At 34.9% G+C, this 72,089-nt stretch overlaps 3 protein-coding genes across 3 annotated transcripts; 1 reads left to right on the top strand and 2 right to left on the bottom strand.

Moving 5' to 3' along the window:
* Positions 1-19,129: 19,129 nt before the first annotated feature.
* LOC117928227 (cytosolic sulfotransferase 8-like) lies at positions 19,130-19,609 on the top strand. The gene has a single exon (XM_034848143.1). It carries the CDS (start codon positions 19,130-19,132, stop codon positions 19,607-19,609), a length of 480 nt encoding a protein of 159 aa, XP_034704034.1.
* A 525-nt stretch (positions 19,610-20,134) lies between these two features.
* LOC117927897 (MDIS1-interacting receptor like kinase 2-like) lies at positions 20,135-24,734 on the bottom strand. Its single transcript, XM_034847621.1, has 3 exons — positions 24,686-24,734; positions 21,101-21,735; positions 20,135-20,646 (listed from the first exon to the last, which is right to left on the bottom strand). The coding sequence occupies exons 2-3, from the start codon at positions 21,654-21,656 to the stop codon at positions 20,255-20,257; spliced, it is 948 nt and encodes a 315-aa protein (XP_034703512.1). The 5' UTR covers positions 21,657-21,735; positions 24,686-24,734; the 3' UTR covers positions 20,135-20,254.
* A 15,777-nt stretch (positions 24,735-40,511) lies between these two features.
* LOC117928225 lies at positions 40,512-51,332 on the bottom strand. The gene is made up of 6 exons (XM_034848142.1): positions 51,318-51,332; positions 50,998-51,126; positions 50,787-50,881; positions 43,920-44,535; positions 41,472-41,647; positions 40,512-41,326 (listed from the first exon to the last, which is right to left on the bottom strand). Exons 1-6 carry the CDS (start codon positions 51,330-51,332, stop codon positions 40,873-40,875), a joined length of 1,485 nt encoding a protein of 494 aa, XP_034704033.1. The 3' UTR covers positions 40,512-40,872.
* Between the last annotated feature and the right edge of the window lie 20,757 nt (positions 51,333-72,089).

Genomic DNA, 72,089 nt, shown 5'->3' with positions numbered 1-72,089 from the left:
TCAGGAGATGTTGGTGCTATCAGTTCAGCAGGGATGAGACCTTCTAGACGCTATCAGACAGTTGGGCAGACTCCTGGGTACTACTATCCACCTTCACCTCATGCGCATTACAGACCACCTACTCCTTCCAGACCTATGACTCCTACTTATTTGCATCCGGACTCATAGCCTATTTTTGCTGCACACGTCGCAGAGAGGCCTCCTGCCCCATATACTTGACCCCGAGCTCCACAGACCACTACTTATGTGCAGAGGCCACCACGTCAGTTTGCTCAGTTGGGTATGCCTTTGAGTCGAGCTTTTCAGAAGCTCACAGAGGGTGGATACTGATTCCATTAGCATCCAGGCCTTTACCCCAACCCATACCACCTCGCTTCAGGATGGACTTACATTGTTCCTACCATCAGGGACCAGGGATGACACGGACCATTGCACTGCTTTGAGACATGCTATTCAGGATTGATAGATCAGGGTTTTGGTCAACTTGGGGCAGCCAAGTGTGACACTAACCCTCTTCCTGCTCATTCTACACACGCAGTGCTCTCCATCTTCAGGAGATATTCATCACATAGACCTTTTAGAGGATGAAGTATACACATGTTGAGTTGGGATGATGGATTACCGAGCGATTGTTTTGCATGACAGTTATGAGGTTGATGGGGTTTCATTGGGTTCTCAGCCCCTACACCGTTCAGTTTGATCCCAGACGAGGCACCATTCCAGTTGACTCATCCCACACCCTTGATTATTGGATGTCAGGATACTTTTGTCCCATTCACTTTATGGCCAGAGGATTGATTTCAGCAGGGAGAGAGATACAGATTGTGACTCGTAGTGGGAGGATAGCTCAGCCACCACCACCAGCAGTCAGACCATTTGAGGGTACAGCCTCCTCATGAGGAGAGTTAGGAGAGAGGATGATGAGGTTTTGAGACAGCTACAGAGCACTCAGGCTCGCATTTCCATTGGAGTTTATTAGCATCATCCAGTACTCATAGAGATGCTTGATTCGAGCCTTGAGTCAGATCAGAGTAGAGACTACCACCACTCCAGAGGGATTTGATTCATATGATGACGGCTGGCAGGCCACTTGCATTGTATTTCAGATGATGACTTGCCACCTGATGGTTTAGACCACGTGCGCCCTCTATACATCACAGTTGGATGTTCAGCCGTAGAGTCCCGTCTGTCCTACTGGACAACGGCTCAGCCCTGAATGTTTGCCCTTTAGCCACTGCTATAGCCCTTGGTTTTGCGCCTTCAGATTTTGTCCTTCTACTCAGCAGTCAGGGCGTATGATAGCACCAAGAGGGAGGTTATGGGTACCTTGATGATTGATTTGCAGATTGGTCCAGCCACATTTTCCACTTTGTTCCAGGTTTGAGGATTCCTACATCCTTTAACCTCTACTAGGCGACCATGGATTCATGTAGCTGGAGCTATTCCTTCTTCCCTTCATCAGAAGGTGAAGTTTATTCATGATGGGCAGGTCATCACAGTGCACTCTACCAGGATATATTTGCCGCTTCTGAGCCAGTACTTCAGATCAGTCACAGTGAGGACGACCTACTTCTGACTGGGTTTACTTTTGATGAGATACAGACTCTCGAGATGAGGATTTTGTAGAGACTTTGTGGCTATGTCATTTGATCAGCACAGTAGCACAGTGGTCCTTGATATGATGAGGGGTATGACCTTTCTACCTGGCATGGGGTTAGGACGACGTCAGCAGGGACCGAGCGAGTTCATAGCTGCCATTGACCATGATACGACATTTGGACTGGATTCATCCCTACTGAGGCTGATTACCGTCACATGGCGCGGCTGCGCAAGGAGAGGGTGAGAGCCCGTTTATCCCACACACCATTTGATTATCCTATTCGACCTATAGGATGAGTTTGGCTGACTATTTGTCAAGGATCAGAGACTCGACCTCGTCTAGAGGAGATTGATAGTGTGGTTCATACAGATAGAGAGACCGTCTTCAGCATCTATTTCACCAGCTACAGTTGAGTGATGGGCTCCCGACTTTCTTCCCTTTGACGATTACTCCCACGTCTCCAGATCGAGCTAGCATGTTGTTCTATGCTTTCCAGAGGAGATCACTGGTGATGAGGTGATGGTTGATTCTACTGAGATGATTGATGGAGTTGTTTCCCATGATGAGTACCGAGATGAGATGGACATGATGACCATGAGCCCAGATACCAGCATTGTTCAGCTTCAGCTGTTTCAGCATTTGATATGTTTGGGTGTCTACCATTGAGGTTTTGAGGGGACTCAGACTCTTCTGTTCCAGAGCTTCCAGAGGATGATAGTAGCTTGTTTGAGGCATTGTTAGCCCAGTTGAGGGAGCGTCCGACCTTGTGGACCCACCTCTTTCTTTTGATGTTTTATCGGGATTTGTCTCCCGCTCTGACGATGTTTCTGTTGCTTCATTTATGGATTTGAGTATTTTGAGTATTCGCCTGCCTCTTGTGATAGTACCTTTATATCTGCACCCCACTCACCCACTCACAGATATTTGATATAGATGATGAGTTGCATGCCCCGATCCGATAGGGACTCTTCTGATCATGACTCTGATCCCGTGGATGAGAGAGTTTCACCTACTACAGAGGGATGTTGAGACAGTTGATTTTGGCACAGAGGATCAGCCTAGAGAGCTGAAGATTGGTTCACCCCTATCTACAGATGAGAAGATAGACTTATTCATTACTCAGGTCATACTTGGATTGTTTTGCATGGTCTTATGAGGACATGCCTGGTCTTGATCCCTCTATAGTTCAGCACCACTTGCCTATCCTACCACATGCCAGACCAGTTAAGCAGAAATTGAGACGATTACATCCACGTTGGAGTTTGCAGGTGAAAGAGGAGATTCAAACAACTCAGTGTTGGATTCATATCAATGGTTGAGTATCCAAAGTGGTTGGCTAATGTCGTCCCAGTACCCAAAAAGGATGGTAAATTTAGAGTTTGTGTGGACTTCAGAGATCTTAATAAAGCCAGCCCTAAAGACGACTTCCCTCTCCCACATATTGATTTGTTAGTTGATAGCACTGCAGGACCATTCGATGTTGTCTTTCATGGATGGGTTTTCAGGGTATAATCAGATTTTGATGGCCCAGAGGACATGGAGAAGACAACCTTTATTACTGAGTGGGGTACCTATTGTTACAAGGTTATGCCATTTGGGTTGAAGAACGCAGGAGCCACTTATCAGAGGGCCGCTACTACTTTGTTTCATGACATGATGCATAGGGATGTTGAAGTTTATGTGGATGATATGATTGTGAAATCCCAGGGCAGAGCAGATCACTTAGAGGCTCTAGAGAGATTCTTTGAGAGGATCCGGAAGTTTAGATTGAGGTTGAATCCCAAGAAGTGCACCTTTGGAGTGACTTCTGGGAAGTTATTGGGACATATGGTCAGTGAGCGGGGCATAGAGGTCGACCCAGATAAAATCAAAGCCATACTTGACATGCCTACGCCAAAGACTGAGAAAGAGATTAGAGGTTTTCTGGGCAAATTACAGTACATTAGCCGTTTCATAGCCAGATTGACAGACATATGTGAGCCCATTTTTCGTCTTTTGAGGAAGAACCAGCCAACAGTTTGGAATGATGATTGTCAGCTTGCATTTGAGAAGATCAAGGGGTATCTGCTTTCTCCTCCTGTTTTAGTGCCTCCTACGCTAGGACGTCCACTTCTTCTATATTTGTTTGTTTCAGACAAGGCTTTGGGATGTATGTTAGCTCAGATTGATGACTCAGGGAAGGAACGGGCTATCTACTATTTGAGTAAGAGGATGCTGGAATACGAAGTGAAATATGTTATGATTGAGCGCCTATGCTTAGCACTAGTTTGGGCTACTAGGAGATTGAGACATTACATGACAGAGTACTCAGTGCATTTGATATCCCGCCTAGATCCATTGAGATACTTATTTGATAGACCTGCATTGACTGGTAGACTGATGAGATGGCTCGTACTTTTGACAGAGTTTGATATCCAGTATGTTTCTCAGAAGTCTATTAAAGGAAGTATTGTCGCCGATCACTTAGCCTCACTACCGACATCTGAGGACAGACCAGTTGATGATGATTTTTTCAGATGAGGAGTTTGTTGCTATGACCAGCTTATCAGGATGGTGCATGTACTTTGATGGTGCAGCCAATCAGTCAGGGTATGGGATAGGTGTTCTGTTGGTATCCCCTCAGGGTGATCATATTCCGAGGTCCGTTCGTTTGGCATTTTCTGATCGACATCCTGCCACGAATAATATAGTTGAGTATGAGGCTTGTATCCTTGGTTTAGAGACTGCATTGGAGCTTGACATTAAACAGATGGAGGTATTTGGTGACTCCAATCTGGTACTTAGACAGATTCAGGGGGATTGGAAGACTAGGGATGTGAAGCTTAGGCCATATCACGCCTATTTGGAGTTGCTGGTTGCGAGATTTGATGACTTGAGATATGTTCATCTACCTAGAGCGCAGAACCGGTTTGCCGACGCCTTAGCTACCCTAGCTTCTTCTGTGGACATTCCGATTGATGTGGTTATACGTCCGTTGCTGATTGAGTTAAGGTCTGCACCCGCCTACTGTTATTTGATTGGAGAAACAGAGGTCCAGGATGATCTACCTTGGTATCATGATATTTATCAGTTTCTTAGATCTGGCACATACCCTAAGGTAGCCACTGCCAAGGATAGGAGAGCACTGAGGAATTTGGCTACTAGATTTGTCATTTGTGGAGATACCTTGTACAGACGATCAGCTGATGGTATGCTTCTGTTGTGTTTAGATCGAGCCTCTGCAGATCGAGTGATGAGAGAGGTTCATTCAGGAGTTTATGGTCCGCACATGGGAGGACACATGCTAGCCCGTAAGATTATGAGGACGGGCTATTTCTGGTTGACTATGGAGACAGATTGTTGTCAGTTTGTCCAGAAATGCCCAAGTGTCAGATTCATGGTGATCTCATTCATGCACCGCCATCAGAGTTACACGCTTTGACCTCGCCATGGCCATTTTCAGTATGGGGTATTGATATTATTGGGAAGGTTTCACCAAAATCTTCCAGTGGTCATGAGTTCATCCTAGTTGCCATAGATTATTTCACCAAGTGGGTGGAAGCCGCATCATATGCGAGGTTGACATCTGCTAGGGTTGCCAGTTTTATCAGATCACACATCATTTGCAGCTATGGGGTTCCTCATGAGTTGATTTCCTACAGAGGGGTGCACTTTCGAGCTGAGGTAGATACCTTGTTGCAGAAGTATGCCATCCGACATCATAGATCTTCAGCATATAGGCCACAGACCAACGGGGCAGTAGAGGCTGCAAACAAGAATATTAAGAGGATTTTAAGGAAAATGGTTGAGACTTCTCGAGATTGGTCAGAGAAGCTTCCTTTTGCGTTGTGGGCATATCATACATCTTTTTGTACTTCTACAGGAGCTACGCCTTACTCTCTAGTGTATGGTATGGAGGCTGTTTTGCCAGTCGAGATAGAGATGGGTTCATTGAGAGTAGCCCTTGAGTAGTAGATTTCTGAGACATAGTGGGCTCAAGCTCGATTTGATCAGCTTAACCTTTTAGATGAGAGGAGATTGAGAGTGGCAGATCATGTTCAGGCCTATCAGAGAAAGATGGCTCGTGCCTTCAAGAAACGGGTTAAGCCTAGACCATTGCAAAAAGGGGACTTAGTTTTGAGGATTCTCAGAGGTTTGATTGGAGACCCTAGAGGAAAGTTTAGACCTAGTTGGAGTGGGCCTTATGTTATCCGAGAGTTGACTCCAGAAGGGGTTGCATGGTTGACAGACTTAGATGGAAACCAATTTTCAGAGCCTACCAACGTGGATCAGCTAAAGAAGTATTATGTTTGAGACCGTGGTAGCAGGATGGGTGGCCATCATTTCGGTTAGCCTCATACTTTATCACCACCATATATTAGACCGTTGCTAGCCCATTGAGCTTCGCATGGTATATTATAGCCTTATTTCTTTCTTATAGCTTTGATTACCATTTCTATACCCGGGTTAGGGCCCTTTGATGTATATGCATGCTTTGCTAGGAAAGTCTCATGAGCTTTAGACTTATAGGTCTATCTTCTCATTTTGTTACCATCCTCTTATCACCCTACTTGTTTTATTTTATTATCACCATATATTCATTTCTTTCTTGTCTCTATCATTATTTGTTTCATCTTATCTATTATCTTCCTTGGGTTGATGATTCTTCACCTCTTAGTGCGAAGAGGGCAGTCATATCACTCTATTCATTCCATCATTTGACATTGATTCGGAGATTTTGGTTTGAGAGGTTATCTCATGGGATGGGGTTCATGTATTCACTAGTGATTTGAGAGAGTTTGTTCATTCCTTATATTTTTCCCATTGGAGTTTGATTTATTGATGATCAGAGCATGCGCAAAAAAAAAAAAAAAAAAAAAAAAAAAAAAAAAAAAAAAAAAGCGCAATGATATGCTCATGTATGGTATCTCGTTCCATTGGGCATTTATGCCACCTTTTGAGGTTCATTTATTGGGTATATTTGTCATTGTGGGTTTTTATGAGTCTTTTAGTCCTTGAGCTACTCTCGTTATGCATTTGGAGTGTTGAGGGTTCATGTGAGAGTTCTATGGTATCCTATGTTTATCGGATCATGGTTGATATGTATTGGGTATGAGAGATGAGTAATCTTTTTACTAGGGTCTCCGGATCATTGTCTAACTCATCATTCCATCATTGGTGATATGACTTTCCTTTATTGTACTAACATGGGTTGATCATCACTCGTTCCACTTTCTCATTGCTTCCTTTTGTATCCCATTACCTCTTTCTAGATCTTTGTTCCACCTTTTATCCATTCCCTACATGTTGATACCCATTACTGATTTGATACCTTTTTCACATCATTCACATATTTCATTGATGGTTTGACTACTCATCTTTTTCTCATTTCACCATTGACATTTCCTTTGGTTATCTTTAGGTCCATCTCTCATGAGATTTTTTCTATGCATTACATCTTATACATAAGGGTATGGGTTTGATCATTGGGTATTTGAGCCTAGTTTCCCTTCATTTCTTTGACCCTATCACCTTGGCCTACGTTACGTCCCATGTCTTAAGACCACCCTGAGGCCACGAGATCAGACGTTATCTTTGACAGTCTTCACTTGGACAGGTTTTTGGTAGATTGGTTGAAGTATGGTCGTTACCATGTTCTCTTTTATGGAAGATACTTTTGGAAACATTTGGTCTCTCTCTTGCTTGGCATATTGATGTTTGATGGATTTTTAGGTTTGGAGACAGTTCATTGAGGATATTGGATTCATCCTTTGGTTGTGCATTAGATATCCATACTGGGGCATATTCCCCTTTCATTTGGTTGAGATGAGCCCCTAGTGGAGCACTTTCTTTGAGTCTGGGCATTTTCACCGATCAGAGATCCCTAGTGGGATATGTTGAGACTATATCAGTTCTAGTGGAGCATCGTTGAGCCCCTAGTTGGTTCTATTTGCGGAGTATTTCTGAGATAGACTAGTGGATTATTACTGAGTTGGAGGCAGTTTTCAGTGCAGTGTATAGATCAGGCATACTGGGGCATATTTCCCCATTTTGAGGTTACCAAATTCCTATCAGATTCAGTCAGGGATTCATCGGAGACATGTTTCTACTTATGAGATTACCACATTCTTCATCATTTTGGTTATTCATTCGAGATTAGATTCAGAGTGTCTCCCTTGAGGCATTGGTCGATACATCATTCTGACTCCTTAGCGGATTATTATTGAGCCGAGGACAGTTGATTGATGATGTTGGATTCATCCTTTGATTGTGCATCATATATTCACACTGGGGCATATTTCCCCCTTCCTCCGAGATTCTTATCTGTTATTGTATACGGTACGAGGATGGATGATCATTGTTAGTTTGTTTACCTCACGACTTTGACATTAGATTATCCACACTAGGGCATATTTCCCTCTCCTTGATGAGATTGTGTTTGGACGGCGGTACGAGGATGGATGATCATTGTTAGTTTGTTTGCCTCACGACTTCGACATCTGATATCCATACTGGGGCATATTCCCCTCTCCATTACGAGATTTATTTGGGCAGTGATATGAGGATGGATGATTGGTGTCAGTTGTTTAGCTTATGACTTTGACATCAGGTCTCATACTGGGGCATATTTCCCTAGTTTCTGAGTATCCTTGAGATTGAGACAATGACCAACTGGTTTTAGATTGAGCACTAGCCCAGAGCTTCCGACGATCGACTGTATCAGGGCCTCCCTACATGGATTTGTTGAGATAGAGATGGATCGCATCAGGTTTCACCCGAGGAGCGTGGGTGGATCCTTTAGCCAGATGTTCATGAGACAGATTTATTTTCGTCATTGTTACCTTGCAGATTGGATTATCCAGATAAGCGGCATTTTATGCACTTTGAGGTTTACTTTTAGATGAGCCGTGATATACACTCTTTGAGATTTACCTTTTGAGATTCATCGATAGAGCAGCTTTTCAGACATAGAGGGTTCCTTCAGTTTAGACTTTTCAGAGGTTTGTCACGATGCATCAGTTTCTGACCCATTGATTCTAGCAGATGATTGGCTTACTGGTTGTTTCAGCAGTGTGAGCACCCTAGATACTGGGGCATATTTCCCTTCTTGGTTTCAGTAGTCCGACCCTCGACATTTTGAGTATATGGCTTTGACCCAATTTATTTCATGTCCACTTTCGAGTTGGTCTTCTCTATTATTCCCTTCTAGGCCCTGAGCCTCGTAGCCATGAGCTATCCATTCCTTCTAGACCCTGAGTCTTATAGCCCTGAGCTATCCTTTTTACCTTAGGCCCTGAGCCCGCTAGCCCTGAGCTATCATTTCCTATAGACCCGGAGTCTTTCCAGCTCTTAGTTGAGCTTTCATCATTTGGTCGCCCATGAGTGGTTTGACCTGGAGTTTGCGTATCGCATTCTTCTTATAGCCGATCAGTCATAGAGCCCGGAGCTCATAGCCCTGAGCTATTCATCGACCCAGAGTCATTTTCCATCTCGACCCAGAATCATTCATAGCACCTCGAGCCCTGAGCTCACGACCCAGAGTCATTTGCATCACTCACATCCCTGCGATGTTTCGTTTTCATCATTCTAGCCACTTGTGAGTGGCCTCGACCCGGCACCTTGAGTCGGAAAGTATCCTGATTGGCTATCTATTTAGAGCCCAGAGCTCTCAACCCAGAGTCATTTTCCATCTTGACCTAGAGTCATTCTTTCCTATTTAGAGCCTAGAGCTCTCGACCCAGAGTCATTTTCCATTTTGACCCAGAGTCATTCTTTCCTAGTTAGAGCCCAGAGCTCTCGACCCAGAGTCATTTTCCATCCTAACCCAGAGTCATTCTTTCCTATTTAGAGCCCGGAGCTCTCGACCCAGAGTCATTTTCCATTTTGACCCAGAGTCATTCTTTTTAGAGCCCAGAGTTCTCGACCCAGAGTCATTTTCCATTTTGACCCAGAGTCATTCTTTCCTAGTTAGAGCCCAGAGCTCTCGACCCAGAGCCATTTTCCATCCTGACCCAGAGTCATTCTTTCCTATTTAGAGCCCGGAGCTCTCGACCCAAAGTCATTTTCCATTTTGACCCCGAGTCATTCTTTTTAGAGCTCAGAGTTCTCGACCCAGAGTCATTTTCCATTTTGACCCATAGTCATTCTTTCCTATTTAGAGCCTGGAGCTCTTAACCTAGAGTTGTTTTCCATTTATGACCCAGAGTCATTTCTTTTCCATTGAGAGCCTAGGGCTCTCGACCTATAGTCGCTTTCCATCTTGACCCAGAGTCATTCTTTCCAATTAAAGCCCTGAGCTCATGACCCAGAGTCTTTTATCCTATTCTAGATCCAGAGTCGTTCACCTTGTCCATGATCCAAAGTCATTCATATCGTCTATGACTTTGAATCATCCTTTTCACCTTTTTCCATCTTTGTGCTACTCGTCACATGCCTTCTCTCTTTATTGTCATTTCCCCCCACATAGAGTTGTCCCATCCATGTCATTGAGACCCCATCTTTTGATCTTACCTCTTCATGTGCTAGGACAAAATCTCTGGTCCTTCTTTAATTCTTCGATATAGTTCACTTCATTCTGCTCATTACTCGTATTTCTACTCACATTCTCTACACTCGTGATCTATACCGAAGAGGGGCATATTTGTAGACCCTCAATTTTGTCCCTTTAGCACATGTCTTTAAAATTCGTTTTCAATGCTCCACAATAGTTCCTTGGTGGCCCATGGCTACTCATACCACTTACCTTTTTCTGAGTCACCTCGGAGATTTTGGTTGAGGAATTATTTGATCCCTTATTATGACCCTTGGCAGCCCTAACTTAGACTTAGACTTTTCTTGTTTTTTTTTTAGGATAGCTTTTAGACACACTTGGCCCATTAGGCACCACCCTAGGCCCACTTAGTCTCATCATAGGCCGTTTAGGCACACTTGGCCCATTTGGACATTTTTAGCGTGACTTGTATGACTTGCATGGTTACATGGCTTTTGGGCTCGACTTTTGTTTATTGGTTTAATTATTTTTTATTTTATTTTATTTTTTAGTTTTAGTTTTATGATTATCATTCACTTTTTATTGGTTATCTTCCTCTTTATATTATTTTCCTTAACTTATTTATTTATTTATTATTTATTTTCGTTTATTTATTTATTTATTTTTACCGTTCCCTAATTTATTTACTTACTTATCTATTCATTCAATTATTTAACTTCAAAAATTTCATGTTTTTGCAAGGAAACTTACCATTGGAGTTTAAGGAAGGTGGGACTCTCCTTAGAAGGTTTTAGAGGGGAATTTGAAATTGGGAAGATTGCTTTTGATTGGAAGATTTAAAAAAAGAAGACAAGAAGAAAGGAAATAGGAGAATTTTCCTTTTTGGAAACAAATTTAGGTCTTGAGGGGTGATATATATAGGTGAGAAAAGGAAAAGAAGGGGGTGGAAGCACACATTGGAGGATTGGGAGGAGATTATTTTTTTTTTAGAGAACACGCAAGAGAGAATTTTCGGAGCAAAGGGTCGTGATATTCTTTTTGAAATAGAGAGGAACAGAGGATTTTCTAGGAGGAGCTACCTTAACGCATCAAAGACGGATTTTTTCCATAACACAGGTTAGTTTTTGAAAGAGTTTTCATTTTTTTTTATTAGATATCTTTTTTTTCTTTTTTCTTTTAATTCCAATTTAATTTAGTATTAATTTATTTGTTAGTTTGGCTTGAATGAGTTTGTGTGTTTTAATTTTGATTCATTATATTAGAAAAAAGAATGATTTGATCCCTATCTAATTTTGATTGATTGCATCAGATTGAAAACATTTGAGTTTTATTTATTCATTTATTCATGCATTTGCTACTCTTTTAATTACTTGTATTTCATTTATTTATTTATTGATAAAGTTGATCCCATATTTGAAAGTTCATATTTTTAGTATTCTTTGATTTAATGTGATTCATTTTAATTAGTTTAGATACTTGTATAATTTTAGTTCGTTAATAAAATTGATTCTATATTAAAAGTTCATGTCTTTAGTTTACTTTTGATCTAGTTTAATTCATCTATTTAATTCAAATATATTTATAGTTTTAGTTCATTGATAAAATTGATTTTATGTTTGAAAGTTTGCGTTTTTAGGTTGCTTTAATTTAATTTGATTCATTATAGTTAGTTTAGATATTTTTTTATAGTTTAGTTCATTAATAGAATTGTTCCCATGTTTGAAAGTTTTAGTTTTTTTTAGTTTGCTTTGATTTAATAATTTGTATTCATTATTTTAGGTGTTTTTATAGTTTTAGTTTATTAATAAAATTGATCCCATGTTTGGAAGTTCATATTTTTAGTATTCTTTGATTTAATGTGATTCATTTTAATTAGTTTAGATACTTTTATAATTTTAGTTCGTTAATAAAATTGATTCTATATTAAAAGTTCATGTCTTTAGTTTACTTTTGATTTAGTTTAATTCATCTATTTAGTTCAAATACATTTATAGTTTTAGTTCATTGATAAAATTGATTTTATGTTTGAAAGTTTGCGTTTTTAGGTTGCTAATTTAATTTGATTCATTATAGTTAGTTTAGATATTTTTTATAGTTTAGTTCATTAATAGAATTGTTCCCATGTTTGAAAGTTTCAGCTTTTTTTAGTTTGCTTTGATTTAATAATTTGTATTCATTATTTTAGGTGTTTTTATAGTTTTAGTTATCTAATAAAATTGATCTCATGTTTGGAAGTTCATATTTTTAGTATTCTTTGATTTAATGTGATTCATTTTAATTAGTTTAGATACTTTTATAATTTTAGTTCGTTAATAAAATTGATTCTATATTAAAAGTTCATGTCTTTAGTTTACTTTTGATTTAGTTTAATTCATCTATTTAGTTCAAATACATTTATAGTTTTAGTTCATTGATAAAATTGATTTTATGTTTGAAAGTTTGCGTTTTTAGGTTACTTTAATTTAATTTGATTCATTATAGTTAGTTTAGATATTTTTTATAATTTAGTTCATTAATAAAATTGATCCCATGTTTGAAAGTTTCAGTTTTTTTTTTTAGTTTGCTTTGATTTAATAATTTATATTCATTATTTTAGGTGTTTTTATAGTTTTAGTTTATTAATAAAATTGATTTCATGTTTGGAAGTTCATATTTTTAGTATTCTTTGATTTAATTTGGTTCCTTTTATTTAGTTTATGTGTTTTTATAGTTTTATTTATTTATTGATAAAATTGATTCTTTATTTAAAAGTTCATGTTTTTAGTGTACTTTGATTTAATTTAATTCATCTATTTAGTTTAGACACTTTTATAATTTTTGGTTCATCAATAAAATTAATTCTATGCTTGAAAGTACATATCTTTAGTTTGCTTTGATTTAGTTTGGCTCATTTTAATTAGCTTAAGCACTTTTATAATTGTAGTTCATTAGTAAAATTAATTCTATGTTTGAAAGTTCACGTTTTTAGTTTAATCTAGTCAAACTCGTTTTAATTAGTTTAGGTACTTCTATAATTTTAGTTCCTTACTTGAATTGATCCATTTTTAGTTTTTGTTTCAAAATCATTAATGTTAGATCCTGATCACCCTTATCTAAATTTATATGCTTTTAAAATCCTAGCGGTTAGTTCATGAATCGATACCTTGTTAGTTTGTCTAATCTAGAATGCCTTGCCCGTTGCTTTAGTGATCCTTCATTTAATTTGATTTTCTTTTTGAGGCTTTTGGAAACTCATGAAGATTAGCCTCTATTCTCACCTTCAATTTCTTGGTTGTCAAAAATTCTACTTTGTGATTTTGTTCTCTTTTGTTTTGCTTGGTATTTTGATTCATACACTTTATTGTTTTCAAATTAATTTCTTTTTATATAACACTATTCTCAAAATCTTATTTCCTTAAAAATCCATTTCAAAAATTCATTTAGAGTTCTTAGAATCAAAATCTCATTTTTTTTAAAAATAATGTGCAACCATGTTTTGATTGGTTCACATCTTTCAAATAAAATTACAGTTTTGAATAAAACACGAATCAAAGCTTGTGGTCCCAAACAAATGGGATAATTCTAAGTTAAATTCGTGTATATCGATTGGGGAATTGGTGAAACCCCTACATAAGAAAATCTTTTCAAAATTTATTTTTGTTGCCACATTTGACACTTGTTGAAATCATGTCTATCTATTTTTTTTTTAGGAATTATATACAAGATGTATGTGATAATTGATAATTCTATATACTTTGATCACTTTTGCTATGCTAATTAGATAATGAGCATGCTAGGATTTCTATATTTTATTATTTGTTATCTAACCCCTTACAACTTGAGGAAGCACGTTACAAATTATCTATGCTATCCAGGTATGTCTCCTATCACCTACTTTCTGAATTATGTGAATATGCTTGTCATTGTGAAATAATGCTTATGTCTAATAATGCTTGAGTGTTCTGATATACATGTTTCATCGTTTGATTATTTCTAATAAAATACATGTTGGATGATATATTGTTTAAATTAACCTTTGATGTCTTGTGATAGCGCTTAAGAAGATCCAGGTACGCATCCTAACCTTTCTTTATTATGATTTGATCTTGTTTGGCATGCTATTTTTTTTGGAACCACCTAGCTTACTTAGGTATCCATAATTAAGCGATTAATTGCCATGTTTCCCTCAACTTAGTCAGTAGAGACCTTTTTAGGGCTTAGAGGGGGTGCTACCTCCTAGAGGTACCTTCCCAATAAGTAACCTGATCCCCGGACCAAGACTTGGGTTTTTCAAAGACATGTCTTTTTTCCAAAAATTATGGAGTCTCTCATTTTAGGGTTTTTCTTTCTTGTTTTATTTTCCCTTTAAAATAAAAATAAAATAAGTGGCGACTCCAATTTTTTCCAAAAATTAATTTTTCACAAATAAAAAAACGAGTCTCGCCGATCGAGTGGGGACGCACGTGAAAAATGCGGGTCCACAGTCAGGCACAAACAAAACATCATAAATGAGTTTCAAACTTGTTTGGCTTTTGATAGCAACCGTTCCTTTGCCCTTCACTGGAATATACTCACCATTTCCAATTCTAACTTTGGAAATAGATGTTCTATCAAGTTCTCTAAAGAGATCTTGATTATTTGTCATGTGGTTTGTACAACCACTATCTACAAGCCAGCTTTCAGAGGTGCTTTTATTAGCATAACACGTTGCTGCAAACAATTGCTCCTCCTGGCAATAGTCAACTACTGCACTAGTTTCTTCCTACTATTGATTTTTGCAAATCCTCTCCACATGTCCTTGTTTACCACACTTGTTGCATTTCACATCTAGTCTCCACCAACATTTTTGTGGAGAATGATTTGTCTTCTTGCAATGAGGACAAGGTGGAAAAACTCCATTTTTCTGGTTGTTGCTGCATGGCTTGTTGTTGTTCATCTTTCCATTTTTATAGCCTGCATTTTTCTGCATTCTTACTCGAAATACTCCTTCTACAGTATCTCCTTATCTCATGAGTCTTCTTTGTTCCACAGCCTCCAAGGAATGTAATAATTCTGTCAAGCTAATATTTGGCAAATCCTTTAAATTCTCCAAAGAGGAAATTGTAGCTTCATATTTCTCAGGAAGTGTAACCAATATCTTTTGAACAATCTTCTCATTGGAAAATTCTTTTCCAATCAGCCTAACTTTGTTTGTTATTGAAAGAAGTTGTGCAACATAGTCTTTAACAACATCACTTCCTCATTTTCTTCATTTCAAATTCTTAAATCAAGTTCATCACCTGCATGTTCTTGATTTTTTCATCTCCTTTGTATTCCTCCTTGAGATACTCCCAAATTTCTGCAGTTGAATCAATTTTCATGATTTTGATGAAAATTGATGGTGAAACTACAACAAAACAAGCAAGCTTTCGCTTTAGCNATTATTTTTAATAAAAATGTTAATATTCATATTTTTATAATAATTATAAAATCATATAAAACACTATTAGAGATTATTAATTTTGAATTATTATAATTATTTATTTTTAAGAAAATAAATCAATTATGCTTTTATAAGATGTTAATGTTCATATTTTTATAATATTTATAAAAAAATATGATTTATGATTTTATTATATTATTAATATTCATATTTTATTTAAAAAATATTTATTTTAAATTCAAAAAAAAATTAATAAGACGTGAATTAAACATGGTTTATATTATACAAATTGAATTCATAATTTTATTTTATTTTTACAAAATCAAAATAAAAAATTAAATTTAAAAACAATTGAAAAATGTTTTCGAAAATAACTTGTACTAGAAAATCAAAATACCTCCTAAACCTACTTATAAGTGGGATTTTATTTTCAAAGGAATCATTTTTTTCTTTCATTTTATCATCAATTAAATTATTTAAATATGAGAATGAAGGAAAAAAGGAATAAGATATCCATCTTTGGATTTAGGCAAGTTATAGGGGGACTCAAGAATTTTCCATACCTACCCTTCCTAGTTTAATTTTTTTTCTTATTATTTTTAAAATTTTAATATAATTAAAATACTTATAATTTATGAGAAAACTAATAAAAGTTTTATATAATTTATAAATAAAATAATTAATTTTCATCAATTTTTAATGTATTTTATAAATAATTGACTTGTATTTTTGTTTTTAAATGCGTTGAAAAAGATAAAAGAAAATAAAAAAATAAATTAAATTACTTTGATTTAATTTTATATAAAAACACAATGTGGAGAGGTAATACTTAACTTTGCCTAAACTTGATCTAGGGTTCAAAAGACGATTCCCAAAGAACATCTTCCAACCTCCTCCTCTTAGAGGTTGTTGTCATCTCTACCAAGGTGGTCTCTCTACCAAAGAACAAGGCATTGCCAGCGCCATTGGAAAGAAGAAGAAGATGGTTCAAGAAACAGAAATGGTAAATGTGGATGAAGATTTGAAGGTGAAGGAGGTGGTCCACAGGGAGCTCAAGTTGTGGAAGTATCTATGAAGGATGATGTGCATATTCAAGAAGAGACTATAAAGAATGAAAATGTTACCCATATTAGAAGCAATTTTGTGGTCCATAATGGGTGCAAAGGTCCAAATATATTCAAGAAATTTGGGATCTACATCGAGTTCAATTGTTCTATGCTTCTATATCGTAAGAAGGTGGATTTTTATAACTTTTTAGTTTCTATCTAACACACTAATTAAGTCAAAAAAAAAAATTAACATCAACGAATTGATAGTAGAAAATTAATTTTATAAATAAAAGATCGGTTATAAAAATATTTATTTAATAAAATCTATTTTTTGCTATAAGTATTTAATTAGGTCTCTATTACTCACTATGACAATATGGTATAAAATTATCAGCCAATTCTTTTAAAATAAAAAATTAATCACTTTAGAAGGAAAGAGATTTTTCCACTTTTTTTTTAATTTTATTATATTAAGGCATTAATAAATAAAAAAATTTATCACCTAGAAAATAAAAGGTTAATCTAAATAGATAAAAACACCCAAGAAGGGGGTGAATCGGAGTTAAAAAAAAAAATTTTAAACACAATAAAAATTAAACACAAAAAGCACAAATATAAAGAGATAGGGTTATAGAAAGCAAACTCAAATTTATAGTGGTTCAGTACTTTTTTACCTACATCCACTCTCCTCAAGCTCCTAATTGAGTGAGGGTTCCACTTATACTTGAAGTTTCAACCAAGTTTCTAATCACTTTTTACACTTGGATTCCGACTCCAATGAGTTCTTACACAATCTCTTCAAATCTCTACTCACTTGAAAGTTTTAACACTCAATTAACAAGTTTGAATCTCTCAACCTAGCTCAACAATGGCTCAAGTACAACTCAAGGCTAGGATGAATCACAAAGGTGCACTAAAGAATATGCAAATGAAGATTTAATGCACCAAGAAAAGAATGAGAGCTTTTATGGTAAGAACAAGTATGTAAACAAATAAATGCGGGTGTTCTCTTACTCATAAATGAAGTGAAGCTCTCAATTTATAGGTTTCTAACATCGGAAGCCAAAAAACCAAAAAACTGTCTCAACTAGTCGAGCTGGGGGTTGATCAGTTCACTAGCCGTTGGAACATTAAATGTTTGTCAGGTGACCGTTACCCTTGATCGGACCTCGACTGGGAATGAGTAACCAGTCTACCAATACCTTAGTCGATTGATCCGGTTGGCTAGTGCCTCGATCGGTTCACCATTTTTTGCTTGAAAACCTATCTTTTTATAGTCTTTTTGCTTCTAGCACTTAGGCAAGGTCTTTAGCTAAAATGATATGTCAATTTTGAAACGTTTTGCCTAAGGTTCATTTGATAGAATTTGGATTTTGATAGAAATGTAATTTTAAAGCATAAACCGAGTTTTCAAAGATGCATGAAATGATATGAAAATCTTAAGTGCACACATGCATTCATCTTACATATGTTTTCTATGATTAAAAGGTTTTTCAAAAGTCTTGATCTTACATCCATTAGGTCATTTGATGAATTTCCAAATTAATACTTGAAAATCTTTATACAAACCAATTAGTAACTTAACCATAATTTGTTATCATCAAAACATGATTAGGAGAACCCTTGGGCTAACACTATCATATTTTGTAGTTTTGATTTTATTGTATCAATCAATTTATAATTAAAAGTTGTAATTCAAAACAAGTTAAATTTTATTTTTATCATAAAATAAAAATAATTTATTTTGCCATAAGTGGTTCATTGTATCTCTATAAAAAGAGGTTAAATTTTATAATAAAATATTTAATTATAAAAAGACTTCATTTTAATTAGCTTATGTATTTTAACTAGTGTATAATTAAAAAGATTTTTTTTTTTATAATTTCAATTTTATGAATTAATAATAAAAAGTTTTAATTTGAAGTTGTTCAAGATGGTTCCTTTTTATAATTTCTATTTTATTGTATGAGAAAACTAGTATTTTCTGATAAAAATATTTAATAATATAAATATTAGCTAAAGTGGCTAATTTAGTAGAATAATACTTTTACAAAGAAGGATTTAATAATAAAAAATTATTTTATGAAATGGAGATGATATTTTCCCATAGTGCCATAAGTGATTGGTGCGGTATTTATTATTAAATAAATTCATTCTTTTTTAATTAAATTAAGAAAATCGAAACTTAAAATATATATATATATATATATATATATATATATATATGAAATTAGAAAAATATGTAATGGGTGGAGATTATAATGAGCCAGGGAGTGGCCTAAAGTTTGAATATTCAAGCTTTGGATGGGCCTTTTGGATTGGATCAGAGATCATTTGAGGTCAAGTCAATTCTCTCAAATCCAAGGCCCGAAGCCATGCCCTACGGGCCTCAAGCTTAGGACTCAAGTTCAATGTTCGGGCTTGATATTCGGACTCTGGCTTCAGGCTTAAATATTGTATATATAGAGATTAAAAACATTTAAAAATAAATAAATAAATAAGAGAGATGATGAGAGCTGTCACATGTAGAGATTTTAAAATTTTGATTTGCATGTTAGGCTTGCTGACCTGGTTCAGGGCCTTCAGGCTAGATTCCTCTGTCCATTCTCATGGAGAAAACAGCTGAAATCTCCAAAAGCAAGGCATTTGGAGACGATGAAATGCAGGGCAGCGAGTTGAAAGGTCTCATCAAGACCCTTCCCAGGAAGATGGCCTGGAATGGGTTTTCGTTCTATCAATACCAAGGCTGTTGGATTCCATCACCAGCCGTTCAAGGTATCATCGCCTTTCATCGAAACTTCCTCGCGAAAGCCACAGATTTGCTACTGTGCACTCTCCCAAAATCAGGCACCACATGGTTGAAGGCCCTCGCTTTCTCCATTGTAAACCGTGATCACTATGCTCCAGCACAGACCCCCCTGCTCACTTCCAGCCCTCATGTGCTTGTGCCTTGCTGTGAGTTTGATCTTTTCGAAAATGACCAGAATTCTATTAATCTTGATGGCCTTGAAAGCCCAAGAATTTTTGCAACCCATGCGTCCTATAATTATGATTTTGTAGTTAAGATAGAGTACAAAAGGAGGGCTTAATACCAATCCCTTCTCTAAAGATAACCTTCGTGAAAAATGTTAAATGTTTATACTACTAAATTATTATTAAAAAAGCTAGTCAATTCATTTAAAATATGGTAATTTTTTTTAGAACTTCAACCATAACGATTCCTTTTTACAAAATGTATAATTTTTAAATATATGAAAATAACTTGATTTTAAACAGATGAATGCTCATTTGTACATTTTTTTTCCAAACACACACTTTCCAAACTAATTCATATATAAGAATAAATGAGAAATGGTTTCATAGTGTTTTTAAACATGATTATATATCTTGTAGCACGAGTTTGTGGGGATGATAGGGATGTAATATTAATAATGAATGACCACATGGGATGGATGGTACTGAGGGTTTTACTTGGATAGATGAAGACTTTATTTCAACTAAATTTTCATTATTAACTTATTTGTAGACTTAATCATGAAGCAATTCATAATGAATCAAAGCTTCGCTCAGAGCTACTTGCATAACACTTGATTTATAAAGCAAGATGCAAAACCTTTTTGTGCAAACTGTACTTATTGAAATAAGAAAACAGAATACAAAGACAATGAAAAGTAAAATCCAAGGCGCACACAATGCATGACAACAAATATATATACAAGGATAAGTGAAGACCCTCAAGTAGTTTCACCTCCATGACCAAGCAGTTCGCCCAAAGTAATCATGGAGAATGGTTTTGACAATGGCGGCCACCGTGTTGAGAGTGCTTGACAAACTTGTCGCATGGTTGGTCGAGATTGGGGATTAGCATGCAAGCATGAAAGTGCTAACTTCACTGCAACCGCTACTTCCTCAGCCACTTGATTCATAGGAGGTGAGAGACGTTGGTCTATCTCTTCATTCAACAGTAAATGATAAACAGTTGATGGTGATGAGGATGACGAGGACGCTGATGAAAAGAGCGATGAGATGAGTTCCCCAGGATGCTTTCCAAAAATTGTTTCCAATGTGACCACTCCAAAGCTATAAACATCTGTTTTACTGTCCACCTTGGAGCCATAAGCAAGTTCTGCAATTAAGGAATATTTGATCATGCTTTTGTTTGCTAAATTATTACAAAAGTTTTAATTTTAATTTTTTTTATCTTATGTTGTGTTATTAACTCTACCATGCATCGATTGGAATTACGCATCACCATAAGCTTATAGCCCAACAAAAATAGGTAATATTTAACATTATAGTCCAAACAAATAAGTAATGTAGAAAACAATTAAGAAAATTGTACTGAGAGAAATGTAATATTAAAGAGCTAACTATTAAACATGGAAATTTCCAAAAAAAAAAAATTAGCATGTTCATCCTAATTTCTTAGCAAAAGAACAAAAGGACAACTCGTATGGTTTCACCAAAAATTTGAGGTATTAAAGATTGATTATACCGTTCCATCCCGATGAAATAAATAACACATTAATAAACATGTATGGATGCAGTTTAGAGATAAGCAAGTCACCAAAAAAAATCACCTGGAGCAATATAACCAAAAGTTCCTGCAAATGAAGTCCAATTAGATGAGTCTGACTTCAGAAGCCGAGCTGTGCCGAAGTCGGATACATGAGCTACATATTCTGAATCTAACAGAACATTGTTGCTCGATATGTCTCGGTGAATTAAAGGAGGGGAGCAATCATGGTGCATATAAGATAAAGCTTCAGCCATGCCTTTGACAACATTTAGCCTCAAAACCCAATCAAACTCTGTTGCTTCTTCCTTGTTGCTTAGAATGTTTCTCAAACTTCCCTTTTCCATGAACTCATAAACCAAAAATGAGTTTTCTGAACATGAACAAAAGCCATAAAGCTTGACAATGTTGCGATGTCGTATGTCTGCTAAAGCATGAATCTCACTTTTGAAAGCTTTTAGATCAGCCATCTCTCCATCTTGTGTTGAGTGAAGTTTTTTCACAGCAACAACTCGACCTGTAGGCAACTCGGCCTTGTAAACATTTCCATATCCTCCAGTGCCAATACAATTTTTTGAGTTGAAATCTTCAGTCCCCTCAATGATGTGTTCATATAACATTTCCCCATCATGGCCCCATATTGCGAATAGATCTTGTTGAGTTGCTACTTCTCTAGAATTGATTTTTCTACTCCTTACCCTTCGACGAAGAAAATAAATTCCATAAGAAATAAATGAAAGCAATAGAATGCTCAAAATAAGGAGTATAATCAAAATAAACAATTTGTTCCCCTTCTTTCTGCCAGTGTTGCATGCCTCGAGACCAGTGATGTTACCGCACAAACCTTTGTTATTTCTTAATGCCTCAAATCGAGCATCTCGAAAGGCTTTGACGTTGGGTAGCGGACCTTCCAACTGATTGTAGGATATATCTATGGATGTCAGGCCTCACAAATCATCAAAAGTGGGTGGGATGGTACCCGAGAGGTTGTTATGGGAGAGATTCAATGTTTCCAAGCTTTGTAATTCTCCGAGCTGTTGTGGTATCTCTCCTATCAGCATATTTTGGCAAAGGTCAAGACTCTCAAGAGTGATCACATTCCCAATCTCAGCGGGAATGCTCTCCCCAAACTTATTATTGCTCAAATTTAAGAACAACAATTTCCAAAAGTTTCGGACTTGTTGGAGAATTGGGCCACTTAAATGGTTTGATGCCAAGTTAAGATGTGCGAGATCGGACAAATTTCCTAATTCCAAAGGAATGTTGCCTGAAAGTTTGTTGTTACTTAGCACCAAATTGAACATTGACTTCAACATACCCAATTCTTTTGGTATCTCCCCAACAAGATGATTTGAAGAGAGATCAAGTTGTTCTAGTTTGGTTGCTTCCCCAAGTTGATGTGGTATCATACCAGAAATATTGTTATTGGAGATTTTCAAGCTTGTCAGGCTATTGCACTACCCCCATTTAGGTGAAAGCTCGCCATACAAGTTGTTGTAGCTCAAATCAATATAAATTAAATTTGGGTACATACCGAAATCTTCTGTTATATTTCCGGCGAGTTGGTTTCTTTCTAGCCTAACTCTTAACAAGCTAGTGCAGTTTCTCACGCTCTTTGGGATGGATCCAGTGAGATGGTTTCCTTGAGCTGTAAAATATTCAAGTACTCCACCAAGACATATCTCATGCGGTAGTTGGCCGATCAAATTATTCTCAGATAACTCCAAAGATCTCAAATGTGTAAGGTGTCTCATTTTAGAAGGAATTGAGCCATTGATTTTGTTAAAAGAAAGATATAATTTGGTTAAATTCCTCAAGTTTCCTATGGAAGGCGGGATGGGACCACTGAGATTGTTAGTTGACAAATCAAGATCATTAAGAGATCTCAACAATCCAATTTCTTGAGGGATCGAACCAGAAAGCTCATTTTGATAAAGGTACAAAGTGGTTAAATTCCTCAAGTTTCCTATAGAAGGCGGGATGGGACCACTGAGATTGTTAGTTGACAAATCAAGATCATTAAGAGATCTCAACAATCCAATTTCTTGAGGGATCGAACCAGAAAGCTCATTTTGAAAAAGGTGCAAAGTGGTTAAATTCCTCAAGTTTCCTATGGAAGGTGGGATGGGACCACTGAGATTGTTAGTTGACAACTCAAGATCATTAAGAGATCTCAACAATCCAATTTCTTGAGGGATCGAACCAGAAAGCTCATTTTGATAAAGGTACAAAGTGGTTAAATTCCTCAAGTTTCCTATAGAAGGCGGGATGGGACCACTGAGATTGTTAGTTGACAACTTAAGATCATTAAGAGATCTCAACAATCCAATTTCTTGAGGGATCGAACCAGAAAGCTCATTCTGATAAAGGGACAAAGTGGTTAAATTCCTCAAGTTTCCTATGGAAGGTGGGATGGGACCACTGAGATTGTTAGTTGACAACTCAAGATCATTAAGAGATCTCAACAGTCCAATTTCTTGAGGGATGGAACCAGAAAGTTTGTTAGTATGAAGGTACAAAGTGGTTAAATTCCTCAAGTTTCCTATGGAAGGCGGGATGGGACCACTGAGATTGTTAGTTGACAACTCAAGATCATTAAGAGATCTCAACAATCCAATTTCTTGAGGGATCGAACCAGAAAGCTCATTTTGATAAAGGTACAAAGTGGTTAAATTCCTCAAGTTTCCTATAGAAGGCGGGATGGGACCACTGAGATTGTTAGTTGACAACTCAAGATCATTAAGAGATCTCAACAATCCAATTTCTTGAGGAATCGAACCAGAAAGCTTATTCTCATAAAGGTACAAAGTGGTTAAATTCCTCAAGTTTCCTATGGAAGGCGGGATGGGACCACTGAGATTGTTAGTTGACAAGGAAAGATCATTAAGAGATCTCAACAATCCAATTTCTTGAGGAATCGAACCAAAAAGCTTATTCTCATAAAGGTACAAAGTGGTTAAATTCCTCAAGTTTCCTATGGAAGGCGGGATGGGACCACTGAGATTGTTAGTTGACAACTCAAGATCATTAAGAGATCTCAACAATCCAATTTCTTGAGGGATCGAACCAGAAAGTTTGTTAGTATGAAGGTACAAAGTGGTTAAATTCCTCAAGTTTCCTATGGAAGGCGGGATGGGACCACTGAGATTGTTAATTGACAAAGAAAGATCATTAAGAGATCTCAACAATCCAATTTCTTGAGGGATCGAACCAGAAAGTTTGTTAGTATGAAGGTACAAAGTGGTTAAATTCCTCAAGTTTCCTATGGAAGGCGGGATGGGACCACTGAGATTGTTAATTGACAACTCAAGAACATTAAGAGATCTTAACAATCCAATTTCTTGAGGGATCGAACCAGAAAGCTCATTCTCATAAAGGTACAAAGTGGTTAAATTCCTCAAGTTTCCTATTGAATGAGGGATAGGACCTCTTAGATGGTTGGTAGCCAAAGCAAGAAAACTAAGAGATGTTAGCAATCCAACTTGGTGAGGTATGATGCCATTGAAATTATTGAAACCCAAATCAAGGATGGTGATCAATTTGGAAAGATTACCAATGTGGATAGGAATGGTTCCATAGAAGGAGTTGTTATAAAGATTAAGAGTGAGGAGATTAGGGAGTGAAAAGAAATCGAGATTGTGGAGCGTACCTCTTAGACCACAATTATGAAGGTTTAAACCGGAGACACTTCCTGACTTGTGGCAAGTAACTCCAAGCCAATGATTGCATGGGGAAGCTCCAGACCAAGAAGAAAGGAAAGATTGTGATTGAGTATGAAGGTTGGATTTCCATGTTACAAGAGTGAGTGCTTCTTTTCCGTGCTCAATAATCAAAGGAGAAGTGGTAGGAGTAGAAGTAGATGTAGAAGAGACATGAACTGATGACGACAATGAATAAAAAGGGAAATGACAAATGATATAGAAGCCAAGAATGGTGATGAGTCGGAGGAGGGAGGAATGGGATGAAAGATATTGAAGGGCCATTGTTGGATGGGTGGAAATGAAGGATATTCATTACTTATTTATACACTCAAACTCAAATCTAGATGCATCTAATATTTTTTTTTAACTACATAGTCATTTCCCATAACAAAGTTTTCAAATATGTTAATCAGCATTAGACATAAAGCTAGTTAGTTTTGACACTCTACCTGCAATATTTCCATTAGCATGATTCACTGACCAATACTCTACTTGCATTCTATGAATATGAACATCAATGGGCAAAAAGAATAGGCCACATGGCTTGTAATTAAAACATTGAAGTTTTTAATAGCTTTTTCCTTTTTATTTTCATTTTTCATTAATTTGACATGAATAAATTGGGAAAACTTTTAAAATTGTAGATTAACAATAGACGACCATAAATAAAAGAATTGAGTATGCATGGAATTGTATCTCATCAATTCTTTGTTAACCAAGAATTGGCTTATGTATAAAATAAAATTTTTGTTTCTATTTTTTAAAAATATATATATATAATTTTTAACATTTCTTTTACAAATATGGTTTGTTATTTTATTTTTAAATATTTCTAGATTTTAAAATTTAATAAAATTATTTTTGAAAAACAAAATATAGAAAAAAAAATTCCTATTCATGTACTTGAAAAATAAAAAAAATGGAAATATACACAACATGATTATACTTATATTTTTCATCATCCAAAAGAATGCCTTAACTCAATAAGTTTTTGTTTCCAAATTTTTTTAAGTTGTCTTTAATAATCTTGAATTTTTTTTTATATATATGTTCCAATAATAGTGTAAACTGAATTAATTATCAACTTAAAATAATTTATTTATGTTTTTTATTATTATTCGAAACAATTTCTTGATTGTCAATTAAAATATATCTCAGTTGTGAATTAAAATGTATATATATATATATTAATATATCAATATAAAAAATATCTTTCTAATCAACTACATGCCCCTTCGATGAAGACTTTTGTGGCCTTGAATGGAGTCAAAAAGTGGTTGCATTGCTAATTTCCATCAACAATTGTAATCCACAAATTTGGATTAGATATTATATCAGAATGGTCTTGTCAATGACCTTGTTTGATGCATTGGTCCAACTGTATATGAGTCCCATTTATTAAATTTTAGTAGATATTATATCAGAATGGTCTTGTCAATGGCCTTGTTTGATGCATTGGTCCAACTGTATATGGGTCCCATTTATTAAATTTTAGTAGATATTATATTAGAATGGTCTTGTCAATGACCTTGTTTGATGCATTGGTCCAACTATATATGGGTCTCATTTATTAAATTTTAGTACTAAATATCTTAGACTCAATTTTTTTTCACAAGTGTTTGTTTTTTAATTCATCACCTTTTCCAGATAAATTGTTTTCGAGTGAAAAGTGAATTTTTTTTCTTCTATTTTTGATCAATTAAAAGGGTTGCTTTTTCAAACTTAAAACTTTTTGAAATATATTTAAAGTTTGGAGATCAAATCATAAATAAAATCTTTTACCTATTTAAGTAATTTTGTTGTTTTTAACACTTTTACCATTATAAGAAATTGATATTTTTAAATGTTTAGAAACATCTAATAAAATAATTGTATTTTTCCTTTATTTTGGGTTAGGTTCTTCTAAATTATATCCCATTTTAATTATATAGAATAAAAAAATAATAAATACTTTTTAAGGACAATAATGTTAACTACTAATTTCTAAAATTTCTATTATTGTAACAAATATTGATATTTTCAAATATGTTAATTACTATTTTTCATTGAACTATTATTCTTCAAATATTCTATCATAACTATATATAAAATAAAAATAAATATAGTAATTATATTTAGACAGATAAAGACATTTAAATACTATTTAGAAGACCCAACATTTAAGAACAGTTAAAAACCACTAAAAACCAACATATTATTTGAAGTTATGCATAGCTATTAAGATGTATTCTAATTTTACACTAAATATTATGAAAAAAAGACATGTTCAAAATGTAAATTTTGTATTTTTTTTCCAAATAATATTACATTATTTTAATTTGTTTTTTATTCAACAAAAGAAGAAAACTCGGTCCATGGTTTCCATGCAATGATAATAATTTTTTTCTAGTTGATTTAACAATTAAAGAGTTGGCTTCTGCCCCAAATACACTTAAATATAAGAAATAACAAAAAAAATTCAAGGATGGAATAAATTATCCAATTCAAGAAATATGTCTTCTTATGGCTCATTTATTTTAAATTTAAACTTAGAATCTTTTTTTCATTTTTGTCACGATGACTAATTTTTGCTTTTTGGTAACTTAAACTAGTATGAAAAGAAGATAATTTTTTTTTAATAGCAAACCATTGTCATTATTTCTTTGATGATATAGCTACTAATACATCACTTCTCTATAAAAACCCTTTTAGTGAAACTGCTATTGATAAAAGCTCTACAAATTAAAAAGTACTTGTATTAGACACACTTTCAAACCGTACTCTTATTTTTTATCTACTTGAGTTTCTAATGAGATAGAAAACTTTATTTAATTTATATTTTGAAATTTTATTGAAGGGTAGAAAATTCCTGAAATTATGTGTCTACAAATTAATTTGATGGAAATGTGAAGCTTCTGTCCTTATCATAAGAATAACTTGTTTTTGTGGAATATATAGTTATAAAATAAATTCAAGTATCTTTCTTTTTTCCCATAAGACAAAGTTCATTCAACTTTCTCTTTGCCATGTATAATGGGGTATAGAAATGCATGTAGATAGACCCTTTTACTTGGCAATGTGTTCCATGACTAGCGGCATCTATTTTTAACTTTTATTAAAGGGTAGAAAATTCCTTAAATTATGTGTCTATGAATTAATTGGATGGAATATGGAACTTCCGTCCTTATCATAAGAATGACTTATTTTTGTGGAATATATAGTTATAGAATAAATTCAAGTATCTTTCTCTTTTCCCATAAGACAAAGTTCATTCAACTTTCTCTTTGCCCGTGTATAATGGGATATAGAAATGCATGTAAGTAGGCCCTTTTACTTGGCAATGTGTTCCATGACTAGCGGCATCCATTTTTAACTTTTATTAAAGGGAAGAAAATTCCTTAAATTATGTGTCTATGAATTTAATTGGATGGAATATGGAACTTCCGTCCTTATCATAAGAATGACTTATTTTTGTGGAATATATAGTTATAGAATAAATTCAAGTATCTTTCTTTTTTCCTATAAGACAGCTCATTCAACTATCTCTTTACAGTGTATAATGGGGTATAGAAATGCATGTAAGTGAGCCTTTTTACTTGGAAATGTGTTCCATGGCTAACAGCGTGTATTTTAAATTAATAAAATTATTTTTGAAAAAAAAAATATAGAAAAAGAATTCATATTCATGTACTTGAAAAATAAAAAATGGAAATATACACAATGTGATTATACTTATATTTTTTATCATCCAAAAGAATGCCTTAACTCACTCAATTAAGTTTTTGTTTTCAATTTTATTTTTTTTATGTTGTCTTTTATAATCTTGAATATATATATATATATATATATATATATATATATATATATATATATATATATATATATATATATATATGTTCCAATAATAGTGTAAATTGAATTAATTATCAACTTCAAATAATTTATTTATGTTTTTTATTATTATTCGAAACAATTTTTTGATTGTCAATTAAAATATATCTTAGTTATGAATTAAAATATATATATATATATATACACATTTGTTTATCAATATAAAAAATATCTTTCTAATCAACTACATGCCCTTTTGATAAAGACTTTTGTGGCCTTGAATGGAGTCCAAAAGTGGCTTCATTGCTAATTCCTATCGACAGTAATGATTCAAAAATTTGGATTAGATATTATAACATAATGGCCTTGTCAATGACCTTGTTTGATGCAAAGGTCCAACTATATATGGGCCCCATTTATTAAATTATAGTACTAAATATCTTAGACTCAATTTTTTTTCACAAGTGTTTGTTTTTTAATTCATCACCTTTTCTAGACAAATTGTTTGAGTGAAAAGTGAATTTTTTTTTCTTCTCTTTTTGATCAATTAAAAGGGTTACTTTTTCAAACTTAAAACTTTTTGAAATATATTTGAAAGCTTGGAGGTCAAATCATAAATAAAATCTTTTACCTATTTAAGTAATTTTGTTTGTTTTTAACACTTTTACCATTATAAGAAATTGATATTTTTAAATGTCTAGAAACATCTAATAAAAGAATTGTATTTTTCCTTTAATCTAAGTTAGGTTTTCTCAAATTATATCCCATTTTAATTATATAGAATAAAAAAAATACAAAATACTTTTTAAGGACTATAATGTTAACTAATAATTTCTAAAATTTCTATTATTATAACAAATATTGATATTTTCAAATATGTTAATTACTATTTTTCATTGAACTATTATTCTTCAAATATTCTATCATAACTATATATAAAATAAAAACAAAAATAGTAATTATATTTGGACAAACAAAGACATTTAATTACTATTTTGGAGACCCAACATTAAAAAACGGTTAAAAACTACTAAAAACAAACATATTATTTGAAGTTACGCATGGCTATTAAGATGTATTCAAATTTTAGATCAAAAACAAATATCACCTAAGAGCAATACCTATGACCTTCTACACTAAATATTATGAAAAAAGACATCTTCAAAATGTAAATTTGTTATTTCTTTTTTTTTTTTTCAAATAATATTACATTATTTTAATTTGTTTTTAATTCAACAAAAGAAGAAAACTCGGTCCATGGTTTCCATGTAATGGTAATAAATTTTCTCTAGTTGATTTAACAATTAAAGAGTTGGATTTTGCCCCCAAATACACAAAAATAGAAGAAATAAAAATAGTAAAAATTCAATGATGAAATAAACCATCCAATTCAAGAAATATACGTTTTCTTATGGCTCATTAATTTTAAATTTAAACTTATAATTTTTTTTTCCATTTTTGTCACGGTGATTAATTTTTTTTTTTTTGGGTAACTTAAACTAGTATGAAAAGAAGATAATTTTTTTTAATAGCAAACTATTGTCATTATTTCTTTGATGATGAAGCTACTAACACATCACTTCTCCATAAAAGCCCTTTTAGTGAAATCGTTATTGATAAAAGCTCTATAAATTAAAAAGTACTTGTATTAGACACTTTCAAACCGTATTCTTATTTTTTATCCACTTGAGTTTCTAATGAGATAGAAAATTTTATTTAACTCATATTTTGAAGTTTTATTAAAGGGTAGAAAATTCTTGAAATTATGTGTCTACAAATTAATTGGATGGAAATATGGAACTTTCGTCCTTATCATAAGAATGACTTGTTTTTGTGAAATATACGGTGTTATAAAATAAATTCAAGTATCTTTCTCTTTTCCTATAGGACAAAGTTCACTCAACTGTCTCTTTGTCGTGTATAATAGGGTATAGAAATGCATGTAAGTGGACCCTTTTACTTGAAAATGTATTTCATGACCAGTGACATGTATTTTTAAGTTTTATTAAAGGGTAGAAAATTCCTCAAATTATGTGTCTATGAATTAATTGGATTGAAAATGGAACTTCCGTCCTTATCATAAAAATGACTTATTTTTGTGGAATATATAGTTATAAAATAAATTGAAGTATTTTTCTCTTTTCCTAGAAGACAAAGCTCATTCAACTATCTCTTTGTCGTGTATAATGGGGTATAGAAATGCATGTAAGTGGGCCATTTTAGTAGTGAAAAGTTTTTCATGGACTTGCAACTTCTGACTTTTGGTTTTATGCTGTAATAATCTCGACTTATAATGATTCAAAGTTTATCATGATATGGAATGGAAGACTATATTTAGTTCCTGTAAAATTTAAGAGAAAATGCGAGGAAAAGAAAATAAACAGTAAAAGTAAAGTGAAAAAGAAGTGATAAAAAATAAAAATAGATTTAAAATTAATAAATTATTATTTTTATACTATTTCAAACTTATTTTATTTATTGTATCTCCAGTATATAAAGATTAAATAATTTTAAAATGTATAAATTTTTAAATAATTTTATTTAAAAACATTTGATTTCTTATTTTTCATAATAAAACTAAACATAGGAAAATCATTTTGTTTTTAGTATTTTTTTTCTTTCCTCATGGAAACCAAAAATAGCATAAGTCTTTACGTTCTTTAAAAGTCACCATCATAAAATTAATCAAATTCTAAACACAAAGGTACAAATATCTTTTCAATTATTTGAAATATAAACTCAACCCCTCCTATTTTATTTCAGTTAACTCAAAATGACTTTTTAATATATATAGATTCATTTCTAAGAGTTAAAAGATAATTTTTTCTTACTTTCTTATCCTTCATCCACCACGATTAAATATAAAATATTGTTAAAAAACATATCTTCATCTATCGCTTAATATTTAAAATTAAAGCCTTTTTTTTCCTAAACACAATAGTACAAGAATCATTTTAAGCCTATGGAGTGCTTTTATGTTATCTTATGGTTAGTTATTTCCCTTTTATGTGGCTTTGCATGTATATTGAGAATCAAGTAAACTTTTATCTTGATTCTTCCATTATTAAAGTTGTTTTTGTTGAGTCCTTCAAAATATTAAAAAAATTTAAACCTTTCTCTTGTTAATTGTATAAATCACTCGCTAATTTTAAACAAGATTTTGAGTTCATTTCAACTTTCAAATATTACTCCATTTTAATTTTGATTGCTGCTAATAATTTAAATGAGACTTAATCACTTATAAAAACTCTAAATACCCAAAATCCTATTGTTTCCAACTTTATCCTTTAATCTATATATGTTTAGCTTGTATTAATGAAAGATAATTTTCTCATGTTTGATATGTCATAGAAAATATAAATATATATATAATTCAAATTAGTTAAAGATTATATATTTTTAAAAAAACTAATCCTTATATAGAAGATAAACAATAAATAAAATGAGTTTGAAAATATATAAATAAGATTTATTAACTTTAAATCTATTTTTTTTTTTTTTTCATTTCTCTTTTTTATTTCCTTTCTTTTGTTTTTCCTCTCAGAATTTCTAACAACCAAACATTGGATTCATGTCAATTCATGAAGCATGGGAAGAAGTCCGATTGCATTAACTTGACAAGTCCTCGTGCATGGCTCCCACTATGAGAAAAACCACCAATAAGATGGTAACAAGATTCCAAATCCTCATCAATCACCATCAATTATTACTTTGATTAGGTTACGAAAAGAGCTAAATGCATTGAAAAGTCTTGTTCATGACTCAAAGTCTAACTAAAATTCCTTTTTGATTATTCAAGTACATGCATATGAAAACAAACTATAATAACCTCTTATAAGTCTTCCTGGACATGTAAGACCAACATTAGTTTGATTAGACTATGAGATGAGCCAAACTCATCTAATAGTTATGACTAGCATGATTGCAAAGTCTTAAAAAATAATATAATAAAATCTATGTACATTTTTTTAATATAATCAATCAATGATAAAAAATTAGGAAAAATTATATTAAAGTATAACATGTAATTTATGAGCTTTCTTGTGAATTTGTTTAATAATTTAAAACAATTTTCTCGATTTTAGAATAAAAAATGAATTTCCAACATTAAAAACGCATCTAATAAATTTTATGGTAAAACAACATTTTCAAATAGGATCAATATTTAGAATAAATTTCTCATGTGTTGACTTGTTTTTTTTATGAGGTGTTACGAGAACTAGGGAAACGTGAATAATAATTAAGGAAAATGAATTTCAAATTTGTTTACAATGTCTTGCTTTAAAGCACATGAAAGAAGGTCATTTCTTTACAATTGAGTTTCCAAACACAACTTCATTCCTGAAAAGATTAAAGAATTATGTTAAGAAACATACCAAACATGTCCTAAGAATCTCAACAATTTTGTTCCATAACTTACTATCAATTAGTTATTTCAGGTCAAATGAATTTGTAAAGTATCTTAATAATAATTCTTATTTCCAATATTTTGTTCAAATAAATAAAAGATACGTATGAAGAATGGCTAATTGTTATTCGTTTTATGACCGTACATGAATAAATTGAGAATATATAATAGATAGCGATGAGGTGAAATGAGAACCATTCAATTCATTTAGGGCAAGAAAAGAAATGAATAATTTGTTGCGGTTATGAGCTTAGAAGCCTTTGTCAACCTGAATTAAAGACTTATCATAGGGGGTTGCCTCTGCATTCATGACTTGAAGGAGTAGCTTCTTCGTGTCCCATGTCCCTTAAATGGTGATATCTATTTTGTAATTGTCTTTTTATTTTTGTTTACATATGACGTGATTAAAAATCAAGTCTTAATATATCTCACTCTACAACTTGTTATACAAAAGTAACATCATATTTTGCTACATCTACCACACTTCACAATTAATGATGAGAAGTGTATTTAGATAAAACTATAAACATTAGAAAATGACCATAGATACTAAAAATGAAAATACTGATATAAATTTTAACAATTAAAAATTCATAATCAATGTTTACAATATTAATTAGAGCTCGATTGACAAACTATTACACCTTGTTGGTTAGTAGCACAAATAAGAGGTATTTATTGTTTTTCAATATTAAAAAAAAATGAAACGAAATACATGTTTGGTAATATGTTTGAAAAAAATATTTCCTTCAAATGGTTCACTTTTAAATATCATTCTATGTTAAAAAAAAAAATGTAAACATGCTAATAATCAAAGGATCCCACAAATTCATTTTTCAGAAAAATGAAAACATTTGTTAAAAGTGCATGTAATGTTTAATGAATCAGAACTTAACTATTGAAATGAAAGTAAAAGATATATTTAATATATTACAAAAATATGATATATGCCAAAGTATTCCCATCATCAATCAATCACTACATCGCATTCAATGGGGTAGAAAAGTCAATGCATAGATAAATTCTTATGAATAATTATTATTAAGAAATCTATATCAAGGATTCACATCATCATTCAATCACTTTACCGTATTGAATGGGGGTAGAAAAGTCATGCATAAATAAATTCTTATGAATAATTATTATCAAGGAATCTATATCAAGTATTTACATCATCAGTCAATCACTTTACCGCATTCAATAAGGGTAGAATAGTCATGCATGAATAAATTCTTATGAATAATTATTATCAAAGAATTTATATCAAGTATTCACATCATTAATCAATCACTTTACCATATTCAATGGGGGTAGAAAAGTTATGCATAAATAAATTCTTATGAATAATTATTACCAAGGAGTCTATATCAGGTATTCACATTATCAGTCAAACACTTTACGGTGTTCAATGGGGGTAGAAAAGTCATGCATGAATAAATTCTTATGAATAATTATTATCAAGGAATCTATATCAAGTATTCACTCAATCGCCTTACCGTATTGAATGAGGGTGGAAAAGTCATGCATAAATAAATTCTTATGAATATTTATTATCAAGGAATCTATATCAAGTATTCACATCATCAATCAATCACTTTACCGCATTAAATGGGGGTAGAAAAGTCATATATAAATAAATTCTTATGAATAATTATTATCAAGAAACCTATATCAAGTATTCACTCAAGCACCTTACCGTATTGAATGAGGGTGGAAAAGTCATGCATAAATAAATTCTTATGAATATTTATTATCAAGGAATCTATATCAAGTATTCACATCATCAATCAATCACTTTACCGCATTAAATGGGGGTAGAAAAGTCATATATAAATAAATTCTTATGAATAATTATTATCAATGAATCTATATCAAGTATTCACATCATCGTCAATCACTTTACCGTATTGAATGGGAGTAGAAAAGTCATGCATAAATAAATTCTTATGAATATTTATTATCAAGGAATCTATATCAAGTATTAACATCATCAATCAATCCCTTTATCGCATTCAATGGGGATAGAAAAGTCATGCATAAATAAATTCTTATGAATAATTATTATCAAGGAATCTATATCAAGTATTCACTCAATCACCTTACCGTATTGAATGAGGGTGGAAAAGTCATGCATAAATAAATTCTTATGAATATTTATTATCAAGGAATCTATATCAAGTTTTCACATCATCAATCAATCACTTTACCGCATTAAATGGGGGTAGAAAAGTCATATATAAATAAATTCTTATGAATAATTATAATCAAGGAATCTATATCAAGTATTCACATCATCAGTCAACCACTTTACGGTATTCAATGGGGGTAAAAAAGTCATGCATGAATAAATTCTTATGAATAATTATTATCAAGGAATCTATATCAAGTATTCACATCTTGAGTCATTCACAAGATAATCCACACATTTAAAAAAAAAAAAAAAAAAAAACAATATCTACTTATTGAGAATTGTAAATATAGCTTCATTATGGTTTTTTTTTTTTTCCTTACAATTTTACTTTTGAAAGATGTTTGGATGTAAGATGAAGATAAAATAAAAAATAAAAAAATAAAAATATTGATAGAGGGTATTTTTGTTTTAAAAAAATCATATTTCATATTTTTGATATGGATGTTATAAAAAAAATTAGTTTCAAAATTAATCTATCTTAAAGACATAATGGCTCAAAAACAATATATCTATGCATCTTTGATCAATAATGTCTAATCATATTTAAATTAAGAATTAGCAATTTTATTCCATCCATCCTAACATATGACTCTACGTACTTTTATGTAATCTACACTCCTCTTAAAGATTCAAAGTTGTTCCATAATCAGTTTAGGATTAAAAAGGCAAGTATGGTGGACTTATGGAAATTAGAAATAAATAATTAATTTGAAAAATATATATAAAAATTAAAAACTTAAAGAGGAAAATCTTTTTAAATACTTAAATTAATTTAGAAAAAAATTTATATTTAGAATTTAAAAAAGAAAATCTTTCCAAATCTTTTTTAATTTAAAAAGTAAAATCTTTTCAAAGGAAATCTTTGTGAATTTAAATAAAAAAACACCTTCCCAAATCTTTCTAAGATTTTCGAAGTTTCCTAAATTGTTTTTAGTAAAATATGATTTTAAAATTAATTCCAAGCCTACTAGATTTTCCCTAATATAAGGCACTCAAAGCTTAACACAAAACTCTCAAAACAATTCGTGAATTATTCTTAGATTTGTAAAAGATTTCCACATCCCCTCCGGACGTTGAGTTATCCGCTGGGAATATGTGTGATATGGCATAATAGATTTGAAAATCAGTATAGGTTAAAGTCTTAGTGATGGCTTTTGTGAGATAATTCTGTGTTTTTTTCCACATCCATACTTTGGGTGGTTTTCCACGTATATCATGTGTCCTTGTGTGGGATTGATTTTCCATTTTAATTGATAAATTTCTCAAGATAAGTATAAAAATAAAAATTAGGTTAAATTAAAGAGCACTACCTATTTGCCCCTCTCTAGATAGTTCCATAACAAGATGTAAACCTTTTATGATTTCTTTTGTTTATCCTAGGATCTTATACTTACTCTTAATCAACATCTAAATTTTGTCATTTATTTTTCAATAATCCAAATTTAAAATTTGATATATGTTGATATTGTAACTTGGCTTTATTATGAATTCCTTGAAATAAAAATAGATATTTCTTTCAATTAGTTTATATTTTCATTTCTTTAGTGGGCATTGTATTCGTAAAATGAAACGAGCACAATTGAGTCATATTATACCATGAACAAAAATTTGTTTACATTAATATATCGTCTCATTATTTATGATCATCGTCTATATTATCATGGAGAGAAGAGAAACCCAATAAGCTTTTCATGTGGAAAAGATATAGAACAGGAGCGATGAGTTTGAAGTTTGAACAACCGCTCTCAAATCTTCATACAAATGTATCGTAATCCCTTGGACAAGTTCATCTCTATGGCATTTCATTAAGGTTATGTTTAGTCTGGAAAAATTTTAAAAAAAAATGTGAGAAAAAAAATAGAGAGAAAAAGTGAAAAGAAAAAAAAATGAAAGAAAATAAAAAATATACATATTTAAAGTATATAAATTATTTTTATATATTACTTTAAACTCATCGCATTTATTTTAACTGTTCAATGTAAAAATTAAATCATTTAAATATATATAAAATTTTAATTATATTTGATTTTGTTTAATATTTTGCATAGGTGAGAAAATTACTTTCCTTAAGAACCAAACATAACCTAAAAAGTACAAAATACTCATCCGGCTATGAAGAGTTTCTATCTCTTTGAAAAAAATACCATTCATTAATATTTATTAAAAAAAATAAGAAGTTATATTTATAATTTATAACAAATGAAAGTTGGTTTTCTAAATATGATAAGGAGAATTATGCTTCAAGGCTCATGGGATTGAAAACTGCAAAACAGAGGTTAAACTTTGTATAATTAATGTGAAAAGTTAGAAGAACTTATAAATTTGTTATGAAGGATATTTAGAAAGTTTATGACCCATAAATGCCTAAAATACCCTTAAGAGCCTTTTGAAAAAAAAATCCTCTCTTTTTTTGAGGCTACCAAGCCACCTAGTCACACTTGGCAAACTCTATTTACATTGGTCCTGATTTTGGGGCCATATATCTAACAAATTAGAAAACATAAAAATAAGTTATAATAAAATGGAAACTGGAATCTAAGTTTGAATAAATCAACCTATTAATAAAATAATAAAATCATTTATAAAATATTGTATATAAAGTGTTTTATGTATTAAAAAAAATACCTCTAAATATACCAAATATAAAAAATACTTTTCATTAATATTAAATATTTATTTGTTTTGTACCATTTGTACAGTTAGTACATTTGTCTTATACAGTTAGTGTAACACCTTTGTATGGTAGCTTAAATTTGATACACCTTGTGAATGTCTGCTCATAGATTGGTTAATCATGTTTGCATCGGTTTGATTTAAAAGAAAGGGAAAAGTTGTTGTATAATTTTGTTCCACAATCATTATGAGTGAGGTAGGTATTTGAATGGTCATGTATAAGTTAGATAAAGTGCATAAGATGAGTGCGTATTAACCAGTATGTGTTAGGAATGTCCCTCATCCTTAGGCAAGGGAAATGAGCAAGCCAATTTTTCAAAATCACTTGATATCTTTTCACAAATAGAAGCTTTGTACACCTTTTATTCAGTTAGTATATTTTCCTTGTACACTTAGGGTAGATACCCTGTATAGTTATGTAAATTTCATGCACTTTCTACTTAATGTGTGCCCATAGGTGAGTTAACCATGTTTCCATTGGTTTGGTTCACAAAATGGAGGAAGATGTGAAAATAAAATTTTCCCTCAAACAGCATTAGTAAGATAAGTATTTAAATTATCATGTACGAGTTAAATAAGTGCATGAGATGGGTATGTGATAGAGGAATGTGTGACGTGAGAGTGTTTAGTGCTTGGATGACAAGAAAAACAAATGTTCAAAATGAATTGAAATCTTTCACAAATGGTAGTCTTGTTTACATCTTGTATAATTAGTACATTCATCTTGTAAAATTAGTGTAACACTTTTATACAGTCGTACAAATTTCATCCATATGCATGCATTATGTGTCCACATAAGATGCATGAATCATGTTTCCAATGGTTTAGTTAAGAAAATGATGGAAAACGTAAAAACAAAATTTTTCCCCAAACATCATTAGTGGGGTAAGTATTCGAATTGTCATATATGAGTTAAATAAAGTGTATAAGATGGGTGTATATTGAAGGCATGTGTGACATGAGAGTATGCAGTTCTTTGATGACAAGAAAAAAAAAATTGTTCAAAATCCATTGAAATCCTTTACAAAAAGCAGTCTTGTACACCTCTTGTACAGTTAATGTATTTGTCTTATACAATTAGTATAACACCCTTATACAATTATGTAAATTCCATGCACATTCATAAATTATGTCTACGTGAGTGTGTGAACATGTGTCCAATGGTTTGACATTTAAAAGAATTAAAACAAATAAAACGTTCTTTTATTTTATTTTTGTAATTTTAAAAAAAAAACTTAAGCCATACTATTAAATAACTTTAAAAGGTAAATTATTCAATTCTAATTATGTAGAAACTAAAATCAAAATGGCCTAAAAATTGAGATGTAGAAGTTTATTTAACCATAAAAAATATAAATAAAAAACATGTTAAAAATATAATTTAGCCCAAATTTATTTATTTATTTCATTTTATTTTTTGTTGTGAAGAAAAAAAATTACTTAAGCATAAAAAATATAAATATAAGATATGTTAGAAAATAAAAATTACCCCAAATTATTTATTTTCTTCTTTTTTTTTTTGCTATGAAAAAAAAAAGAATAAAAATTTTATTTAACCATAAAAAATATAAATATAAGATATGTTAGAAATAGAAATTACCACAAATTTATTTAATTATTTTATTTTATTTTTTATAGTAAAGAAGAAAAAATGAATAAAAAGTTTATTTAACCATAAAAAATATAAATCCTTTTTTTTCAGTGAGTAAGAACACGTGAACAATTAGAATTACAAGTGTGAACAATTAGAATTACAATTGTTTGTGCATAAACCAATTTCAAGACTAATTACACAATACACATGTCACTGTTTTTTATATGGACTGATCAGTCTCTCTTTCCTCTTTCATATTGGAGTCTCTAACTCCACTTTAAAAAGGGTATTTTCATCCCTTATTATTGCATATATTTCCCACAATTATGTAAAATATAGCCTCTTTCCACTAATTATCAATCCCATCAGCTCCTAAAGTATAATAATCCCTATTATGATCCCCTTATAAATATTTCAGGCGAGAGAGCCAACAGCTTCTTTGGAGGGAATAGGAGCTGCCATAGAATTAGATTTAGAAAGTGATGTTTTTCAAGTACGAAGAGGTTGGCCAACTTCTCCCAGGTTTTTCCTCTTTCTTCAAGACAAATCATATTTTCAACTTTATCATCTTCGCATCAGATATGACTTGGATATAACTATACTTTAAAAACCAGTCATAACTCAGTTAATATGGGCTAATCAATCCGAATTGTAGCACCCAATGCCAGAAACCTAACCAGAGGAGGCTTACAAAACAGGCCTGAAATACCTGAATACCAAGGAAAAATCTGAACAAGTCAAAAATAAAAATAACAGCAAATGACTTGCAAATCTTTCAAGTTTCACTTGGTATTATGCTGATATCATTATACTGAATGATGCCAATCCATAGCTTTCAGTCCTTAAACTGGGCTAGTCAAAAATGGAAAAAATCCCTGTAATTTGTGATGACTTCACTCAACAGGATGATAACTCATTTAACATGGGCCTGGCTTGAAAGCCCAATCCCAAAATAGGCCTGAAATACCTAAATACAAAGGCAGAAACTGAAACAGAAATTGGTATAAGAAGTCAAAACAAATAACACACACACACACAAAGGAAATGTAAGACTCGCATCCCAGGTTCAATGCAAGCAACTCTACTAGTCGAAATGCATAGGAAAAACAAAGGGTCTCACTATCAACATATTATTTAAGATAATTAAGCATGTCTGAGAGCAGCATGTAAGTTACTACCCATTCCTCACATTCCCAATTTGTTTCCTCTCCTGTCAATCAAGTCAGTTTCAGAGTTGGCTGGACCTCCCCTTCTCTCTAAAATGACTAGTAGATGCATTTTGGCAGACACACTACTATTTATATGTACCAGAAATACCACCAAGCAGCTTTCTCAGGTATATTTGCTTCCACTAAGTGACAACCCACATTTTTTTTCTTTTTTCTTCTTTTCTTATAGAAGGTAACAAAGCTTAGTTTGCAATCTTAAGGACAGAGAAATCTTCTCTCCCATACATATGTCAAGGAGAAGCCCATTCAAAGTAATGGCAGCGGGCACCTCTAGCTGCAGTCCAGTTCCCACACCCAAAGAAGAAGCTCCCTTGCTTTGGCCCAGGCTTCCTCACCATCCCTTTGCTGCTTTTCACCCCACAGTAGCAATATGGGTGATACTGGAATAGGGGAATGGTTGGTTCCCTTAGTTTCTGAGGGTGATATTCAGGAAAAGACGAGAGCTCCGGGGATTGTTTCCAGGACTCTGGGTGGTCAGTAGCTTGCCACATCAGTGAGTTTGTAATGGAGAATTTGAAGCCTCTGTGCATGAGAAAAGCAAGGAGGCGGGCAGTGTTTTTGGCATCATCCAGACCACAGTGGGCACGACCCTGCCAGGCCAGGCCAGCCATCTCAACTGCCTCTTTTAGATTGCACCACACACCACCAAACATCTCACGGAAAGGAACTTTCAAATTGATCCATCTGGCCAAAGAAGTTCAACAAAGACGATTTTAATTTGCTATGTTATCTAATTTTATGTATTATTCTGTATACATCTAAAAATACCTGCAACCAGATGATGCAGATAGTTCAATTTAAAAAGTTTCCTTTATTTTGAATAACTTACCGGTTAAAATAAGGAGGCTTTCGAATCTTCTTGAATCGGCACTCAGATTCCAACATTACCCGACAATCCCAGTTAGACCATGTCACAACAGCAAAGTTGGTGTTCTTTATCCCCTTCTTCTCAAGCCACTTATCATGCCGAAGTAGAGCTTCGCTTAGGGTTACACCTCTGTCCACCTGGAATATAATAATACAGTAAGAATAAAGTTGAAAATTGACCAAGAAATGTTATAAGTGGAAAATGAAAATGATATATAGCTAGCCATTCCAATTTTGCTTTACTTCACCAACTGTTGTATCTACTCTATTTAGAGTTTTCACTCTCTACTAACATCATGATATTTTCATCACTATTTCAAGCCAGGTTCTTTTTGTTGTCCCCTTTTTCCTTTCAGAATCTTCAAGTTCTGCCGTATTCCTAAATCTTGTATTGTAATATTCTGAAACAACTGAATTCTACTAGTTTAATCTAATATTATATCATTCTGATATGGCTTAACTCTGCTTTTTTCCCCCTAGGTTCCCTTCCTTTTAAGTTGTAGCACTACAATCAGAAAATTTAGGGTTAGGTTCTGATTGTATTTTCACCCTTCTTTTACTTGCTTTGCTGATTAAGGCTTCATTGAGTTGGGTTGAGTTTCGTCGGTAGGTCAGGTTGACTGCGCTGAACCATTGTTGAGCAATAGATGGGTCAAATCCAGATTAAAGAAGACAGCTGTTTTAGTATGAAAACTGAATCCAGATCAGATTGAATCAACTGCAAGCCCCAAATTCTCAACTCTTCACTATCTTTATAAATATTACATCTATTAAACAAGGATCATCCCCTCTTCATCAACGTATCTACGGTTAATATCTTCTCCCAAATTGCTTCCCAAGTAAAAAAAAGAGTTTTAAGAGGAGCACATGATCCCCATATCTCTTTAGCTGGAAATAATAAATTGTTCTCAGCCCTTAGAGAATTATAATTTAAAAGGGGTTGCACCCCTTTCAAATAATAATCTATACATTAGCAAAAAAAAAAAACACCAACTATCAAGTTAACAATAGGACATCCAGATTATACACTAGCCTCTAGACCCTTGACCTAAAAATTTCCCCTGATTGCTTTTTCTCCAGACAAAATAAAGCAAAAATAGACACTTCCCACATGATCTACCCCCTGGCATACTAAGCAAAACATTCCTACCTTCCATAGTCCTAGAAAAGCATTAGGCAAAACACAAACAATCCAAACCTAAGATAGTCCATGTGGTAACCATGGCATAAGCCAACCAACTATAACTAGGATCCTGTTTAGCCACCAAATCCCCCTCATAAGATCTTGTTGCTCCATAAATGTCCTCAATCATGTCAACGCGTTCATTAATGAATCCCACCCTTTCATAACCATCAAAATCCCTCTCAATGCCTATGGAGTACCATACATGAAGAGGCCATGGAAGCATTTGATACATGAGAGAGACAGAGAGAGACAGATGCTTCAAACACATGACATACATGTTGGGCCAGGGTTTTGGCAAGCATAAGCACAGCACGCATGCACATACATTGGGGTTTCCATAGCAGAGAGGAAACATATAAATACATGGCGGGCTAGGGTTTTGGCTAGCCCAACTAAGGTTTGGGTTTCCAAACCTTCATACCAGAGAGGAAACACATAATGTACATGACAAGATAAGGATATGGCTAGTAAGCACAAAGTGCAAGCGAGCAAGCGAGCGAGAGAGAGAGAGAGACTAAGATTTCCAAATCAAAGAGAAAGAAATGAGTCTACAATTACTATTTACCCACCAATAATGCAAAGCATAGTAGCTTCAAACATGCCATCATATCCGTTTTCATTGTCATTGTGGCAACGACCTCCTACATGTTTGGTGTTTCCTGAGAGTTTTACCTGAGAGGTGAATTTAGTAGCTAGTTGCACAGTAGTTCTATGGAGAAGAGCAGGAGGAAAGCATCCAGAGTGGTCATGCTGTGTTTAAATTGGAGCCTATGGTACGAACAAAATAATAGTATTTTTACAGTGCAGAAGTGTCAGAACTGGGGTTGAAGAGTTGTTTCCTCAAGTCTCTTTATTTGGTTGAATGATTGTTTGAGGATTGGAACCACTTCTTCAGATTTTTTATTCACTTGCAGGTGTCCTTTGTCTTTGCTTCGGGGTTGCACAGTATTTTTCTCTTGGTTGGTTTTCCTTTGTATACATCCCGTTATCAAAGCCCCTTTCATTCTTTTAGCACTTCTAATACTACACATACTCTGTATGCCCATCAAAAATAAAGTAACATATAATGCAATGCAGTACTAATATTTGTATGCTGATAAGCAGTATGCAAGTGAGCCTCGTGACCTTCACACATTAGTCTGTTTCGTTTCATTAAAATAATTATTCTGATAACAATTTTAGATTGCAAAATGAAAATTACTAACAGAATAGATCCTGACAAACCTGAATTTGCTGGATACCAGTCAGATCCTTGCAGAAATCACTCAAGATCTGATTGCATGTCGGCCGCACATATGTTTGAAAACACGCTTCGAGTTGGCCAGTCACGCTACTCACTATGACAGATGGGAACTCAATTATCTCTTGAGGGTGAGGGTTCTTTCCCTTATCACATGTAGCCTCAAAGTCAATGACCACAAAATACTGGAAATCTTGAAGCATGAACTCATAGGGGTAACCTTGAGAGAAAGCATGGAATGGGGCATACAGAAATTGATTGTCCACAGGAAAAGGATAATATTGGCTCTCAAAAGCATTCAATTGGCACTGCTGCACCTTTTGAGAGTCAGGATAGAAGGTTGGCCATGAACCAAAATCATTCTGATAAATAGGCTTGTTGTGAAACTCATTTGAAGGTTTGAGAGACTCACTGCTTAAAGAACGTTCTCGTTCTACAATATCCCCACCTGCATGAACACTGGTTTCATCTTTTAGCTCAGAGAAACCTTCGATTGGATTCCCTTTACATGGTAGTTTGTAAGGGAATCTCTTGCTCTGGAGGCACTTTACAGATGCCTCACAGTTCCTTTGCATGGTTTCTGCAATCAAAAGCACAAGTCTTCAATAAACCACCATATTATAATAGAATATATGTATCAAACCAAGATTAACCATAAAACACAAGTCAAGTTATCAAACCAAGGACTCCAATAGTAGTATTTCCTGCTGGCACCCCCAGATAGGGATATGAGAATATAATAGCCTTATTGGGTTTGAACCCTGAGGGGTAGCTCAGTTGGTCCGGCCTTGGGTTTGCCCCCCAATGGTCACCAGTTCGAGTCCCCTCAGGACCACTGGAGGCTTACCCGGTTGTTAACTTTAAGGCCCCGTGGAATTAGTCGAGGTGCGCGTAAGCTAGCTCGGACATCCACGGTTATCAAAAAAAAAAAAATAGCCTTATTGGGTTTGAATTCGGAGAAGCCAAAAGATCTTTTTTAACCTCAACAAGAGTTTTATATGCCTATTTAGCTAATCTTACGGTCTAAAAAAGACCTTAATATGGCAGCCAGAAAATTGTTGCTTCTTGTAGAAACTCTATTTTGACTTATGCAAAAAGTTCTTTCATGTTTAATAAAATTATTACACTACTAATACAATCCTTTTAAAATTATTACTTTGACTTCAGCTTTAAATTCCAGATAAAGCCAGAAAAAAGAAACCATCCCAAACAAGACCAATATATATCCAAAAAACCTCAAGTAACAATAAAGAGAAAACTCATACCAACTAAAAGAACAAGGAGGGAAAAGAAACAATGGCAAGAGGGCATGTTGATAAATAAGAGGTTGGCATGTGAAATATGGTGCCTAAAAGTGACCAGTATGCTAGATAAACATGGTAGAAATAATGGAACTCGATTCAAGTGTATCGAGATCCATAGAGTGGAGTTTGACATTAAACATATCCTAGATTACAGAAAAGACTATCAGAATCCATCAATTATATTCAACCTGACAAAACATTACCCCCACTATCAGGGTATGACCACAAAAATCTTATTCCACTATTCCCTCCATTCAGGGCTAAATATTTTGTTCCATCAATGAAAAAGGCTCTTTTCAATACCCAAGTTTTTTGGCCCTTTCCCCTTTTCAAATGGTGTTTCAAAGAGCTACATTGAACCAGAGTTTTAAAAGGCTTTTGAGGCTTAAGAAGTTTACTTCAACATGAGGCTCAAAGAAAATGATTCAAGGCATGATCTTGAGGCCTAACAACAGCCACAAAGCTACCAGTAAAAGTTTAAGGCTCTTATTAGACACACTCCTCAGACCTTGAGACTAGCCTTACGTTAGTACTCTCCACCTTAACAACCAAATATAACCTCTGTTGAGACCTTGAAGATGGAATTTCTTTTCCTTCTTTCCACTTTCTTTATTTATGGACTAGAAATTCCTAAACTTTTTAAATGATTTCTCTCAGGTTTAGATTGATAGACATACATCATCAAAGAAAGCATATCAGAAATAAGTTTCATATTTTAAATTCTTTGTGAACTAAGCGAATTTTAAATGCTTAGTTTCTCTAATAATTTAAAGGGGTCTTTTTTTATTTCTTTCTTATACTACATCTTTGTTTTAGTTTATAAATTTAATATAGAATAGTACCCACACCTTACAGGTTGGGTTCAGTTCACTAACAGGTATGATCCTTCACCTCTACTTTTTTATGCTTAGTTTTGATTTCACATAAGTAAAAAAAAAAAAAAAGAATATATACTTTAAAAAAATTGCATAATGACTACAGAAGTTCAATGTAGACTTCTCCTAGGACAAGAAATAGAGCAGATCTGACCCTATGAGTTGTACTTTCCTAAGCTTAGATCTTTATATTGGAATTCAAATACAATAAAAATCAGGTATATACAATTGATAAGGTAAGGAAGGGCTCTATCTCTCTAATTGATTTTGTAGATTGGGTGGGTTCTTGGTGAGGGAGGGAGTGGTTGTTTTTGGCGGTCTTCTCCTTTTAGGGTTGTGTCTATTGGTATCCTTTGTATACGTCATGTATACTTTGATGTATAGCTTCCTTGTTTGATATTTTTTAAAATTTACTTTTTTACTTATCAAAAAAAAAATGATATGGTAAGTTTGTGAGTATTATATTATATTTTCCATAACCATGTTGCATTCGCTGAAGAAGTGGCCTGGAAAAGAATATACATATCCTAATAAGTTATCTCTCTATGGAAAGAGCCAAAAGCACAAAAAGGCTGAGAAGGTCAAACATTAACTCGGGAAGGCATAGCTCTCTTCCTCCAAAGGTTCCTCTTCTTTCTTTTAGTAGACCTCCAAATCAAACGAAGAGGAGCTATACTCCAACCTATTTATCCCGTCTCATAAACCATCCATGCCGCCCTTTTAGTACAACTCTAGAATTGTCTGCACCATAGCCAAAAGCACTGCCACCAGAAGGAAAAGAAAAGACCACTCCAAAGCCAATTTGTAATGAATTAGAAGATAATTTACTTCTTCACATATAAGCCCCGCTATGGAGATATTTTTTTTATCAATAAGCAAAAAATTGTATTGCAAAGAGGTGTTAAAATAGCAACCCACAGCATTACAATATAGAGAAACCCACCCCCTTACAAAAGGCCCCAAACAACAAGGAAAAAACAAAAAACCTTCTCCCTTATCGCAAACACACCCAATCTATAAAATCTATTAAGGTTGAAGGATCATCTTTTATCCACAATTTGGTTTCCGACCAAAGTAAATACACAAAAGAAGTTTTCAGCCTTTGAATGGACAGCACGCAATCCTCAAAAGCAATTGTATTCCTAGCCTTCCAAATAACCCAAAACAAGCATAACGGTCCCACTTGCCACGCCACCTTTCTCTTTTTACCCACAAAAGAGCCCTTCCAACCTAAAAGGGTTTCCTTTACCGAAAAACGAAAAACCCAAGATACTCCAAAAAAACAAGGAGATATTTCAACTCATAAACAATACCTAGAAACTTGTACGACAAAAAAATCCAAGAAAGAAGGGGGAAAAAAACACCTTGGTTCAAAACAAACCGCAATATATCTCCCTCCAAGAAAATCCAACCTCTTCCATTCCTTCCAAAGAATCATTAAATGGGAATAGATGGTACATCTTGCAAGGCTTAATGAGAGTTCATAAGAAACTGAAAGGATTCAGGAATTGGATGATGTTATGAATTTCATGGAGTAGCTTTATAGAAAAATTTGTATTAGCACTGACAGAGGTGTCAACAGACGGTTGTAGTCAATGCTAGAAATGAGGGGTATAATAAAGAAAAGTTGGATGATTAAGAAATGATATGGCTTTTAACAAGCGCAGCTAAAAAAAGGGACGTTGAAATGGATGAATAGGAAGTGGGGATGCAAATCAGCGCATGCTGAGTCAAGATTTACTTAAACTCAATTGGAATTAATCTCAACTAATTGAGGGAAAGTATTGCTAAAAGGTTTACTTACCAAGACCACATGACAACTGATATTTTTACCAATTAAGTTGATTTAATCACATGACCACAAAAAGGAAAAAAAAATATTAAGACTAGAACAAATATCTACTCTAGGATAAGTTGAACAACATTCCAAGATAAAGCTGATCCACACTCAATTTAGGATTTAAATACTTAGGCCAAATTCAGACCAACCCAAACTACAGGCATCCCTCATCCACCTATGAATATCACACCAACTTGGTTCAGGCCATTCGAACTCTCACAGGAAAGACAATAAAGCATAGAGAAATAATTGCACTATGAAAAACTAACAGGTAGCACCAATAGGTGATCAAATGTGATGTCAATTGAGATGTCCAATCATGGGCGGCAAGCAAAATATGGCTCAAGTTGAAGGTGGTATGAAAATAAAAGAAATGCCAAAAAAAAGGTGGACTAACAAAAATAAGCCAGAAATTAATTATCTACATTAGATGTAAAATACTGCTTGGATCAAGCAAAATGACAAAATGGCAGAACAGAAAAACAAGAGTTTTTTTTTCCCCTTTTTTATATAGAGAAGTAGAACAGCAAAACAAGATTACATATACCACCTAAAATACTTGGATAAGGCAAGGTTATATTGTACATGAGCTTAAAGCATAATAAGGTTTTGCAACGCACTACAATTTTTGTTTGTTATTTACAAAGATATGAACCTCTTGACAAAACTAAATATTTAAACCTAGAACATTTTGATCTGATCCTAAAAGCCACAGACCATTTTGGCGAATGAACAAAAGTATCTTTGGATTCAATAGACTCACATAACCATGTGTCTTGATGGCAACTTACACTACATCTTTATGGTGAATGAAGAAAAGTATCTTTGGATATGTTCCAGTTCAATAGACTCACATAACCATGTCAGTCTTGATGGCAACTTACACCACATCTTGATGTCATCCCCGCTTATAGAACTTTGTTAATCTTTTACAAGTTTATACAACATGTCTTATCACTGGTATAAGTATCTCTAGTCCTTTCCCATATAAAAAAATAAAAAAATAAAAAAGATCGAAATCAATCCCTTTTTCCCTTTGTTTTTCTCTTTTTTCTTTTTCTTAAGACACGGGACGTAACGTAGGCCAAGGTGATAGGGTGATAGAAATGAAGGAAAACTAGGCTCAAATACCCGATGATCAAAACTCATGCCCTCATATATGAAATGCAACATGTATAGTGAACCCCATGAGCCATGGACCTGAGGATGCCTAACGTGAATATGATGTCGATAAGGAGACAAATGAAACAAAATGAACAGATAGTGATATGTGTAATGATGATGCGAAGTGAGTATCGAACCCGAGATGGGTCGCTGTAAGGAGAGAATAAGATGTGAAGGGAATGAGATGAATCACAAGCAATGATAAAAACGACAGCGAAACAATGAATATGTGAAGAAAGGTGGTGATCGACTCAGATCAAACATGAAGTGAAGTCACATCAATAATGAATGTAATGATGGAAATGACAATGACTCAGAATCCTTAGGAGAAGGTCACTCATCTCTCTCACAAATAGATATGACAAAGCAATACAAATAACATGGGATCTCAGAGAGCTCACATACGAACTCCCAATAACGAACATACTCGATAAAAATGACCCCCAAACATCAATATACATACTCAATTATCGAGAACACTATGCACATACACACATGTGCTTATTATTTTTCTTTTCTTCTCTTTCTCCTTTTTTTTTTTCTATATTATTATTTTTTTTTTCCTTTTTTTTTTTTTTTTTTTTTTTACATATATACAAATACACATACCCTGAACATGAACAAATGAACCCCAAGGGTGATGTCGATAACGGGTGGACACCAACCCAAGTGCTAAGGCAACCCAAAACTCTCTATAACGAGATGACCTTCTCAAACTAAGGATCTCTAAACCAATGTCCGTAAGATAGATGGTGGAAATGATGTGACTATCCTTCATGTGATGAACTGAGGAGGCTCACCACTCAGAGTGGAGAGAATATGAAACAAACCAGTAGTAGATAGGATAAGGAAGAAGAGATGAGGAACATAACCAACGAGATGAGATGAAAATGCAGGGGTGCAGTGATAAGAAAAGATAATGAGAAAAACGTGCCCCTAGGTCCAAGGCTCATGAAACTCCCAAACAATGCATGCATACATTAAAGGGCCCCTGTCCCGGTGTGAAAATGTGAGCAAGGCGATAAGAAAGAAAGGCTATAATACGCATGTGAGGCTCAATGGGCTAGCAACGGACTATGTATCACAAAGGAATAACAAGGTAATGGCTAACCGAAAGGATGGCCACCCATCCTGCGACCATGGTCTCAAACATAGTACCTCTTTAGCTGATCCACATTGGTTGGCTCTGAGAATCGATTTCCGTCTAAATCCATCAGTCATGCAGCGCCCTCTGGGGTCAACTCCCTGATGAAATAAGGTCCGCTCCAGTTGGGTCTGAACTTCCCTCTAGGATCTCTAATCAATCCTCTGATGAACCTCAAGACTAAGTCACCTCTCTATAATGGTCAATCAACAATCTCTACTATCTACCCCTACCAGCGGGAGATGAAGGAAGAAATGAACTCATCTGATCTCTGTCTGAAACCCTCAAGCTCTCTCCTCGACACATCTACGATAGTACTAAATGAAAACTGTCACAGAAACTCCTAAGCTAGGTCATCCCATGTCCTGTGTCACGAGAACTCCAAAGATGTGAACTAATACTGGGTTGCGCCACTCAGAGATAAAAGAAACGTGATGATCATCTATGACTCGTCTAACCCATGGACCCTCATCACAGTACTGTAGAGTCGAAGATGAATACATGGACAACCAACGCCCGTGTACCTCTCAATGTCAAGCATCCTGAACTTGGCTGGTAGACTGGCTACTAGTATACTATCAAGATCATCCCAAGCCGATGAACTGTCAGATACTCTCAACTGCCAGATACGCTACTCAATACGATCCATACATGAATGAGTATCCTCAAGGACTATCTACTCTGCTGACTATCTATCTCCTGCCTGAGACTAGCCAAGGCCTCCTAAATAGAAGCCATGGCAGCCGTGAACTGATCAACTGTGACAATCCGCTGATCCATGTCTGATCTCTCGGAAAAGCGAACTAATATCCCCTCTACTCTGACCCAAGATGACAAATCCACACTGAGAATGAAAAACTGATCCTGAAGAGCATGAAGCATAAGATACCTGAATAGAGTCCATGGCGTCTGTAAACTAGCCAACTATGACAACCCGCCGATCCATGTCTGATCTCTCGGAAAAGCGAACTAATATCCCCTCTACTCTGACCCAAGATGACAAATCCACACTGAGAATGAAAAACCAATCCTAAAGAGCATGAAGCATAAGATACCTGAATAGAATCCATGACGTCTATGAACTAGCCAACTGTGATAGTCTGCTGATCTATGCTTGACCTCTCGAAAAACCGAACTAAGCTCCCCTGTACTCTAACCCAAGATGGTAAATCCACACTGAGAATGAAGAACCAATCCTGAAGAGCATGAAGCACGAGATATGGTAGGCACAGGGAAAACATGGAAGAAATGCTAGTTTGAATTGGAATGAGCAGGGCATCAAAAACGAAGACGGACCGTCTGACCGTACCCAAACTCGTACTGATCTCGGTGCACTCTCACTAGAGACTAAAAAAAGGGAATACTGAATCCCTACTATGATCAAAGAGGCTCTGAAAGCCCTCAGATGCACCCATGCGTAGGGAGGGAGTCCTAATGGAAGGATCTACGGCTCAACCTACACGGTCAAGGTGGCTCTAAAAGGATAAAGGGTGGACTTTAAAGGATTCCTAGCAGAAGCGATCATACCCTCCGGCGGTACGCAACCCTCTGCACGCCTCAAAAAGAGACGGGGTGCTTCCATGCAAGGTGGTCATCACCTCCACACATGCACTACCTCGACATCCCAGGGGGTTTCCTATGGTGAAACCTCTCAAACTCTCAACGCTCGATGGTCAACTAAAGTGCACAGTGAATGGTGTGGGTGCATCCGAAAACCCTAAGAATCTAGAGCAGAAGAGGAAACACACTGGTCGCACGACTATCCATGAAACCTAGCTCGGGGCTATACAGGTCTTCAATGATCGGACTCCAATCGACATCAAAGTGTCGCTCTCCTCCAGAATGCTCCCGTGCATCGATATAGCCCGTCGCTAGACCCTACTCCTAATCTCTGGCTCGGTCAGAGAACAAGCACACAGAAGGTCTCACACTTGCAAAAGTGAGAACCGAAATGAAGGAAATGACCGAGACCAAGAGATTTGGAGGTAGGGGGATAGAAGTGCGGTCCACATAGACAAGCAGCATGCAATCAAGCAGAAGAAGGGCAGTCATGCGACATGCAGTCAGGCATAGTACAAGATATATCACTCGTGCACACATACAAGCTATGACAATCGGATGGATAGTGATACAAAGACAACACACTCAAGGATGATCAAAATAGTATACAAGTCAGAGAATCAACATGTAACGCTGAGTGATATACAATGGTGAGTGTATGCATGTGAAGTGATCAGAACAATCATGCCAAAATCAGAATCAATACGCTAAGCAATGCAATAAGATCAATCATCAATAATCCAGCATGTCAAAATCTCAAATGAATACGACATCTAAGCATGCATCAAGAAATCCTCAATGTACAATCAAGAGATGAGCATCCACTGATCGTCCAACCAAATGCCACGTTTGCTTCACTCTAAGTTCAAGCTTGACCCTCTAAAAAAAATCCCCAGCGGAGTCGCCATTTTGTGGACCCCGCATTTCGGCTCATGCGTTTCCCACTCGATGGCAAGCTCAATTTTAATTTGAACATGATTTTATTTATTAAAATAATGACTTGGAGTCGCCACTTATTTTTGTTTTATTTTTGAAAGGGTAAACAAAATAAGAAAGAAAACCCTAAGTGCGACTCCTTATTTTGGAAAATGTGATCTACGAAAAACCGGATCGGGCGCGGGGGTCAGGTTACTTATCGGGAAGGTACGGTATAGACCGTAGCACCCCTTTAAGTCCCTAAAGTCGGGTCTCTACTAATAAAATGAAGCAATCATGGCAATTGATGAAGAAATCAATGAATACTCAGAGTGATCATGCACACATAAGAATCGAGTCACGCATAGACAACGATTAGAGGGAAAATGGGTACATACCTGGGCAACGAGCCACCATGCGCTATCAATAGAGAGGGTTAGTACACCATATAGAGCACAAAACATATCACATGCATCACTAAGCAGGGATTAAAATTGTTCGAAGGAAAACTGGATTTTTGAAATTCATTTGAGAATCGGAATCTTAAAGATTATTTGAAAATGGGATTCTTAGGGATTAAATGTAAGAACGAGAACTTTTAGAAATTAAATTTGAAAGAAAATTGGGATTTTGAAGAATTATTTGAAAGTTCGGGATTTTTAAGAAAAAATTAAGTTACAAAAATTGGGATTATGGGAGTTAAATTTCGAAAAGGATCAGAGTCGTAAGTTATTTGAGACGTAGAAATTATGAAAATTGATGTATAAAAATTGAAAATCTTAGAAATCATTCGAAGGCAGAGTTTATAGAAATAATGGATAAGATGATTATGATAATGATAATAATAAGTAACGGGACAAATACGGGAATTGGAGCATGGGAAATTGAAAATTAGGTTCAGAGATAGGACACTTGGAATTTTAGATAGTTAAATTTAGAAATCGGAATTTTGAAGAATTAGACTTTAATGATTGAGATTTTTTTAAGAGAAATAAATGGGTAAATATGGAATAACGTTATTAGTTAATCAAAACGATATTCGGACGGATGAACAGTGAATAGTGGGATTTTGAAAATTAAGTTTGGAAGTTGGATCTTTGGACAAATGGACTCTAATTATTGGGATTTTTAGAAGAAAGAAACAAGTAAACATGGAATTTATAACAATGATAACAAAGATGATATTTGAATGAGTAAAAGTGAATGGCAGAATTTTTGAGTCTCAAGATTAAATTTGGAAGTCCGGTTTTGAAGAATTGAATTTTAATGATTGAAATAAATAAATAAAGAAGTATGGAACAATGATACTAATTAGCAAAAATAATGTTTAAACAAGTAAAAAAAGGAATAGTGGAATTTTTCTAATTAAGAATTTGAATTAGGGCGTTGGGTTTTTAAAGGATATGACTTTGAATAAATAGGTAGGTATGAGATTATAATACTAATTAACGATAATAGTGTTTAGGCAAACAAAGATGGATAGTAGAATTTTTGGGATTGAAGTTTTAATTAAGGCATGGGGTTTTCGGAAGATTGGACTTTGAATAGACATAGAATAATGATACTAATTGATGAGGACAAAATTTAGGCGAACTGTAGAATTTTTAGGTTTTGAGAATTTGAGTTAAGACGAGACTTTTGAAGATCTAGGTTTTAAATAAATGGACGAATATGAGATAATAATCCTAATTGATGAAAATAAGATTTAAACGAATTACTAAGGAACTAAATTAAGACAGAGGATTTTTGAAGGAGTAGATTTTGAATAACTAAATGAACCTGGGATAATAATTCGATTTATGAAAATATGATTTAAACAAGTATTTGAAGAATTAAATTAAAAACATGAGATTTTTGAAGGATTAGGCTAGATAAATAAATGAATGTATAGGATGATAATTCCAATTGATGAACATAAGGTTTAAACGAGTATTTGAAGAATTAAATTACTAAATAAATATGGGATGATGATTCTAATTGACGAAAACAAGGATTAAACGAATTATTGAAAAATTAAGTTAAGGCACGGGATTTTCGAAGGATTAGACTTTTAAATAAATAGGTAAATAGGGGAGGATAATTCTAATGGAAATAAGATTTAAGCGAATTGTGGGATTTTTAGAATCGAAAAATTAAGTTAGGGAGTTAGATCTTTGAGGGCTTAGACTTTAAACAAGTAAATGAATATAGGATGTTAAGTCAAATCAAAGAAAATAACATTTAGACAAATAGTAAAATTTTAGGATTGAAAATTAAATTATGACATTGGAACTCTTTAAAGGATTGAATTTTGGATAAATAAACTAATACAGGATGATAATACTAATTAACTAAAATGATCATTTAAAACGGGATAAAAAGAATGGTGAAATTTTTAGGAGTTTGAAAATTAAGCTAGGACATTGGATTTCGGAAGGGTTGGATTTTAAATTAGTATATAAATATGGGATACTAACTCTAATGGGTGATAATGAGATTTGAACTAATTATTGAAGAATTAAATTAAGACACATGATTTCTTTGAAAGCTTCAGACTTTAAATAGCTAGACATATATGGTGATAATTCTTAATTGATAAAAATGGGATTTGAACTAATTATTGAAAAATTAAATTAAGACATAGGATTTCCTTGAAAGATTTAGATTTTAAATAGCTAGATAAGTATATGATAATAGTCCTAATTGATGAAAATGAGATTTAAACTAATTATTGAAAAATTAAATTAAGATATAGGGTTTTTGAAGGATTAGAATTTAAATAACTAAATAAACATGAGATAATAATTTGATTTATGAAAATATGATTTAAACAAGTATTTGAAGAATTAAATGAAAGCATGAGATTTTTGAAGGATTGGTTATGAATAAAATGGGTGAATATAAGATAATAATTCTAGTTGATAAATATGAGATTTAAAAGAGTATTTGAAGAATTAAATTAAAACATGTGAACTTGATTTTCTTGGACTTTGAATAAATAACAAATATGGGAATAATAATTCGAATTATGAAAATATGATTTGAGCAAATGTTTTGAAGTATTAAATTAAACCTAGGATTTTTGAGGGGTTGGCATGGATCCTATCATCTACACGAACTGGGCCCGGGCTCCAACTCAAGCCCAAGTCCAATGTCTTCATTGGGCAAGCCTAATACAACTCCATCACCAACTTGGGCCTAGCATCCTGAACCAAGCCCAAGTCCAATGATGCAATGGGCAAGCCTAAGGTAATTAAAGCCTTCACAAACTTGGGCTTCTCTTTTGGGCCCAAACCATTAAATCCCAAATCCATACTCATCCTCTCTTTGGGTCTTTCAGCCACGTGACCTTCTTCCTCACCTCAGGGAGACTATGACGGAGAAAATGGAGGTGAGAAAGGCGTCGCCGGAGGTCCTAGAAGTTTGCCCAGGCTGCCGAAGCTCCGCGCCGCCTCGCCGCCGCCTCGCGCGTGTGCGCTGCCACTACCCGCACCGCCACGGATCTCTTCACGTTGTCTCTGGTGATCGGTGCTGCACGTGGCCCTATCGTCGGCTGCCCCTCCTGGTGCTGATCCCGTCGCTTAGACACGCGAAGGCCACTACTGGGCTGGTGAGATGGGATTTCATACCCATTGATAACTTAGAGAGAGGATCCACAGAGAGGAAGATATAGAAGGAGTGAAATGGAGAGGTGCTTTAGAGAAATGAAAAGGTGGTGATAGAGAGAGGAAAGGTGACGACATGCATGGGACTTTGTTTGCATGGGAATTCAAGAATGTGTGAGAGATGGGCATGAAGATGAGTGGGGGGTGCTATTGACAGCATAGACGGCTGGCGGTGATGGAGAGTGACCTTGATGGAGAGGTTGGGAAAAGGTTGGGGAGATGGGTTTGATGGAGGCTCGGGTGTGGGCAAGGTCGAGTCCAGTGTTATCAGGTGGGACAATGACATCAATATGAGCAACTAGTCCAGCACGGGTAAGAGCTCCAACCTTGTATTTGGCCACCTCTTCGTCGATCTCCTTCAAATCACCCTTTGTGAAGATCAGACCCACATTACCCACGAGAAGAGGAATGAGATTGAGGAAAGCCGTGTTTCCAGTCTTCTCAGCACGAAGCCTGATGGAGTGCTTCATCATGGCAAAAACAAAGAAGCAAAGAAAATAGGAAGGAACACAGAGCCTGGAACGTTTTACAAGCATGCCAAACCCCTTTTACTATCTCATTCCTGAATCTAACATGTAGAGGATGCTTGCTAGGTGACACATTAAAATATAACAAATTCTTTAAAGGTCAAACTGATAATCACCAAAAACACAGCAGCTCCACAAGTAGGGTTAAGCTCATGGAGAACAAAAACAAGGAGAAATTCAAATATGAGGGAGCCTCGAAAAAGCTATAAATGGTGATACCGGAAAATACCTGTCCTCCCTTTGCGGCCACCGGGCTCCTTTTTCCCCAAGATCCCCCCCGTGCACTTATGTCTCAGTCTCCTCTTTTTGTTCCTCTGTTGGTGTCTTCTTCAGCAAGCCAACCCTCCATTTCCTGTTCATCACATCAGCAAGCATGGGTCTCTGACCACCCGCACGGCTGGCGTCTCTGCCCCTCTATGCAGCTCATCTCCTCTGTCGGGAAGGGGTCCCCCCACTTGCCTAGGGTGCTGCCAACTGCCAGTGATAAGGAGGCACTCTTCCAATGTTATTATATAAAAAAAAAACCTAAAGTCCCCGGCTCTTGAAAGGGGGTCTACACCTATATTTAGTCATCTTCTCTTAGAAATTGAAAGAAAAGATTTCTAGATCATTATCAATACATATTATCTCAAATCATAAAATTGTCAAGTATTTAATGTAAAAAGAATATACAATTATATAATACATTATACATAGGAATGGCAACGGGGCGGGTTCGGGATGGGTCGCCCTCATCCCAACCCCGCCCTATTTATTAAAAACAATTCTCATCCCCATCCCATTTAAAAAATTAAATGAGGTGGGATAGGTATGGGAAATTCTAATACCCGCCCCACCCCGCCCATTTAGCTTTTTTTTTTTTTTTTTTTAATTATTTAAATTTTTTTTAATTACATTAAAATAAATATATTTTATAAATAATAAAATTATTATATTTTTTATAACTTATTTTATTAAAAATTTTATTATTATCTATAAATTAAAAATAGTAAAATTAAATTTTAAATTAAATTAATTTTAAAATTTAAATTTAATTTAATTTTATATGTAAACGGTGCGGGGCAGGGCGGGATGGGGCAATACCCGAACCCGCCCCGAGTTTAAAAAAAATCTCATACCCATCCCAAAGCTGTTTATTAAATTTAAACCCCGTCCCATTAGGGGCGGGGCGAGGTGGGTACCCGAAAAAACCCGCCCCGTTGCCATCCCTAATTATACATATCAATGTTAATGAAAAAAAGTTGCTTCTAACACTAATACTTTTATTATAATATTCAAATATGCCACAAATAGACTATATTCATAATATAATTATACTAACATTACCACATACCATGACATGACTAATTTAGAAATCTAAAAAGACTAACGGTTATGGGTTATTGTGTTCCATTTCTTAGCATGCCTTATGTCATAAACCACTCTTAAAGGATAAATGATAAATTTGAATTCGCAAGGCCATATGTTTTATTTATTTTAATAAAAGTTATTTCAATGCATTGAGTGAATAATATTAGTGCACTTATGATGAGTTAATACTAATATCAATGGGGTATAAAAAGGTGTCTTTTAACTCTAATACTTATTATAAAAGTTTAGTTAAATTATGCACCAAATTACAACACAAATATATTAATATTACAATATATTACAATACGATCTAATTTAGAAATTTGTGAACATTTTTTTACAAAACTGAGAATTGTGATTTATCATGTTATATTTTCAATTATACATATATTATAAACCAACCTTAAAAGTCAAATGAAGTACCAATTTGAATTCGTAAGCCAAAAAAACTCCAAATGACAATTTAATTGCAATATCAAATACATTAAAAAAAAAAACTATGAAATGAAATGAAACTACATACAATTTGGAAATGTTGGTCCAAATATATCTATATATATAGAAAAGAAAAGAAAGAAAGAAAAAATGGGTTTTTTCCCTTCTTTAAACGTTTCATGAAAGATTGTCCTAAATTGTCATAATTTTGTATTCCCTATAAATTATCTTAAATTATTGTAGGTAATAAATGTAAGTTGTTTACATGCTATATATATATATATATGATTCCAATGGATTTGCAATATGAATCAAAACTGAAAAAGACTAAGAATAGTCTACTTACCTCCAGTCATTGCAGTCGGTTTCAAAAACTTGATTTCCAAACTCTAATCTCCCTTTGTTTAGATGGTGTTTCTTAAGATAATAGCAGACGAGTTTGGGACCATTTTTCCTTTTAAAATCTTTATATTCGTGGCTTCCATCATACCACGTTGTTCTTGCCACCACGTTGAGCAGTTGCTGGCTCCTTAATCGCAGCGGAAGTGAGATGGTGGAGGACGTGGTCAAAGTGTTGGACCACATCATGAAGTGAGAACGTGTGAACGTGTATTCAACTTACATTCTCCCACTTGGTCCACACCTTTAACCTAATGTCCTAATTCAGTCCATCAATTGTCCCATTAAGTAACAAATACATGAATCATGGCGATAAGTCCTCTATTTTAACGAGTGTTACCTTCCATGTATTACAGTGTACTCATTTCTTAACATTATACTTTATGTGGCAATATTACTTAATCAATAAACCCTATGTTCATTCTTGGTCCAATGAAGTTGAATTTTCTCAAAATTAAATAAAAAGTGCGCATCAATATGAGAAAACATCATAATAAGAATTTGTACAATAAAAACTACATAAGGGTACTAAGTCCCATGTTCACTACATGATCCTTGAATTTCAATGGTGGCATGCCCTTAGTCAAAGGATCAGCGATCATCAATTCAGTGCTAATGTGCTCAATAACCACTTTCTTTTCTTTAACACGTTCTCTTATGGCTAGATACTTAATGTCGATGTGTTTGCTTCGACTTCCACTTTTATTGTTCTTCGCCATAAAGACTGTAGTTGAATTGTCGCAATATATACTCAATGGCCTAGATATTGAATCCATAACTCTAAGCCCGGAAATGAAACTCTTAAGCCATACACCATTTGAAGTAGCCTCAAAACAAGATATGAACTCAGCTTTCATAGTAGAAGTAGCAGTCATGGTCTGCTTAACGCTCCTCCAAGATATAGCTCCACCGGCCAATATAAAAATGTATCCAGATGTTGATTTACGTGAATCAACACAACCAGAAAAGTCTGAATCTGAGTAGCAAACAACCTCTAAATTGCTTATCCGTCTGTACATAAGCTTGTAATCTTTGGTTCCTTGAAGATATCTCATCACTTTCTTTGCAACTTTCCAGTGGTCCTTACTTGGGTTACTCTGATATGATATCGTCCTAACATTCCAATAGCAAATGCAATGTCAGGCCTTGTGCAGACCTGAGCATACATCAGACTTCCAACTGCAGAAGCGTATGGAACGTTCTTCATTTGTTCCCTCTCAAGATCGTTTTTCGGGCATTGGCCTAGATTGAACCTATCACCCTTCACTATAGAAGAAACACTAGGTGAACAATTCTTCATTCGAAATCTCTCTAAAACTTTATTAATATAGGTCTCTTGAGACAAACCTAAGATACCTTGAAATCTGTCTCTATGGATCTTAATGCCAATGACATAAGATGCCTCACCCATATCCTTCATGTCGAAATTTTTAGAGAGGAATTGTTTTACCTCATGAAGTAAACCCTTATCATTGGTTGCAAGTAAGATGTCATCCACGTATAAAACAAGAAAACAAACTTTATTCCCACTGACCTTAAGGTATATGCATTGATCCATAATATTTTCTTCAAAACCAAATGAAGAAATTATGTTATGGAATTTTAAATACCATTGGCGGGATGCTTGTTTTAAACCGTATATGGATTTCTTAAGCTTACAAACCAATTACTCACCATCACTAGAGGGGAATCCTTCAGGTTGTTTCATGTAAAGCTCCTCCTCTAGCTCTCCATTAAGAAATGTTGTTTTCACATCCATTTGTTGCAATTCCAAATCAAAGTGGGCTACTAATGCCAATATAACGCGTAAGGAATCTTTCTTAGATACAGGAGAGAAGGTTTCCGTATAATCAATTCCTTCTTTCTGAGTGAACCCCTTTGCAACAAGTTTGGCCTTGTATCTCTCAGTGTTGCCTAATGAGTCTTTCTTTGTCTTAAAACCCATTTACAACCAATGGTTTTTGCACCATTAGGCAACTAAACAAGGTCCCAAACATCGTTGCACTTCATGGAACTCATCTCATCCTTCATGGCATTGTACCACAATTCTGATTCTTTACAACTCATGGCTTGTGAAAAAGATTCGGGATCATTTTTGGCTCCTATATTGTAGTCACATTCCTGTAGATACACTACATAATCATTAGGAATTGCTGACCTCTTAGTTCGAGTAGACCTTCTTAAGGTTGCACCAATATCTTCTAAGGAAGTATGAGGTTCAACTTGTTGTTCAGAAGTGTTAGGAAACTCCTGATCAACTTGATCTACTAGAATATTGTCAACAACTTATGGAACTTCAACGACTGGTTAAACTTCAGCGATTGTTCATTCTATACCCGATTGTACTTGAGGGGTGTTATGAACAATAAACAATCTATCACTTGAAGTGGAAGGTTGAGACTTTGTATGATCAATATCAGAAACTATGTTTCTGAATTGATCGCTCCCACTGACCAAGTCATATTCAAGGAATTTATCATTTCTCGATTCCACAATCCTAATGCTGTGAGATGGACAGTAAAATCTGTACCCCTTAGACTTTTCAGCATATCCAATGAAATACCCACTAATAGTCCTTGGGTCCAGTTTCTTCTCCTGTGGATTATAAATTCTCACTTCAGACGAGCATCCCCAAACACGCATATGTCGCAAACTTGGTTTCCAACCTTTCAATAACTCAAATGGCGTCTTTGGGACAGCCTTGGTTGGAACTCGGTTTAATATATATACTGTTGTCTTAAGTGCTTTAGTCCACAAGAATTTAGGAAGTTTTAAGCTGCTAAGCATACTCCTCACCATGTCCAATAAAGTTCGATTTCTTCTTTCTGCTACACCATTTTGGTCTGGAGAACCAAGCATGGTGTATTGGGCAACAATCCCATGTTATTGAAGAAACTTTGCAAATGGCCCAGGTGATTGTCCATCTTCCAAGTATCTACCATAATATTCTCCACCTCTATCTGATCTCACGATCTTAATTTGTTTACCATATTGTTTCTCTACTTCTGCCTTGAAAACTTTAAAGGCTTCTAAAACTTCATTTTTATTATGAAGTATGTAGAGATACATGTATCGTGAGAGATCATCTATGAAAGAGATGAAGTATTTCTGACCATGAGAGTCCATGTCAAGACTACATATATCAATATTGTTTAAACTGCAAACTCCAAACAATTCTCTCTAGCTAGTCTTGGTACTCTCTATCGTTATCATCGAATATGTTCTACCTTTTTGCATCTTCTCTTCCTTGAAGGTTATAGCAGAAACAGGCATGCAACTTGGCTGCAACACATGGACGAAACAAATCCCTCTTTGTGTCGTGCACTCTGTTCCCGAAACCGTCCCTTGGGATCGCTCGGCTTTGCCTCCCTCCTTTTGAGCGTCCATTCGGTCCTTTGTCAAGGTTCAGTTTCTAGCCTCTCTTAGTTCGAGTAGACCTTCTTAAGGTTGCACCAATATCTTCTAAGGAAGTATGAGGTTCAACTTGTTGTTCAGAAGTGTCAGGAAACTCCTGATCAACTTGATCTACTGGAATATTGTCAACAACTTGTGGAACTTCAACGACGGGTTAAACTTCAGCGATTGTTCGTTCTTTACCCGATTGTGCTTGAGGGGTGTTATGAACAATAAACAATCTATCACTTGAAGTGGAAGGTTGAGACTTTGTATGATCAATATCAGAAACTATGTTTCTGAATTGATCGCTCCCACCGACCAAGTCATATTCAAGAAATTTATCATTTCTCGATTCCACAATCCTAATGCTGTGAGATGGACAATAAAATCTGTACTCCTTAGACTTTTCAGCATATCCAATGAAATACCCACTAATAGTCCTTGGGTCTAGTTTCTTCTCCTGTGGATTATAAATTCTCACTTCAGACGAGCATCCCCAAACACGCATATGTCGCAAACTCGGTTTCCAACATTTCAATAACTCAAATGGCGTCTTTGGGACAGCCTTGGTTGGAACTCGGTTTAATATATATACTGCTGTCTTAAGTGCTTCAGTCCACAAGAATTTAGGAAGTTTTGAGCTGCTAAGCATACTCCTCACCATGTCTAATAAAGTTCGGTTTCTTCTTTCTGCTACACCATTTTGGTCTGGAGAACCAGGCATGGTGTATTGGGCAACAATCCCGTGTTCTTGAAGAAACTTTGCAAATGGCCCAGGTGATTATCCATCTTCCAAGTATCTACCATAATATTCTCCACCTCTATCTGATCTCACGATCTTAATTTGTTTACCATATTGTTTCTCTACTTCTGCCTTGAAAACTTTAAAGGCTTCTAAAACTTCATTTTTATTATGAAGTGTGTAGAGATACATGTATCGTGAGAGATCATCTATGAAAGAGATGAAGTATTTCTGACCATGAGAGTCCATGTCAAGACTACATATATCAATATGTATGATCTCTAGTATGGTAGAACTCCTAGTAGCACCTCTCTTTGACTTGTTGGTCTGCTTTCCCTTAATGTAGTCCACACAAGTCTCAAAGTTAGTAAAATCTAGAGTACTAAGTACCCCATCATTCACCAATCTTTTGATTCTATCTATGGAGATATGACCTAATCTCCGGTGCCACAATGTAGAGGAATCCTCATTAACAACACATATTTTAATGCCAGTTTGGACATGTAATGAATTATGAGTGGTATCATTTTGTAAGAATATGCAATAAAGACCATCAGACAAAATACCATTCCCAACACAATCAGATTTATAAATCAAACTGAAAGATGTTTCTGAAAAATGTAAGGAATATCCAAACGGTACAAGTCTAGAAACTGAAATCAAGTTTCGTGAGAAACTTGGTACATAAAAAGTCTTTTTCAATTCTAAAACAAAACCACTATTTAAAGTTAAATAACATGTCCCTATTGCTTCCACATGCGAGCCCATCTTGTTTCCGGATAAGATGAATTGCTCACTTGTCACTGGCTTCCTTAGGTTTTGCATACCCTGCAAGGAATTTGAAATGTGGATTGTAGATCCAAAATCAATCCACCATGTGTTGGTATTTACATTAACCATATTAGATTCATAACAAACAAATGAGGTAGGGTTACCTTTCTTCTCAAGCCATTTCTGAAATTTCAAACATTTTTTCTTCACGTGTGCTTTCTTTTTACAGAAAAAACACTTTTTGTCTTTCTTAATGTCATATTTGGGAGGAATTTGTTGCTTCCCTTTCTGACTAGCTTGAGATTTTCCTTTCTTTCCTTTCCTTTGTGTCACCAGCATGGCACTTTCTCCCTGTTCCATCAATAACCTTCCTTCCTCTTGAACACACATGGTCATCAATTCATTGATAGACCACTTATCCTTATGTGTGTTGTAAGAGATTTTGAAAGGTCCATACTAAGGCGGAAGAGTGTTAAGGATAAAGTGCACCAAGAAGGATTCAAACATTTCTACCTCGAGTTTCTTCAATTGAGCCACTATGTCCCTCATTTCCATGATGTGTTCGCGTACACCTCTTATACCGGTGAGCTTCAGGGATGTGAACTTCATAATCAGGGTGCTTGCCAAGGCTTTGTCTGAAGTGACGAATTGCTCGTCAATAGCCTTGAGCAATTCACAGACATTCTCATGTTGCTCAATCGAACCACGTATACCAGCACTAATTTTTGTCTTTATGTACATCACGCTGAGCCGATTAGATTTCTCCCAGTGTTCGTACAATAGTATTTCTTCAGGTGTGCTGGTATCAGTGATCTTATGTGGTTCATCTTTCCTTATGGCATAGTCTATGTCCATGCACCCTAATTGAAGAAGAATTCTCTCCTTCCATATCTTAAAGTTATCTCCTCTAAGTTCAGGAACCTCACAACGAATATCAGATATGCTAGGTAAAACTGCACAAAAAGATTACAAGCTTATTAAAAAATTTTGAGGCTTTAATATAAATTCATGCTTTACCAATGTAGAACATGCTTAAAATTTAATCTAATTTTATTAAAAATTGTCTGTGGGCTAAATCTTTAATTCAATCAAATTAATTATCTTTATGATAGACTTTATCAAACTATTTTATTGAATTATGAAATTTATTATGAATATAGTTTGATATTTTCTGTCTATAATCTTTATGATAAACCTATTAAATTAATTCTTCTTAACTCAGTGGGTAAATTAGGAAAAATTAATTTTAATATTTTATCCTAATTAATTATATAAACATAATGAAAACCCTGTGGGGCAAAATCATCATATTTATATAATTAATTACAATTAATGTCCATAATGTGATCCTTATTTACTTAATATATAATTTTTATATAATTAAGGATGCTGTGGCTATTCCTTAATTATTTAAAAAATCATATAGTTTCACTAGACATTAAAACTATATGATATAATTTTAATATATCTAACTCAAATTCAGGCAATAATTGCATGCATTAAGAGCTACAACTTTAATTTAGGCTGCAAACGTATAAAACAATATATAATTATTTATTTTACATGTATAAAATTTACATGATAATTTAAAAATAATAATAATAATTTAAAGGTTTCAGATTATGAATGAATGCCTAAATCCAAATAAAACACAATCAATTCTATGCCCAATAAAATTAAAATAAAAATTCAAATCGAGCCAAAAATGGCCTAAACTGGCCCAATTTTAACCATCATTCAATGAACCAAAACTTAAAGCCCATAATTTTGTAAAATGGGCTATTGGCATACATTGAGCTTAATGAGCCCAATAGCCTCTTATACCAAGGCCCAAATTTCCATTTAATACATGGCCCAACACTTAATAGAACCCATTCTCTCTCTAGGTTCTAATTTACCGCCACCCTTGTGGATTGCTTCATCACCAGCTAGCCATGGAGCCACCTGCATCAGAGGCATAAAGAGCCTCACGGGTGCCTTCCGGCTACCAACATCACCAGCAAGTAAGTCCTCACTGGTGACTTCCAGCCGCTGTGAATAGCGCCTGAACGGCACTCCCAAAGGGCGCCTCTTGCCGACGCAAAAAGACCCCTGAAACGGCACTGGTATAGCACCTGAAATGGACTGGTTGCAGCCCCAAAAAATGGACTTTCAATGGTGCTGCATGTGGTGCCTGAACGAGGCTGGTATGGTGCCTGAAAATGGACTGGTTGCAGCACCAAAAAATGGACTTTCAATGGTGCTGCAAGTGGTGCCTGAACGGGGCTAGTATGGCGCCTGAAAATGGTGCTGGTTGCAACCTCAAAATGCACTCCCAATGGTGTCTCCAAGGGCGTCTTAACAGCGCCGCTGAAGCACCCGAAAACGGCGCTTGAATGGCTGCCTGTAATGGCGTTTTCTGAAAGAATTACGCCAACCCTTTGGATCGCCTTAAGCAGCCATTGTTTAAATAATTTAGAGAGATCATAATAACAAGAATTTTCATTCAGAATTAATACAAAACAGAGGTAAGATTTAACGTGCTCTGATACCAAATGTAAGTTGTTTACATGCTATATATATATATATGATTCCAATGGATTTGCAATATGAATCAAAACTGAAAAAGACTAAGAATAGTCTACTTACCTCCAGTCATTGCAGTCGGTTTCAAAAACTTGATTTCCAAACTCTAATCTCCCTTTGTTTAGATGGTGTTTCTTAAGATAATAGTAGACGAGTTTGGGACCATTTTTCCTTTTAAAATCTTTATATTCATGGCTTCCATCATACCACGTTGTTCTTGCCACCATGTTGAGCAGTTGCTGGCTCCTTAACTGCAGCGGAAGTGAGATGGTGGAGGACGTGGTCAAAGTGTTGGACCACATCATGAAGTGAGAACGTGTGAACGTGTATTCAACTTACAATAAAAATTATCATTCAAATACAATATCAAGCATCAACCCCGTTTTTAAAGTCCATGTATGTCATATAGGAAATGCTAAACCCACAAAATATAAGCGACTTTACAATAAAAAATAGAAAATAAAACCTCATTGTTCATGAATGCATAAAAAACAAATATCATAAGAAAATTGGATATAGCTTCATCCAAATTTTAATTTGAAAATTAATAAATAAACAAACCTTAATGGAAAAATTGCTAAAACCTAAGAAGTAAGAGACATTCAATAAAAGAACAGAAGAATGAAGCCTCTTAATAAAAATTCCATAATAAAGACAAAAAATGAAGCATGAAAAATCAAAGCACCAAACTTTCCACAAAACTAATTAGAAGCAAAGATAAAAATATCGGTAATAATGGATCTATGGTATTTCGATTTTACGAATATATCGACGGATATTTTGACAAAAAATATTGATTGGTCTAAAATTGATCAAAATTTATAAATAAATAAATAAATATATATATATATATATATATATATATATATATATATATATCTTTGGTTTAATATAGACATCTTCATCATAATCATATCGACTTAGTTTGTCATTTATTTATGATCTTTGTGAATGGTATGGTTAAATGATACATCCTTCTACCATATTAATATAAATTAAATGCATCCGGAGCCACCTTGTGCCTATGAAGTATTAAATGCACCTCGACACCCGCCCCCTCACCACTACAAGACATATATCTTACAGCCACAATGTTTTAGTAGAGGCTTTAAAATATTGCAATGAAAAGTAATATATAGTTGCAGCCAAAGTATGTCCTCATCTATATAGTTTGATGGTGACAAAATTAAGCAAAGGAAAAATTCCCACTATGTTGTATTTTCACGGCTTTGAGGCAAGTGCACACTTGATGCAACTACAAGGTACTTTTCTAATTAGGGCTTCCAATATTAGGGTTTCCCCACTCTTATAGATGTCCTAATACCCAACTACAAAGCATCTCGTTCAAGACATCTTCTCTAACTTTGAGACTTCAACAACCTAGCCAGCAGAGCATATTTGTCTCCGATTTCTCAATGGTGTGTGTTGATACCTAGTCAACCGAGAATGGATTCCTCCTTTTAGGTGGCAATGAAGGCTTCCGTCCAGACGCTGGAACCTAGACTTCTTACTTTCCTACACACAGATGTCTGGACACACCCTCCAAAGCTTAAGTCAGATTGGAGACCCTTAGAGAGAGAGAGAGAGAGTTGGTGAGAAAACTCACAGTGTCCTTCTCTTGTTTCAATACAATAGGGTTTTTATAATATTCAAAGGTGGAAGGAGGCTCAACGGTGCTGAGTTGGCCCTTGCAATGATGATTGCCCAGTAGTGACAAAGTAATCATCACATTTGCAGGGTAATTGGGGGTTGTGTTAGGCGGCACGCCATGACACAGCTTGTTGTCCCTTCCACCTTGTTGATGGCCTAGACTGAGCATGCCTATTGACTGAAGTAGAGGTGAGGATGAGAGAAGTCCCATCAGTCAATTTGGTATCATTTAGCCATGGTCTCACATATAAAAAACGACTTAAGGCTATCAGGGGGTGTGGGCCGCTCAGTGGTGCAAATGGTTCGGACAGGATGTTCCCGGATGCTTTGAAGGTCATCCGGACAATGATGAGAGATGTGACACATGGCCTAGCCGAAACGATGCCACGTGGACAGACGTGTGAAAGCATTTGCGGGTGGACACGTGGGAGAAGGCAACTACAATGCCCCCTTTCAGCACGTGCCCTTGTGTTCGAGCAGGGGTGGACGGGCTGAAACTGTACCCTAGAGTCCCCCAGTGTGAGTGAGACACATGTCAACCGCTTACCAAAGGGACACTTTCATAGAGGTGTTTTGCTATACGACGTGTTACTTTGGGTTATGTACTCTGACAGCTGCCTTTTAGGATCCCTAGGGTTTTGGTCCCCTATAAATAGGAGAACCTCAAGCCTTTTGGAATTTTACTTGAACGTTTCTTGCTCTGGATGCTTTTTCTCACGCCATTACCCCCCTACACTTTGTAATCTCTAGTCACCGTTGTCCCATCGCCCTACCGTCCATTATCTCCAACGTCTCTTACATTCTGTACTGTTGCGACTCTAGTGGTTATTCATTTTCTCGGTAGTCTTGCCTTTTTCACCAATTTTGGTCCAAGAGGGCTTAGCTTCTTCCAGTAGTGTTTCTTCTAACTTTTGGTAAGCCTTCTCTTTTCATACTGGTTCTTTGTCTTTACTGTTTGATTGGTTGCTGTCGGGGAATTTTTTTGAGTTTGGACTACTTGCTTGGTTGCGGCATACAGACTGTAGAATACTTTTAGTTATTTTCTAGGTAGGGGGACCGCTGCCAATGATAGGTTTGGTGAGGTCTTATTAAGACCGAGGCATTTGTAGTTTGGCTTCTAGTTGGGTCAAGACCCTTGTGGGGCACGGTCAACGGGGGAGACCCTTGGATGGGGTCTGCCCTGCAGGTTGAGCTAAGGCCACGTACGAGTACGGGCTTTGAGCCAGTGTAGGCTAGCCCTTGCACAGCTGAGGCACTGTTTGAGAGTAGGAGGGTCGAGTGACTGCTTTCTAATATTCGGTCTTTGTGTTGTGCAGGTCCTACTCGGCCCACTACTTTAGAATGGCATCTTGATGGGGTGATGTTTCTACTAGTGTGGCTGGTAAAGGCAAGATGAGTGTCCGGACAAGAGAAGGTGTCAGACGCACAAATACGAAGAAATCCATTGAACAACTGAATGTACGATAGTTTAGAGAGCGTTTCCATGTTCATTATGGGATTCCAATCCGCTTGTTAAGTGGTGACCCAGTGTCAACCGAGTAGGAGCCCGATGATGCCATTGTTTTTAGCAAAGAACAATTCAATGTCAGGCTCCACTTTCCACTTCCTTCCCTGTTCAAATAGTTTCTCCACTTTACGAAGATTCCCCCTGTCTTTCTCCATCCAAATGTAGTTAGGATATTGATAGGGTGTAGCATGTTGAATATGTAATACTAATTGGATCTTTCATTGCTGGAGGTCCTATTTATTTACACCATTAAGATGAGCGGAAAAGAGATTTTCAGTTTATCTGCTCATATTCTATCCCTTCAGCTAGTGACTGGAATTTCAGACTCCACCAAAGGAGTACAAAAGGATATGTTGTTGTTTCGTGCCCTTGGATTGGCCTATACGAACATCCAGATCACCTATTTGAACCTCGTCGTTCGTTGGGGATTCCGAGTAGAGCAAAATGTTGTTCTTTTGTTCTGTCATTTATAACTATTGGATTGTTGTTGACGTACATTACTTAGTGTACTGCAGGAAAAAGGAGGAGGCGCCGACTGGTAGAGTGGGTGGACAAAATCTCTTTTGACCGACTGAACAAGTTATTCGTGATTTCTTCTAGTAGGAGGAATCATGAGACCCTGCTAACCGAACAAAATTTGTTAAAACTGGTTCGAGATTCAGAGTCGTACTTTGTCCATTCTCTTCCTCGTTTCGTCCCTAGAGTGCTGATGCCCGACGAACATTATGTGGTGAAGGATCTTCTCTTCTACAAAGAAGCCCAGGCAGTAGATACGAAGGCAAGGGCAGACCAGCTTGCTCAGAGAGAAAAGAAGTGCCAGGAAGGCAAACTGAGACAAGCACCGAGTGGGAAGGCTACTGCTCACCCTGCTTCCAAGAAGAAGTCTGTCATCCGACCTGCTGAGAAGGCCTTAGACTTGTCTCCATCTTCCTCGTCCCATTCTTTATCCTCTGAAAAGGTTGGCACTAGTCAAGACTCAATCGGCTTACCATCCGTGGAGCAATGCTCGGGCAAGGAGCCTGAACCTGAGGTGCCTTACATAAATCTTGAGCCTGAAGAAGGAGAAGAGATGGCTTTGAGACTAGTGGCCAACTTCAAGAAGAGGCAGCGCAAGCTTCTCTTCGAAGCACTTCCTACTCCCCTCTTCCTACTAAGAAGAGTCGTCTGAAGGCTCCTCATGAGGAACCAGCTCCTGATTACTACTCAAAAAGTGCTATTTGATAGCTTTTAATTAATCCTTTTAAACACTTTTGAGTAGTAGTTAGTGCCTTTTAACCCAATTAGCATGTTAAGGCCCCTTTCAATCAATTCTAATCAAATTGTGTAAGTTTTGGTGTTTTTGTTAGTATTTTGATCACCAAAGCATTATGAGATTGAGGAGAGTTATATGGAATCCTTGGAAAGCAATGGGAAGCTTAGAGGCATGAAGAATCAAAGCTTTGAAGCACTTTTGCCATAAGCAAAGTGGAAATGCAAGGGGAAGCAAAGAGAATCCAGCCATGAAGCATTCTTGATGACAGTCACAGCAGCCACTTTTGGAGTACTTCCTGATGTCCAATTTATGCATACAATATGTCATTTGAAAGCTTAGGAAGTCAACAATCCAATGCTTCAAACCGTGTGCAATTTGGAGCTGAAATGAGGAAGTTACAGCCTTTTAAAGGCAACTGCTCCAAGCTGAAGGAAGGATTCAGAAAAGTGCTGCGAAATCACCATTTTGTTGCGGAATGATTTCGCAGCCTTTTTGCACAGTGCTATGGATTTCCCCTGAAGCTTCACGACGCGATGGAAGCCAAACACCATAAGATGAAAGCCAACTCCAGGTGTCTTTCAAGTTCCAGATTCTCGTTCCTCTGACCTTGTACGATGGTCCGGGCTGTGGGCATGTCTATCTCTATTGGGATAATCGCATGCATCCTATAAGCGATGGCAAAGGAAGTGTTTCCTGTTGGTCGTCTGGGTGTTGTTCGATAGGCCCACAGGACTCCAGGCAGTTCATCTATCCACTTTCCTTTGGCTTCTTACAACATTTTCTTTAGTGCAAAGAGTAGGATCTTGTTTATTGCCTCTGTTTACCCATTGCTTAGAGGGTAACGAGGAGTGGAATACAAATTTTTTATCTTCAGCTCCGAACAAAAGGTTCTGAAGGCAATACTATCAAATTGTGGCTCATTATCAGCTACAATTGCCTATAAGATCCCAAATCGGCATATGATGTTTTTTCAAACAAACTTGGAGACAACTTTGTCTTTGATGTTGGCATAAGCTTCTGTTTCTACCCATTTGCTGAAGTAGTCAGTGGTTACAAGCAAGAACTTTTTCTGGACAGTAGTGACGGGCAGGGGGCCAACTATGTTCATTCCCTA

The sequence above is a fragment of the Vitis riparia genome, chromosome 13 (genome assembly GCF_004353265.1).
Source record: "Vitis riparia cultivar Riparia Gloire de Montpellier isolate 1030 chromosome 13, EGFV_Vit.rip_1.0, whole genome shotgun sequence".
Classification (NCBI taxonomy): Eukaryota; Viridiplantae; Streptophyta; class Magnoliopsida; order Vitales; family Vitaceae; genus Vitis; species Vitis riparia.
The sequence above is the reverse complement of the archived record's forward strand: the minus strand, read 5'-3'. Positions and strand labels throughout refer to the sequence as shown.

Coding starts and splice junctions, on each gene's coding strand:
- LOC117928227 (XM_034848143.1), top strand. CDS start 19,130: ATGGAGAAAACAGCTGAAATCTCCAAAAGCAAGGCATTTGGAGACGAT.
- LOC117927897 (XM_034847621.1), bottom strand. CDS start 21,656: ATGTTATATGAACACATCATTGAGGGGACTGAAGATTTCAACTCAAAA. Junction 20,647..21,100: donor TTTTGGTTATATTGCTCCAG/GTGATTTTTTTT, acceptor CCTTAATTGCAG/AACTTGCTTATGGCTCCAAG.
- LOC117928225 (XM_034848142.1), bottom strand. Junction 44,536..50,786: donor AGGATGCTTGACATTGAGAG/GTACACGGGCGT, acceptor GGTTTATTGAAG/ACTTGTGCTTTTGATTGCAG. Junction 41,648..43,919: donor CTGGTATCCAGCAAATTCAG/GTTTGTCAGGAT, acceptor ATTATATTCCAG/GTGGACAGAGGTGTAACCCT.